General features: G+C 36.2%; 2 protein-coding genes across 2 annotated transcripts; one reads left to right on the plus strand and one right to left on the minus strand.

Moving 5' to 3' along the window:
- Positions 1–37,829: 37,829 nt before the first annotated feature.
- Positions 37,830–38,396, minus strand: LOC113295716. Its single transcript, XM_026544042.1, has one exon. The coding sequence runs from the start codon at positions 38,394–38,396 to the stop codon at positions 37,830–37,832; it is 567 nt and encodes a 188-aa protein (XP_026399827.1).
- Positions 38,397–44,063: 5,667 nt separating this feature from the next.
- LOC113295717 lies at positions 44,064–44,660 on the plus strand. Its single transcript, XM_026544043.1, has one exon. The coding sequence runs from the start codon at positions 44,064–44,066 to the stop codon at positions 44,658–44,660; it is 597 nt and encodes a 198-aa protein (XP_026399828.1).
- Positions 44,661–72,089: the final 27,429 nt, after the last annotated feature.

The raw sequence follows: 72,089 nt of genomic DNA on the forward strand, positions 1-72,089 counted from the left end.
AATACAAGAATAGATGAATATTTACTTGATACATAAATCGGGTAAATTGGAGTTAAGTTTGAAAATAAAAATCAATGAAGATTTTCCGAAACCTCTATTCCTAGAAAGTCTAAAAATAAAAGATATCTCTATGTATTTATATATTTATCATGAACTTTCGTATTCTCTTAAAATTTTAACCAATATTATCAAAGAGTTGCTTTGAACAATACATGTAAGAAACCAGGAAATAACTCAGGATATTCATGATATAGTCTGATCCTTAAAGATTTTTACAGAAAATCTTAATATATTCCTTTTGTGCTCTTTGAGAGCCTCCTCCTTTGTTCGAAATCGAGCACCAAAAGAGGAAGTTCACACAACAATGCTAGTTGTTGGAATGATCTTATAATCGCTCAATATTAAAAAATGAACAATATCTTTCGTAGTTATCGACTGACTTGACAAAAGTCGGTTGATGTTTTCTGACATTCTTTTTTCTGGATCGACTCTTTGTGATTATTTCCCAATATTACAAGTCATGACTTAAAGGGTCTGGTTTAACTGGAAAGTCTATTCGAAAAGGAACAGAGTCGTAGTGTGATTTGTAAACCTGTGATCATTAAGTAGAGTATGACTCTGTAGTTGACCTTGCATTCTTTTTAATTTTGAAGAAAACATTTGAGGAGATTGTTTCACAAAATCAGTCGGATTTGATACATGATCAATGAAAAAACTATATGAGTTGAAGTCACTAGTTCGTTTATTCTTACGCCGACTTTTGTATTTTCTAGAACTATAATCCTTTTTGCTATAATTGTTGAGAACTGATTCAAGCAACTGAACATCATTTAGTGGATTAGGTTTTGAAATATTTTTCTTCTGATTCTTATAGGTGATAAGGATGTTTGAATATAGATGTTGATCATTATTCAAAAGATCCTTGACACTAGAATCACACAATCTTGTCTTAGATCTAGATGTCTTGACTAGGTCTTCTTCAAGTTGTCTGATTCTTAAGTGAGCATCAGAAAACTTAGATTCAGATTAAAGAAGTTTAAGTTTTAGAGACTCTTCTTGATTTTGACAGTCAGAGATACAATTAGATGTCATCCTATCATTTGGTGCATGATATTGACGCACTTCTTGACCCAATGAATCTTTTATATATCCTTGGATAGAGGATGATAAACTTTATCTCTTAGATTGTATTTTTCATGAAGATTAATGAAAAAATCAATTGTGTCATTTGCTTCTGAATCTGAAACGTGTACTGCATGTGTTTGTTTTCTTATTAACATTTTATTGTTAATATTCCCTTTAGGTTGGTCGTTGAATGAACTAACAACATTGAACTGTTGGACATAAATGAAAAACAAACTGCGGAAAGTAAAAGTAAAGACACGACAAGATTTTGTTAACGAGGAAACCGCAAATGTAGAAAAACCCCGGGACCTGGTCCAGTTGTAAATACTTTCGAAATTAAGCCGATATACAAAGACACTACCAACTTCCTATAGTTGAGACCAAGTAAACTACCCCTAGTTACTTAGTTTCCTCAGTATCCCTGCGCATACAACCAATCTGACCAACACACGTAAATCATAAGAAAGAGTCTACTATCTTAAGTTGTTTCAGCCGCTTTGAAGACTTTAAGAACTCAACCCTTTCGATCGTCTTCTAAACATTAAAAGACTAATCTGTTTGGCAACCACTCTCCTATCTCAGGAAATCAATCAGAGATATTTGTGTTGAGTGTGACAAAGACTTTTCTGTTTAAAATCAATTAAACTCCTTTGTCGGGTTTTAGATCTTCCAAGATCTAGATTAAATAAGTTAACCAGATCGAGTCAAACAGAACTATTCAGATATTGAAGAGTAACACCGAATAATAGATTGTCGATCTAAATACGACTAGTAATAACAAGTTTATCAAAAGCAAACTAGATATAATCGGATCCCAACCGCGGTAAAGTTTGTGGACGAAGCAATTCACAAAGATACGAAACTAATAAGAAAAAAAATATTGTCTTCAAATCTTCAACAGTTTTCTTCTGTACCTTCTCAATAATAAACTTGATTCCAACTTCTGATCGATCATGCACAGAACAGAGTTTGTTAACAATGGATGATCACAAGTCAACGTTAATATCTAGATCTAGTTTGAGTGACCTTATATCAGAAGAGAGGCTCTCAAGAATAATCAAACTAGGTGCAATCAAGAGTTAACAAACCGTTAGTCAATCAAATTAATAATTGAAAACTAAAATAACAATGCAATTCTAGTTTCCCACGACTGGTACTAGTGGACGCTTTTTGATCCCGAAGTAGTATTTAAACTAGCGGATGTAAGAAATTTCGCCCAATTAGGTTACTCTCCTCTCCAAGATAGTATTACGAGAATACTATTAGTCGGCTACACCAGAAACCAAAAGGATGAAGTTTGCATGGCTTAAGATAAGTTTGCAAGAAGAAAAAACTTCATTATTTATAGACCAAGGTAGTTTTGGACACCATGGAATTTTCATAACCGAAAATATTCTTAAGATGTGCAATAAATCACATAAATTCGATTTTGTCTAATTTCAACCAATATCCAACTGTATAACCGAAATCTCCATGGACAACTCAATATTAGCTAGACTTAAGTTTTATATCTTCCCAGAGATATATTTTGATTGTTGGTAAAACAAAACATATTAATTTCCAAAATATCAAAAAGATTATCTACTATTTCGGTTTGGGATCTCACCTTGAGTATCAAGGAATATCTTTGAACAATTAAGAAATCAGATTTCAGCACATGTTCAAATTACTCATTATATTGACATCTTGAACTTTCTTATTTTTCAAACCCAATTTCCAAGTCACATAAACCCTAAAGTGTAGGTGACTTAGATAAATCGGCTATGCCAATTGGGACCGGTTCTACCATGATCCCAAAACAAGTTAGGATCAGTTCTACCTTGACTATGAATATAGATAGGGATCGGTTCCACCTTGACTCCCAACATAATCTAGGATCGGTTCTACCTTGATTCGTTATATTGGATAGGATTGGTCCAACCTTAAGATCTTCAATGAAATTCGGACCTTCAATGCTTTTGATTTCCTTTCGACTGCGGAACAAGTTCGTATGTCTACTTCCTTAAACTCATGTAATTAAACATAGTTTTCTAGATACGAAATCAAACCTATGTTCACTGCATAATCTAGTAACGAGTTACAAAGATTATATTGATGTCGCAATTACGAAGTTCAAAAGATAAACATTATACTTCGTAACTCAATATACCAATATAAAGCACTTATCATTGTTGATATATTGTTTCTTAACACTTTGACCACAATATGATGATCAAGTATAATATTCTAGAGTTTCATGTATATAACATCGCATGTTATATTTTCAATCAGAAACGACTTGAAAGCTTACAATATAATAAATGAAAACAAGTCAAGTCATGTAGTACTAACCTCAAGTGGAAGGATGATGTCATCATTGATGTCGATACGTCTTCGGAATCTTCGGGTCTTTAGAGTAATACTTGTATGTCTTAACATTTATAGACTTCCTAGTCTAACCTAACGAAGTTGACTCTAGTAATTAAGTGACTTATGTTTTGATATTGAAATTTGACAACCAACCTTGACATACCAACTCTTGGCGGGTTCAACCAAGCAACGCTCTAACATCCACCACTACATATGTTTGATTCAAGCATTGTGCAGATTCACTGGGAGGAACCTAAAGAAGTTCCACTTGTTTTATGTTCTTTATACACGTTTGAGTGTAGAAAAGACTAACTGTTGGAAACTTCCCTAAAATGAAAATTTTATTATTTATATCTTGTCTTAATCACTGTGTGAAGTTGTTACTAGTACTGCAGATGTTGTCTGGATGGACTACCAGATTGTCATACTGTTGGTTTACGGATAATAACAACAAGGTCAGGCTGAGGACGTTAAAGTAAGCGCTGAATGGGAGGCAACCCATTGGTTTTGTATTTTTATATTTTTTATTTTCACTTGTAGTTTTGTTAGTTTGCATATCATGTTAGGAATTTTTCATCTTGAATTGTACTTTGGATGAGTCAATTACGTTGAGGACAATGTAAAGTTTAAGCGTGGGAAAGTATTTATATCTTGCATGCAGAGTTTTTATTCTTTAATTAAAATTTTCATTTTTTACGTATAATTTGTAAAACAAATTAGGTACTAAACTCCTAAGTCTATAAACTTGTGCTGATTCAGGATAACAATAACCAATCTAAGTGGGATGAAAAAAACCTCTTGGTTGTAAGAGTTGTGATGCCCACCAAAATGGTCTATTCATAAAAGGTCAAACTCAGGTGTTAGAAATAACATGATAGTTGTCACCATATTTCAGAATCATCATAACCATATCGTTTTTTGATTTTATTTTTGCAACTTTATGTGTTTCTCTAAGTGATTTGGTAGGGTACTAGTATCGCCTTGTTGTCGCTGATGGGATGAAGTAGAGTGATTGAGATCAAGTCTTATTATTATATTATATTTAATCTAGACCATTAAAAAAATAAAAAATAAAATAACAACTCAAGTATTGACATTTGGATAGCAGTATGTGTGTGTTTTCCCTGTCCCCATCTCCTAAGCAAGAGTAGAATGCAGGATCCATGAGAATTATCATGTAATCTACTGAAAATGAGCATGCGCTTGGATTCAAAAGATCTTATCATGTTGCCAATACATTCATTAAAAATACATAAAAATAATTATATTCAATAAATAAATCGACCGATGGGACCCTTGTACATACCAGTCAAGTTGATACTAGAATTAGGAACAAGACAAGTGAGAGCGTATCTCAATCTATTGGAATCAATTTTGGCATTGGCCTTGATACGAATATTCTGGGGAACAATGTTCACCTTAGTCAACAGTGCAAACTTCATTATCTCCATATCCATCTTCTAAATCTATTCATGTGATTGAATTTTGTTAGATCCCAAATATCGTGGTCCATTGTACGACTATCTGAGTAGAGATTTGAATTATTATATATGATTTTTAGTACCCCGTGTGCAAACTCACGTACGAAAATTGGATTCATACAGGGTAATTCCTCCCATAGCCTAAGAATATGTGACCGACTATATAGATTGTTTAGTATCGTTCCTAAATTCTTCACAAGTAGCCAGGATTTGGGGTATAGGTTTTGTGGATACACCTCTTGTAAACTCATATGAGACTAAAACTCGTCTACTAGGGACACCTAGGGGTTTAAACTCGTCTACTAAAACTCGTCTACTAGGCACAACTTTGATATCTATAAAAGAAACACTTCTTGACCTAGGATAAATATCTTTTATTGTAATCTTTACATAGAAAAAATAAAATGGAGATTATATTTCGGTTACCCCTTTCACCTGAAATCACAATAATTATTGTTCTTCTTCTTTGTAATCATGAGTACCTAGGTTCCATTGATTAAGGGTGAATTCAACGGTGAAATCGCAATAACTATTGCTCTTCTTCTTTGTAATCACGAGTAGCTAGGGTTTCATTGATTAAGGGTGAATTCAATGCTCTAGCGTGAAGCTGTGTTAGTTATACAAGTTTTTTCGAAGTTTTAATCATTAATCTATTGGCTTTTGTATGTCTAATATTAATGAGCGACTCTTAGATTGATTTGGGATGCATACTAGATGAATTTATTGATCATTTTAAAACTAGTAGAGAGTTGATCGATCAAAAACCGTCGAGCACCTCATACACAAGCTGAGAACGTGAAACCTGCAGAGAAATTTTGTGGATCAATCGTGTGTGAATACAACATTAATAAGCAGGACCTTGCACTAAGATGTGAATACAACACTAGTAAGCATGACCTTACGCTAAGAGTTCTGATGTCAACCTAAATATATAAATCTTAAAATAGACGATTAAGTTACACATTGAGTGCGCTACTACTTGGTGGCTTAGTTGGGTAGAATATGGTGTTCGGGCGCTTCGGAATTCAATAATACAAGGAGTTTTGGTGATATCTAAGTATAACGGACCAGAAAATATGGACTTCCAACGAACCGGAAAATCTGGACTTCCAATGAACCGAATTTCAGACCGCTTGGAAAGCTTAGACTTCTTGATACCCTACTCGAGAAACCGAAATTTTAATTTTTTCGGATCAACTCTATTTTTACCAAGCAAATGCTCATCGATTTATCCCAAACTGTTTGTACTGAATGTGATTCCCAACGTTTTAGTGTGAGGATACAATATCTAGCTACCATTGGAAACTGATGGTCTGTTGCAATAGTCTCGGGTAACTACCAAGGTGGGAGTCCCAGTTGGGTCTAACACCATACACGCACCATATCAGACGGGTGGGGGATGATCAATTACCAATATCAGGGATACCAGCCACCATCATCCAGTTGCCAATGATCTTCCGGGTAGCCACCCATAGGTTAGAGCCCCAATTTCGCCTGACAACTCATAATACTTGGTCAAGCTCAACAGATAGTTTTTCTTAAATAATATGAACTACTAAAAAGGGAAGCAATTATCTCTGAATAAATGTATGAACTGCCACAATAGGCAGTAACCATCCCTTCTAAGATGATATGAATTATCTCGAATGGTAACAATCATCTTCCAAATCATGGTAGGAGTTAGATGATATGTGTTGGAGCACTGCTCGGTCGAACTCGCATGCGTTGCTATCTCAAACATGTTTTTCAATGTTAGTGATCAAAACTATAAGTCTTGATTTCTAGCCTATTTATAGATGTCTCGGACTAGGGAATAAATTGTGTAGTTGAGCTTAGTTTTCACGGCGTTCATCATTTGAAGACGAAGAACTACTAAGGGGAGCTTGTGAAACTTCATCGACAAAAGGTATGTGGAGACTTAAACTCATATATCACTTGAAAAGTCTATTTCTACTCTATCTCCTATATTGAGACATAATTCGTATTACGATATAGTTTTCTATATACACATTTGAGGTTTCAAGCTGAGTTTAACTCGCTTACATATTTCTCGAAATATGTGTTGGCAAGCTTTCTCTTCGACCAAGTTAATCTTATATCATGTGAAAATTTCCGAGTAACATCTTACATAGTTTGTGTGATACAATCATTTGGTGTTGTCTTGGAATGTTTCGTATTGATTATTTCAATAACTTGAAAATTGCTTTGATGCTAATAGTTTGTGAAAATGGCTATTGCCATCCTCTAAGAAAGTTTCAATGATTGAAATAAGAGTTTAGAACACTTAACCATTATTGGATATGTCAAGTTGTTCACTCTTGCACATATGTAATCCATGTCCGGGAACCATAGTATGCGCACCCGTTTGCGTACCTGTTAGTTTGAGAAATCCGGGAACCTAAGTATGCGTACCCGTTTGCGTACTGGCGTACAGGTTCATATCTGAGAATTTCTGTTGGGATTTGAAGTTCACGTACCCGTTTTCGTACTGGCATAACTCAATCTTAGTCCGAGTATTTCAAGCATGCGTACCTGTTTTCATACTTGAAGGTTAAAGTTCTAAAATCGGTTTTAAACATGAACATAAAAATTTATGTTAGAACACTGCTCGGTCGAACTCGCATGCGTTGTTATTTCAAGCATGTTTGTCAATTTTAGTAATCAAAACTATAAGTCTTGATTTCTAGCCTATTTATAGATGCCTCGGACTAGGACATATATTGTGTAGTTGAGCTTAGTTTTCACGGCGTTCATCATTTGAAGACGAAGAACTACTGAGGGGAGCTTGTGGAACTTCTTCGACAAAAGGTATGTTGAGACTTGAACTCATCTATCACTTGGAAAGTCTATTTCTAATCTATCTCCTATATTGAGACATAAGTCGTGTTACGATATAGTTTTCTCTATACACATTTGAGATTTCGAGCTGAGTATATCTCGCTTACATATTTCTCGAAATATGTGTTGGTAAGCTTTCGCTTCGACCAAGTTCATCTTATATCATGAGAAAATTGCCGAGTAACATCTTACATGGTTTGTGTGATACAATTATTTGATATAGGCTTGGATGTTTCGATAATGATTATTTCAATGCCTTGAAAATTGCTTTGGTGCTAATAGTGTGTGAAAACGGCTGTTGTCATCCTCTAAGAACGTTTCAATGATTGAAATAAAGAGTTTAGAATCTTGTAACCATCTTTGGATATAAGCATAGTGTGTTCGCACATTAGTGTATAAGCCCAAAACCAGGAACCAAAAATATGCATACTTGTGTGTATACAAAATGGTTGAAGGAGACTGGGTAAGTATGTGTACCCGTAAGCATACTGGCGGAAGTTCACGTCCGTGAATTTCTGCTGAGTTTGAAAACCAAACCAAACTCAAATCCGGTTACTTAAGTACGCATACTGATAGACACATTTTTGTGTCTACTTTGTCCTCAATGTCTGTATTGTTGGAACTCTATTTTTGTACTAATATTGTGTTTTTATGTATTTTTAGGAAGCAAACATTTTTGGAAAATTCGGCTCGAAAAGTTGATTTTGGCACCCGGAAGACAAGTGTTATTCAGACTCTCGCTTTTGGATAAGGGGTAACCTAATTACTAAGGGGCACCCCCAGGTCACCCCCAAGGCATCTGCCATTCGCACCCCAGTTCAGGATAGGGGGCATATCATCTTCAACATTCAAATTCGTGTTTTGGCGGGAAAACCATTTTTCACTCCTGACAGATTTTCAATCAGCAAAATGAAGGTGTTCTAGTGCGATTCAATCGCTGAAAATTGGTGAGAAGTTGTGATTTAACATGGAAAAGCTGTTGTGAGTGTTCTCTTAGCTCAAATTTGGCTAGAATTGGCTATCCAATTCACGGGCTCAAAACAGGTAAAACACATGCAGAAGAGTTTCTCTACGACTTCTGGAAGATTTTGTGTGTGTTCTGCTCGTGTTTCATGCATCGAGCAACCTGTTGGAGCATGTGTAATCGAATTGGAGCGTGCTGGACCAGAGAAAACGCGTGAAAAGCTAAAACAGGAAAGAAAATATCCGAAAATATTTTCTTTCACTGCCGAGGATTTGTGGAGTTATGGAGGAGATTCGATGCATGCTTCGGGTTTAAATAGAGTCCTTGGAGGTCAGAGAAAGGGTGTCGAGAGTTTGGGGTCGATTGGGAGACCACAGGGAGGTTGCAGAGGCGAAGAGAAGAACTGCAGGAAAGTTTCCTGCTGCTGTTGAAGAAGAAGAGAAGACGAAGAACAGACGCCCCAGGACCGTCGTTCTTCAACAGTGTCAACAGCAGCTAAGTATCGTTGTTTTACAGCAGTAACTTCTATCGTTGATTTCTGGACGCCTTTTGTGGGTCGTAGATTCACTGTTTTATACTTTTTCACTCTTTTAATCAAATTTTGAGCATCAATTATGTATTTTGAGAACATGATTAATATGACGAGTTAAACCCCAAGCACTGGGACGACGGAGGAGGCCGTGTTTCATCCATGTGGTAATTTAAATTAATTCTTTATTTATTTTTGCACCAATTTTAATTGAATTAAGATTTTAATTAATTATTTGTGATTTTATTTGATGGAGCATGCTTAGTCTTAGGGATTCTTGATGCGCCATGCTCATAAAATACAAGTAATATTTTATAGAATCTACTTTGGCAAAGAATAGAGTTAATATTTGTTTTGTTTTGAACTATAATCGCCTAGAATTAAATTCTGAACCACTTGAAAATGAAAAATGGCCGAATCTTTAGTCCCAGTTTCTCGCACCAGTGTTATATTTTTATTGTATATATTTATTTTTTTATTAAGTTTAAAAAATTATCCTTCACAAGTCCGAGAGTTTGAACCTCATTACTACAACCCATGAAAAATTACAATCATTTTGGCGCCGCCGACGCGGATTTGTGCTTAGGTAGAATTTTTAGGTTTTTATTATTTTTTATTATTCCATTTGTCTTTTTACGTCTCTTTGGTTGTGTCTTTGTATTACAGGTTTGAAGTTGGATACTAAAGACCTTGGAATCAAAGCTTAAAGCTAAAAGAGAAGGAAAAAAGACAAAGCAAAAAAAAAAGAAAAAAAAGAGAAATTATTTTTTTTTAGAGACTTTCCATTTTTATTTTATTTTGTAATTATTATTATTTTTTGTATTTCTTTTCTTTGGACTGGACTTTGGACAATTTATTTTAATTTTAAACCCTACGGAAGGGTTATATATAAAAAAAATTATATATAAACTGTTGCAGGGAAGGACGACGATTACTATATCGTCTCGGCCCCTCGGGTTCGTACATGACATAGGAGTCGTGGCCCGAGTCGACTTCAACGGTTCATCCCCCGTCTGGTACGGGAGGTAAGTCCATCGAAACACTCGCGAATCTCCTGTAAGCGAGTTACTGTATTCCTTAAGGTGATTCATTGATTGAGGACGAATTTGGACTGTTTTTAAATTCCTAGTAAAGGGCAAGGCCTGGCCAATACAAGATAAGGGTTCGGATTTCATCACCGTTCCCTTCTTGCCCGCTTAGGAAAACGAAACCTAACGCGAACCAAGCTTAAAATTTGATTAGAACGAGACCTATAGGGTAACGAGCTTGGTAGGAAATCGTTCGAAAAATATTGGTTACTCTTTTAAGCATACTTCGAAGTTCTTGATGGTTTCTGTGAGTTGAATGCGTGATTGCGCCGCCTTGTGATAGCGGTGAGGCCTTGGGTATCAAAGCTCCACTGAGCTTCCCTCGCCTCAATTCAACTTACTTTGACTCGGATTGATTCCAAGGGGTGTGCTCAAATTGTAACGAATTCCTTTTCGAAGGAATAGAAGCTGGTCTAGAAAACAATCTAAGTGGAGCCATCATGCTTTTTGTTTGCTAGATTCTATAGGTTTGATTTGGTCGAGTCAGCCTTGTTTGTGATTGTGTAGAATTCCCTTGCAATTAAGAATGTCGAACTGGTATGATAGAAGCCAATACAATGATTATCGACCTGAATTTGAATATGGACATCATCCTTTTTATGACCATGTTGGGAATAGTGGTTGGGAACGCCATCCTTTGGAAGGATATGGGTCATACCCTGGTGAGCCCAATTACTATCCACACATGCATCAGTCTTACGAGCAAGAAGATTATAGTACTAGTTCTTCGTCTCTAGAGGATACAATCAAACTATTGAAAAGTAGTCCTTTTTATGATCCCTCTGTTCCTATTCCTCCTTTAGAAGAGTCCCTCAGGAGTTAGCTGAGTCGACGCGTAAGTTAGCTGAGATGAATAGTGTAATTATAGACGAAAGAACTACAATAATGAGTGAACTTCTTAGAGAACCCCTCAAGCTGATGGCTGAGACGAACGAAAGAATTGCTCGAAATAATCTTGAATTTCCAATATATGTTTCCAATAATACCCTTGAAATGAGATAGTTATTTCATAATCAAGATAACAAGGTTAGAATTGGTAGCACTACTTGTTTTGATGAGGTTCGATCTTTTTCATGTTTATTATGATGAGGATAGTGTTGATGGAGAATCATACTTATGTAGGAATAGTGATCAGGAAATGGTTACTCCAATTGAGCTTTACAATGATAATATTATTTCTAGTTCAAATCCAAATAATTTTAATAATTATTCACCTATTCAAAAGGACGAGGATTTGACTAGAGATACCCTCGTTTTAGACGATGTAGTATTTCCTGTTTACAAAGCCGATAATGATTTAGAGGAACGAGTTTATGAGAATAATGTTTTAGAGTCTAGCGATTTAGAAACAATAGTCTTAGACGAAGAAGATGAACTCGTAGAGATGAGTGAGGATGAACCTGACTAGAAGCAATTGACTATTTCAGGATTCCAATGATCTAGAAATTAGGAAATTGTAGCTAGTCTATCTAGAGATACCCAAAATCTAAGTTTGGGGGTGATTATCACCTTCCTGCCTTACCTTTACTCTTAAAGATCCCTCATTTTGGACTTGATATCTCTGCCTCGACAATTTTACAAGATTACCTTCATACTCGTTTTCCCGAACCTAATGATGTCCAGGAAGAAGTTCAGTCGTTAGAAACCCATCCTCTGGTTGATGTGGTTTGCCCCAGGCTATGATCCCCAGATTGACTTTTTTTTCCCACCAAATAGTTTTCTTCCAACTGTGGGAACGTTTATATTCCAAATGTGTCGAATATTAAGTCGTGAGACTAAACCTAAATGCTTTAGGAAATTAGAATCGACACATTTGCTTAAGAATGACCACTACTATCATTGTGGTCAATTATGTAAGTCAAATCTTATTGACTTAGAGGATCCTCAGTTATTTAGGTTATTATTGTGCGCTTCTAAGATCATATTTGAGTTTTTCCAGACTCTAGGACCTAATGATTCGGATCCCACCTATGAAGAAACGCAGCCAATAAAAATTTTCTATTTAGACCCTTTCATAGAACCTGAACCACAATTAGATATAAATTTCTTAATCAGGAAACTAAGTAAGGGCATGCTAGTCTTGTTCACTTTCTTGTTTCATTGCAGTTTCCTTTGGTCAGCTCTATTTAGTTTTGAAGACCCACAGTTATTTCGACTGTTACTTTATGGTTCGAGTTGACTAATCCTTTCCTAAGTCTGGATGAAGACTTTAAACTTAGCACTTCTTGGGAGGTATCCCATGCTCATGCAACACGGTAATATCTTTCCTTAACTCTTTCGCTTCAAATGGTAACAGTTTCTCATTGTTCATGCTTTTAGTTTCATCTTTAGAACATTGAGGACAATGTTAGATTTAAGTTTGGGGGTATGGGAGAAACTTTTTAGTTGCAATTATTAAACTCCAGAGCCTAGAAATTTATGCCTATTAAGGTTTGCACTAACCAATCTAAGTGGATGGGAACATCTTGGTTGTAGGAGTTGAGGAACCAATCTGATTAGATGGAAACATCTATAGAGTATATTCATAAAAGCACATAGCTCAGGTGTTAGAAATAACATGATAGTTGCACCATATCTCGTTGAGTCCTTTTCATTTCTTTTTTTCATTTTATTTTTTCATTTTAAACTATGTTTCTCTAAGTGATTAGGTGGGGCACGCGATTCAAGTTGTTACCACTGCTAGGGTGAATTAGAGTGACTGAGTTACTAAAAAAAGAAAAGAAACCGGACCAGTTAGACCAATCGGGATAAGTATTAACACTTGGATAGCAATATACGTGTGTTCTCCCTGTTTTCGTCGCCTAAGCAAGCGTGGAATGCAGGACCCGTGGGAACTATCGTGTAATCTGCTGACAAGAAGCATGCGCTTGGATCAAAAAGATCTATTCATGCCGTTAAGTTTTAAAAAAAAATGGTTATTGTTCTGTGTAGTCAACTGCTGGTTCCCTTGTATTTGCTAGTTTGTTGATCTAGATTTAAGTTATTGGCCACTGGTTCCCTTGTATATGCCAGTTGTGTTGATATTAGTCAGACCGGTATCTCAGTCCATTAGGATAGGTTCATTCTGGCAGTGGCCTTCAGACAGATATGTGAAACATCGATCATTTGGTTAACATCAAAACCATCTACATTTTTCTATTTCCATCTCCTTTTTCTATCCGTATGATTAGTTTGACTCCGAATATGATGTCCATAGTGCAACTATCTGAGTAGAGCTCTGTCACTTTATATGAATTTTAGTATGCTTGAGTGTAAACTCGTGTACAACAATTGGAATTTCGCATCAGGGTACTTCCTCCTGTAGTCAGTGATTGTAAGCCAACTAAGGAGATTCTTTAGTGCCTTCCAAGGTTCGACATAGATAGCTAGGGTTTGGAGTATGAAGGTTTTGTGGGTACACCTCTGGTAAACCCTCCGGAGACAACACTCCGCCACTAGGGCCACCTAGTGGTTTAACGGCTTACTGCACGTGCTAAGTGTAGTCATTTTATTTTTTAGATTAGATTTGCTCGAGGACTAGCAAATAATAGGCTTGGGGGTATTTGATAGACACATTTTTGTGTCTACTTTGTCCTCAATGTCTGTATTGTTGGAACTCTATTTTTGTACTAATATTGTGTTTTTATGTATTTTTAGGAAATAAACATTTTTGGAAAATTCGGCTCGAAAAGTTGATTTTGGCACCCGGAGGACAAGTGTTATTCGGACTCTCGCTTTTGGATAAGGGGTAACCTAATTACTAAGGGGCACCGCTAGGTCACCCCCAAGGCATCTGCTATTCGCACCCCAGTTCAGGATAGGGGGCATATCATCTTCAACATTCAAATTCGTGTTTTGGCGGGAAAACCATTTTCACTCCTGACAGATTTTCAATCAGCAAAATGAAGATGTTAGAGTGCGATTCAATCGCTGAAAATTGGTGAGAAGTTGTGATTTAACATTGAAAAGCTGTTGTGAGTGTTCTCTTAGCTCAAATTTGGCTAGAATTGTCTATCCAATTAACGGGCTCAAAACAGGTAAAATACATGCAGAAGAGTTTCTCTACGACTTCTGGAAGATTTTGTGTGTGTTATGCTCGTGTTTCATGCATCGAGCAACCTGTTGGAGCATGTGTAATCGAATTGGAGCGTTCTGGACCAGAGAAAACGCGTGAAAAGCTAAAATAGGAAAGACAATATCCGAAAATATTTTCTTGCACTGCCGAGGATTTGTGGAGTTATGGAGGAGATTCGATGCATGCTTCGGGTTTAAATAGAGTCCTTGGAGGTCAGAGAAAGGGTGTCGAGAGTTTGGGGTCGATTGGGAGACCACAGGGAGGTTGCAGAGGCGAAGAGAAGAACTGCAGGAAAGTCTCCTGCTGCTGTTGAAGAAGAAGGAGAAGACGAAGAACAGACGTCCCAAGACCGTCGTTCTTCAACAGTGTCAACAGCAGCAGCTAAGTATCGTTTTTTTACAGCAGTACACTTCTATCGTTGATTTCTGGACGCTTTTTGTGGGTCGTAGATTCACTGTTTTATACTTTTTCACTCTTTTAATCAAATTTTGAGCATCAATTATGTATTTTGAGAACATGATTAATATGACGAGTTAAACCCCAAGCACAAGGACGACGGAGGAGGCCGTGTTTCATCCATGTGGTAATTTAAATTAATTCTTTATTTACTTTTTGCACCAATTTTAATTGAATTAAGATTTTAATTAATTATTTGTGATTTTATTTGATGGAGCATGCTTAGTCTTAGGGATTCTTGATGCGCCATGCTCATAAAATACAAGTAATATTTTATAGAATCTACTTTGGCAAAGAATAGAGTTAATATTTGTTTTGTTTTGAACTATAATCGCCTAGAATTAAATTCTGAACCACTTGAAAATGAAAAATGGCCGAATCTTTAGTCCCAGTTTCTCGCACCAGTGTTAATATTTTTATTGTATATATTTATTTATTTTATTAAGTTTAAAAAATTATCCTTCACAAGTCCGAGAGTTTGAACCTCATTACTACAACCCACGAAAAATCTAAAATCACATACCCGTACGCATACTTAAGTGGCTATAATGTTCATGTATTGATTCGAGTGAATCAAACCGATTTTGCTTCAATTGTGTTCTTGTATAATTCTATGAGAATATAGCAATTGAACAACTCTTTAACTAGTTTCATTTGAACTAGTTATAGTTAAGATGAATAAGGTTGATATGAGAGTTATCACATGGCTAACCTCGGTTAACTATTTGTGAACCAACATGGTGTACACTTTTAGGTACGGCTACATAAACCTAAATGAGGGTACATTTCATTTGTGTGTAACAAGCTAAGTTCGATCTAACGGTTAAAAGATATTAGCTTGGTTGAATTAGGTTTTTCATCTAATGGTGAATATTGAATGCTTTGTTACCAAGGTAACTTGGATTGCAAACCCTGATTTGAAAACTATATAAAGGAGAACTCTAGCAACTGGGAAAACTAATCCCCAAACCTCTTGTGTGTTACTAGTTGCATAAATAGAGTCGATTCTCCTTTAACCTTAGGTTTCTTCTCGAGACCCTGTAGGTTAACGACTTGAAGACTTCATTGGGATTGTGAAGCCAGACCCCTACTATTCTCTTTGTAGCTGCGTGATCTGATCTTGCTATTTCTATCGTGATTGAGTGAAATCTTAAGATTGGCTTGAGATTAATTTCTCCGATAGGCAAGATAGAAAAGTAGTCACAAACACCTTCGCGTCATCGTTTGTGATTCCACAATATCTTGTTTCGCTAGTCGATTAAGATTATTGTGAGGTGATTGATAATACTAGGTTGTTCTTCGGGAATATAAGTCTGGTTTATCAATTGGTTCATGTTCACCTTGATTTATCAAAAGACGGAACAAAAACTCTTGGGTATTTCTGTGGGAGACAGATTTATTCAATCCTATAGACTTTTCTGTGTGAGACAGATTTGTCTATCAAATCTTCGACTTCGGGTCATAGCAACTCTTAGTTGTGGGTGAGATCATCTAAGGGAATCAAGTGCGTAGTATTCTGCTGGGATCAGAGATGTACCTTGAATCAGTGTGAGATTGATTAGGGTTCAAATGTAGTCCAGTCCGAAGTTAATTGGTAGTAGGCTAGAGTCTGTAGCGGCTTAATATAGTGTGGTGTTCAATCTGGAGTAGGTTCCGGGGTTTTTCTGCATTTGCGGTTTCCTCGTTAACAAAACTCTGGTGTCTGTGTTATTTCTTTTCCGCATTATATTTTGTTATATAATTGAAATATCACAGGTTATGCATTAAGATCAATCAATTAGACTATCAAACCTTTGGTTGTTGATTTACATTGATTGACACTTGAACATTGGTCTTTGGTACCGTTCAAGTGACTCCTCTTATATTCAATCGGGCTCGCAGATTTCTATTTGCTGATTGCGGATTGAATTAAGAGTTAGAGATATTAACCTCTTTGATATACTTTACTCTAGATTGAGTCTGACTGTCTAGTTGACTCTCTAGAAAATGTATTGGAGTAAGTCCTCTCAGATTGCCAAACGAATTGTTGGGTGTGGTTGTTATACCCCCACATTTTCAATTGGTATCAGAGCAGGCAAACACATTAAAGACCTTACTAGTCTGTGTTTGTAGCGATCTGAGGATGGATATTGTCTCTGATAAACGCATCACCAGAAATAAAAGTTCTATTTCCTTAAAGTCTATTAAAGAGAAAGATTTTCCAATCTCAAATATAGATGAACCCAGTGTTCCAAGAAAACATATATACATTGACAAGTGTTTTCCTGACTACCTTATTGACGAGTCTGACTCTGAAGTTGAAAGGAATGCAGCCAAAGAGAGTGGAGTGATTTTAAAACTCGTTAGAATCCAGGATGATAAGGTCAATCGGTTGAAGCACAAAGTCAATGTTCTTGTTGGTATGACAATGAACGTGACTCTCTTCTAAAAGTCGTTCGTGAGGGAAACGACTCTGTCTGTCCTTCACAGACCAAGCATGAGGAAAAACTCAAGGAGGATACTTTGGAAACCGAACTTCTTTTGAGTAAACTCTCTATTCAAGAATGTTCCAAAGAGTCCAAAATACCAGCTGCTTCTGTCTTAACTGGAAAAATTTCTGATTCAGAAGCAAAATCGAAATTCCTTCCTGTTGAAAGAGATGTGCCCGTGTCTTCCTCTAATCCAGGAATGTCCAAATCACACGGAAGGAAGAATTTTCCCAACGATGGTGTTAAGACTGTTCTGTCTAATCACTCTGGTGATCAGAAAGTGTGTCTCTTTTGTAATTCAAAAGGGATTGGTGAACAAAAGAGGAATTCTAGGTTGAATGACAATTCTATTATTCGTCTTCAACACACCTTAGAGTTAATCCCCAAAGGTATAAATGACATTCGTATGTCTAAACCAATTGGTTTTAGTACTCACCCTGTGTATCCTACCAGGAAAATCAGTTCAATGAGTTCATCAAACGTTCAAAAGCGAAACGGTTTTCCTAAACCACTTCGTCGAAGAAGAACTCATGCATATTCTTCAATTAAGAAGGGAGATTATGTTTTTCATGATGTGAAAAATGTACCAGAAGAAGGAAGCAAAAATGGAGGTGTTAGAGCACTGCTCGGTCGAACTCTCATGCGTTGCTATCTCAAGAATGTTTGTCAATGTTAGTGATCAAAACTATAAGTCTTGATTTCTAGCCTACTATTAGCTAAGTCTCGGACTAGGATAGAAAGTGTAGTTGAGCTCAAGACTCCATGGCGATCATCATACAAAGACGAAGAAATACTCAAGGAATTGGTGGAACTTCATCGACTAAAAGGTATGTGGAGACTTGAACTTATCTATCACTCAAAATTCTATTTACTCTATCTCCTATCTTGAGACAAAAGTCGTTTTTCTATATAGACTTTGATTATACAGATTTGCTATTTCGAGATGAGTTTATCTCGCTTATCTATTTCTAGAAATATGTGTTGGTAAGATTTCGCTTTGGCCAAGTTCATCTTTACTAGTGACGAAAGTCATGTTAAGTTTCAATCACTTGAAAATGGCTTTGACGAAAAATGGTTTGTGAACAACAACTATATAACGTCCTCTAAGAATGTTTCAATGATTGAAATGAGAGTTTAGATTATATAACCATTGTTGGATATAAGCATTGTGTGATAACTCATACATGTATAAGTCCTTATTCCTTGAACCAAAGTATGCGTACTTTGTTGATCAGGAAAACCGGAACAGAGTCCGCGTACCCAATCCGCGTACTGTCGGAGGTTCTCTTCCCGAGAAAATCTGCTGGAGTTTGTGAACTATTTAAAAACATATTCCGGGTACTTAAGTCCGCGTACTTAAGTTTGTTATTTTCTAAAAACGATTATTCGTGAACTTGAACTTATATAAACTAAGGAATGCAAGTTTGCAAACCGTGGCTATAAAGTTCATGAATCGATTCGAGTGAATCAAATCGTTTTTGTTTCAATTGTGTCTATTATAAAGATCTAAGCAATTGAACAACTCTCTAACTAGTTCATTTGAGTCATTTGAACTAGTTGTGGTAAAGAAGAATATGGTTGGCATGAAAGTGCTCATATGGCTAACCATTTAGTTAACTACTGTTGCACCAACTAGATGTACAAGTTTGGGGACGGTTACACAAATGTGCATTTCATTTTTGTGTAACAAGCTAAGTTTCGATCCAACGGTTGAAAGATATTAGCTTGAATCTAATCAGGTTTTCATCTAACGCTGAATATTGAATGCTTTGTTATTAAGCTAACATTGATTGCAAACCCTGATTTGAAAGACTATATAAGGAAGAACTCTAGCAACTGGGAAACCTAATCCCCACACCTCCTGTGTGATACTAGTTGTATTATCTAGAGTCGATTCTCCTTTAACCTTAGGTTTCTATTGAGAACCTGTAGATTAAAGACTCGAAGACTTTATTGGGATTGTGAAGCCAGACCGATACTACTTTCTCTTAGTTGTGTGATCTGATCTTGTTGTTTCTATCATACTAAGTACAATCGTAAGGATTGACTTGAGATTGATTTCTCCGATAGTCAAGATATAAAAGTAGTCACAAACATCTTCGTCTCATCGTTTGTGATTCAATAATATCTAGTTTCGCCATCATACGATTTAGATTATTGTGAGGTGATTGATAATACTAAGTTGTTCTTAGTGAATATAAGTCTGGTTTATCAATTGGTTCCTGTTCATCTTGATTTATCAAAAGACGGAACAAAAACTCGGAGGTATTTCTGTGCGAGACAAATTTATCTATTACCGTAGACTTTTCTGTGTGATACAGATTTGTTTATTAAAGTCTTCGATTTTGGGTCGCATCAACTCTTAGTTGTGGGTGAGATTAGCTAAGGGAATCAAGTGTGTAGTATCCTGCTGGGATCAGAGACGTAGGAGCATAACTTTACCTTGGATCAGTGTGATATTGATTGGGGTTCAACTACAGTCCAGACCGAAGTTAATTTGTAGTAGGCTAGTGTTTGTAGCGGCTTAATAAAGTGTGTGTTCAATCTGGACTAGGTCCCGGGGTTTTTCTGCATTTGCGGTTTCCTCGTTAACAAAACTTCTGGTGTCTGTGTTATTTATTTTCCGCATTATATTTTGTTATATAATTGAAATATCACAGGTTGTGCGTTTGAATCAATCAATTGGGAAATCCAACCTTTGGTTGTTGATTGAAATTGATTGATACTTGAAAATTGGTCTTTGGTACCGTTCAAGTGATTTCTCTTGTATTCAATTAGACTCGCAGATTTCTATTTGCTTGAGTAAGTATTGAATCAAGAAAGAGAGATATAACTCTTTGATATACTTTTATTAAGATTGATTCTGACTGTCTAGTTGTTTCTCTTAAAAGTATATTGGAGTTAGTCCATACAAATTGCTAATCGAAATATTGGGTGTGGTTGTTAGACCCCCGCTTTTTCAATTGGTATCAGAGCAGGCAAACACGTTTAAAGACCTCATAACTCTGTGTTTATAGCGATCTGACTCTATGAACAAGAATTTTATCTCCATAAACGTACCACCAGTCTTCGATGGCTCAAACTACCTATGGTGGAAAATAGCTATGCGTGCATTTCTTCAAGCTCGTGATTTTCAAACATGGGTACGTGTAGTTAATGGCTATGATCACGCATACCCGTACGCATACATAAGTGGTGGTTACTTTCTAAAATCGGTTGTGTACATGAACTTAAACATTTATTAATAAGGAATGCAATCTTTACAAACCGTGGCTATAATGTTCATGTATTTATTCGAGTGAATCAAACCGATTTTTCTTCAATTGTGTTCTTGTATAATTCTATGAGAATATATCAATTGAAAAACTCTTTCACTAGTTTCATTTGAGTCATTTGAATTATTTATGGTTAAGATGAATAAGGTTGATATGAGAGATACCATATGGCTAACCTCGGTTAACTATTTTGGAACCAACATGGTGTACACGTTTAGGTACGGCTACATATACCTAAATGAGGGTACATTTCATTGTGTGTAACAAGCTAAGTTCGATCTAACGGTTGAATCAGGTTTTTCATCTAACGGTGAATATTGAAAACTTTGTTACCAAGGTAACTTGGATTGCAAACCCTGATTTGAAAAGTATATAAAGGAGAACTCTAGCAACTGGTAAAACTAATTCCCACACCTCCTGTGTGTTACTAGTTGCATAACTAGAGTCGATTCTCCTTTAACCTTAGGTTTCTTCTCGAGACCATGTAGGTTAACGACTTGAAGACTTCATTGGGATCGTGAAGCCAGACCCAGCTATTCTCTTTGTACTTTCGTGATCTGATCTTGTTGTTTCTATCGTGATTGAGTGCAATCGTAAGATTGACTTGAGATTAATTTCTTCGATATGCAAGATATAAAAGTAGTCACAAACAACTTTTTCTCGTCGTTCGCGAATATAAGTCCAGTTTATCAATTGGTTCCTGTTCACCTTGATTTATCAAAATACAGAACAAAAACTCTTGGGTATTTCTGTGGAAGACAGATTTATTCAATCCTATAGACTTTTATGTGTGAGACAGATTTCTCTATCAAGTCTTCGACTTTGGGTCGTAGCAACTCTTAGTTGTTGGTGAGATCAACTAAGGGAATCTAGTGCGTAGTATCCTGCTGGGATCAGAGACGTAAGGAACGCAATTGTACCTTGAATAAGTGTGAGATTGATTAGGATTCCACTACAGTCCAGTTCGAAGTTAATTGGTAGTAGGATAGTGTCTGTAGCGGCTTAACACAGTGTGGTGTTCAATCTGGACTAGGTCCCGGGGTTTTTCTGCATTTGCAGTTTCCTCGTTAACAAAATTTTGGTGTCTGTGTTATTTATTTTATGCATTATATTTTGTTATATAATTGAAATATCACAGGTTGTGCGCTAAGATCAATCAATTAGAATATCCAACCTTTGGTTGTTGATTTACATTGATTGACACTTGAACATTGGTCTTTGGTACCGTTCAAGTAACTCCTCTTATACTCAATCGGGCTCGCAGATTTCTATTTGATGATTGCGGATTGAATTAAGAGTTAGAGATATTAATCTCTTTGATATACTTTACTCTAGATTGAGTCTGACTGTCTAGTTGACTCTCTAGAAAGTGTATTGGAGTAAGTCCTCTGAGATTGCCAAACGAACTGTTGGGTGTGGTTGTTAGACCCCCACATTTTCAATTTATATAATAAGGAATGCAATCTTTGCAAACCGTGGTATAATGTTCATGATTGATTCGAGTGAATCAAACCGATTTTGCTTCAATTTTGTTCTTGTATAATTCTATGAGAATATAACAATTTAACAGCACTTTAACTAGTTTCATTTGACTCATTTTTTGTGAACCAACATGGTGTACACATTTGGGTACGGTTACATAAACCTAAATTAGTGTACATTTCATTTGTGTGTAACAAGCTAAGTTCAATCTAACGGTTGAAAGATATTATCTTGGTTGAATCAGGTTTTTCATCTAACGTGAATATTGAATGCTTTGTTACCAAGGTAACTTGGATTACAAACCCTGATTTGAAAACTATATAAATGAGAACTCTAGAAACTGGGAAACCTAATCCCCACACCTCTTGTGTGTTACTAGTTGCATAACTAGAGTCGATTCTCCTTTAACCTTAGGTTTCTATCGAGACCCTGTAGGTTAACGACTTCAAAGACTTCATTGGGATTGTGAAGCCAAACCCAACTATTTTCTTTGTAGTTGCGTGCTCTGATCTTGCCCGATTCTATCGTATTGAGTACAATTGAAATAATTGACTCGAGATTAGTTTCTCTGATAGGAAAGATAAAAGTAATCACAAACATCTTTGTCTCATCGTTTGTGATTCCACAATATCTTGTTTCGCTAGTCGATTAAGATTATTGTGAGGTGATTGATAATACTAGGTTGTTCTTCGGGAAAATAAGTCTGGTTTATCAATTGGTTCCTGTTCACCTTGATTTATCAAAATACGACACAAAAGCTCTTGGGTATTTCTGTGGGAGACATATTTATTCAATCTATAGACTTTTCTGTGTGAGACAGATTTGTTTATCAAGTCTTCGATTTTGGGTCGTAGCAACTCTTGGTTGTCGGTGAGATCACCTAAGGGAATCAAATACGTAGTATCATGTTGGGATCAGAGATGTAAGGAACGCAACTGTACCTTGAATCAGTGTGAGATTGATAAGGGTTCAACTACAGTCCAGTCCGAAGTTAATTGGTAGTAGGATAGAGTCTGTAGCGGCTTAATACAGTGTGGTGTTCAATCTGGACTAGGTCCCGAGGTTTTTCTACATATGCGGTTTCCTCGTTAACAAAATTCTGGTGTCTGTGTTATTTCTTTTCCGCATTATATTTTGTTATATAATTGAAATATCACAGGTTGTGCGTTAAGATCAATCAATTAGAATATCCAACCTTTGGTTGTTTATTTACATTGATTGACACTTGAACATTGGTCTTTGGTACCGTTCAAGTAACTCCTCTTATATTCAACCGGGCTTGCAGATTTTTATTTGTTGATTGCGGATTGAATTAAGAGTTCGAGATATTAAACTCTTTGACATACTTTACTCTAGATCGAGTCTGACTGTCTAGTTGTTTCTCAAGAAAGTGTATTGGAGTAAGTCCTCTCAGATTGCCAAACGAATTGTTGGGTGTGGTTGTTAGACCCCGCATTTTCATATAAGTTATCTCGAATGGTAACAATCATCTCTAGCGCACGCATTGATCAGACATATGATATGATTTACCTAGGATGGTAATAATAATCTCTTGTCTAACTAGGTAGTACGAACATCCGATGGATTGATTGCAACTATCCCAAGGTTACAATTACCATCATTTCCGAATGGATGGTATGAACTGTAAAGCAGCAACCAACCATTTTCAGACGACATGAACAACCTTGTCTAGTTGTGCTGAACCGTTTAACGGCTACATACGTACCCCTATCTCTGTTGCTCAAAGGGATCAAGCACGTTCGTAATTCATCATTTACTTTATTCAAATAATATGAACTACTCTTATTAGTAGCAATTATCTCACGCTTAGATAGTATGAACTGTCACCGTAACAGTAACTATCTGTAGCTGTAGCAATAACTATCATTAGCGTTAATATGGATAGTGTAAGTTCCATAGAAACAAACTATCCCTAGCACATCGTATCACCAACAATTACCTGTAGCAACTATTTCTAGCCGTATCAATAATTATCTTTAGTGCTAATATGGATAATATGAGTTGTATAGAAACAACTATCCCTAACACATCGTATCACCAACAATTACCTTAGTAGTTGTCAATTAATGGCTAGATGTCGACCTATGTTCCTGTACCTACCACTCGAAATCAACAACAGACTACAAATGTGTTGTGTCTTGCCTTATATAAACACTAAGACTTAACCCATGCCGTAACGTCACATGCATAATTTTTATTTAGTTATGCATTTTCCGACATATGAATGTTAATATAATATTTATTAATATCAAGTTTACCCTTCTTATCATTAAAAGAGTAAAGGAAAACTCGATAGATGCATAATTTTTATTCTTCACTCCGCAAATCCTTTCTAGCATTTTTCGCCTTGACATTATCCCATACTATGTTTCTCCTTTCTCGAGTTGTATCCTCAAGCTAGCCATGAAATCATACCGGGATTAAGTTTTACATATTTTTCCCCCCCAAAAAAATATTATTTGATATGTTTTTTAGTTTACAAAGATATCTTATCGATCCTTTGAAATGATATTACCTTTCTGCATCTTCCTTATTTCAGTGAACGATGTCTCAAGCGAGCCATGAAATTATATCGGAATTAATTTTTACATATTTTGTCCCATAAAAATAACATTGTTTAATATATTTTTTAGTTTACAGAGATATCTTACCGATCCTTTGAAATGGTATTACCTTTCTGCATCTTCCTTATTTCAATGAAAGATGTCTCAAGCCATCCATGAAATTGTATCGGAATTAATTTTTACATATTTTGTCCTCACAAAAAAAATTATTTGATATTTTTTTTTAGTTTTCAAAGATATCTTATCGATCCTGTGAAATAGTATTACCTTTCTGCATCTTCCTTATCTCAGTGAACGATGTTACGATCTTCATGGATCATAGGAACCTACTATGGGCCCGACTACATATCACCGATGTTGTCCCTACTTGACCACTTTGGGATAAGAGGTGTGAGGTTTTAATCTAAAACGTATCGGTGATATGTAAGGAGATGCCCAAGCTTATTAAGCTCCACATGTACTCCTCTTAATTCCATGTGGGACTATCCCTGGATATACATATGTGGTTTGTCGTGCCACATACTCCAACAACCACCTTGGCGAGATTAAACTACTTCATCAGTCCAATCAGACTCCATCATATGATTACTATTTGTATATGCTACCCATCGATCATGATTAATGTCATTATGCGTCCTGGAATCCTACTCCACGTCGAATTAATGAGAAGGCAAGCACTAACTCCACCTTGACCAATTCCTTGCCCAGTTAGAACCCTTCTCCACTTGAGAGTTAATATGTGGGATACTAACTCCACCTTGAGCGCCAGTTCAACCTTGAGCATTGCCTTGTCGATCTAGAACCCTACTCTACCTGAGTTAACGGGTGAGGCACTAACTCCACCTTGAGCGCCAGTTCAACTTCGGGGCTTGCCTGCTCCACCTTGAGTCTGACTCCACTTGGGCCCTAAACCATGTGACATCCACATCCACTTCTACGTTCGGACAGTAGCCCCAACCATGGTCTCTGATACCAATTGTTGGGATCTTCGCCGACCATCGGAAACTACTCAGGGACCGACCACATAACCCCGAATCCCACTTGACCACCTTGGGATAAGAGGTGTGGGGTTTTTAACTAAAAGGAATCAGTGCTATGTATGGATATCCCCAAGCTTATTAAGCTCCACATATATTCCTCTTTATTCCATGAGGGACTATGCCTATCTATACATATGTGGTTTATCGCGCCACATACTCCAACAATCGAGAGGAACCAAAACATTAAACTATGTAAGTTGTAACAAAATTACAACACCTGAACTCATTCGTCCCAAGAATAATTGTGTAGACATCAACAATGTTCGGATCCTTGTTGATTTTCCCCCCTTTAAGAATAGTCTGAAAAGAGTAGAACTCAGACTTGACTCAAAAGTACAAATCGTATTGTATGTTCTTACTATTTCAATGACATAATGAAAATTTAATTCATTCACTTAAGTTATTATAGTTTAAAATGTTAAGTCATTTCCGATGGCAACCATTTTACTCACATACGATGTAGTTCTAGTTTTTCAAAATTCCAAAATATATTATGTATGTAATTCAATTCTGCAGGAAGAGTTCACCGAATGGAATACATGTAATGGCTTGTACTTTCTTAACATTGTGGTCTTTTCAACATAGTTGGATCCAGAGTTGGTAAAAAGCATTGTATTTATGTGTTCTCGGGCGAGAGTAATTTAGGGATGGGCTACCTCCTAGAAAACTGCTGATTGATGACCGCATCAGTGTCAGTTGAAAATCCCACACTGTCGGATAACCGCAGTGACTAAGCGGGGACAGTTTTGGCGGAGGATCGGGTCCTTACAAATGGTATTAGAATCGACCATAGGTTACGTGTCGAGGGTGAAATAGTATGCTTGACGGATTATGCCGGGAAAGGGTCTCATGAGTGAGAAAAAATGCCAGAGTCTAGAATGGAACATATTTCCGAGCCGAGAACGGTTCCAAATTAAGTTTGTGGTATTATATTACTCCGACTCGGAAGGTAGGATTCGTCACATGGAATATGGGTAATGGTTTGTCCTTTCCTAACACCGAGATGTTTTCAACATAATTTGCTTCATAGTTGGAAAAAAATCTTTATAGTTAAGGATGCTCGGTATTGAGTAATTCTGGGATGGACGACCTCCTGGGAAGCTGCTGATGGATGACCGCATCGGTGACCATTCAAAACCCCATACTATCAGATGACAATGGCTAAGTGAGGACAGTACCGGTAGAGGGTCAGGACATTACATTCTACGACGTTACGCTTCCAAATGTGAGGTTATTTGTTGCATAAAAATAATAAAACCATGATTAGTTAGTAAGTCAAATCGTTAAGTACTTAACCTAATAACAGTACGCTCTACTAACAATAAACTTTGTTATCCATCATGATTGAATAAAAACAACGTTAAACCATTTATCAAGAAATACGTGAGACGATGCGAAAATTACTCATTGGGCATCAATACTTGTCACCGTCACTATGGTCCACTTATATAATTGTTTGCCAATCTAACTAAATTTGGTGCTGCTTTTTTCTTTCAAAAAAAAAAAGTACTTTGAAAACATATTTATAACAATATTTTTTCATCCTAGTGTTTGGTAAAGATGTCATAAAGTGATTTTTATGCAAAACACTTCCAAAATCTATCAATTTTAAAAAGTGGGGGAGTAGGAGATTTTAAAAGCTTCAAAAGCAAATGCTATAGTTCACCATAATCTCATATTTTATTTTCGAATTATATCCCATCTTTTTTTATAACTGACTAATATTATCCTTGAATTTATATATCAGCAATTTCTATTCGTTATATTTTATTCTTTAAAGATAATTATTTTTTATTTTTAAACTACATTTTATGTTATACCGTATCACTGAAATATATTTTCATTTATCAACAATAAATTATTAAGTAATTATTGATTTTTAAGCAATAGTTAAGAAAAATAATACTTTTTAGTAATAATACTAATTAGTAAATTTAATATTACATTTATGTATTCTAATAGTAAGAAAATTTACTTATTTTACGCACAATAAAATAGAATAAACAATTTTAGAGATATGTCTTCTTTTGTCATTTTCTCACTAACTATAGTTGAACCTGATATTTTCCCAGACACAGTTTGATCGCTTTTTAAAATAGTTTTAGCTTTAGTTTATAATTTGCAACAATGCAATTGTTTTTTTTTACAGAACTCGGCACAGTTAAGTACATCAGCAACCATTCAATTTCTTATTTTACATAGATCGACACAATAACGTACATCATAAAAGCAATTTTGTAAAGCTCGCAGCAATACGAAACTAATCTTAAGTATTAGCTAATAAAAAACGGGTACCTAGCTCAGCTGGTCATCCCCGTTCCCCAAAATTTCATGCGTTCCAGGAGGTCCCAGGTTCGAGCTCCCAATGGCGTAATATTGCAGAAATTAACATGGAAGGTAGAGTTAGTTTGCCCCCCTTATGACACAATCTCAGCCCCCATCTGCTTCGGCTCCCTTGATTAGGTTACCCATAAGGCTCGCTGGCAGGCTAACACAACAACCTGTTCAATTAATGTAGTAGTATGTTGTTGGAGCTTAGCTTGTTAGGCTTCCAACTAGTTAATGTAATACTCTTTATCCAATAATTAGTAGAATAATTTATATATTATCATTTTTAATTTGATATTTAATAAAATATTATCATGGCAAATTAATAGAGTATTTATTATGAAGAATTATGGAACCTTAAGGACATGATAAATCTTGTCCATTAGATGCATTTCTAATCCCAATCACAACTGTCACTTATGACAAACGATTACATCCCTAGATTTATCTCTTGTGAGGACAAATCTGAACCACCACTTATCTAGGCTAACTTGGCCAAACTCTGTTTTGTATTATTTATTTTGCAAGTTACAAAAACAACCGACACAATTTAGTCCAATGAATTTAACATACTTCGAGCATTTAACGGTATCAAAACTACTCAGATAATAGGTAAAAATATAGAGACTCACCAGTAGAAGTCCAAAACAATGGTGTAGCTTAAAATAAGACCTGCTAGTTTACTGTGACGACAAAAGTTTTAAACGATTTATCATCACTATAGTATGTACACATCAATCCAGTGAAGCTAATGATGTCAGCCACCACCAACTGATTGTTCTTCGTTAAGCACACTGGTACCGGTGTTTAAAATAGGGAAAGCGTAAAGCGATACACTCACTTAGTAAAGCCTAAACAAAATAGCGAAAGCGTAAAGCGATACGCTCACTTAGTAAAGCGTAAAACGCTATTAAAAAACGTCAGTAACGCGCTGCCCCACAAATTAGGTAGTAATATATAGAAATAAATACTTATAAATGTAAATGAAACTTCCTAGCGGAAAATCATAGAATCTGTATGAAACTAAGTTGTGAATGGAAATTAAGAAGTTCTGAAGACAAAAGGTCCGAACTCTGAAAAATAGAAGATGATGATCACTAATGAGAAGAAAAGGCGGAAGAAGAAGGGGCCGGGACTAGAAGAAAAACAGGAAGCAGAAAGGGCAATAAAATATAAGGAGAAGAACAAACATTTTCTACTTATAAGAATATAGAAGTTTAAGAGATTTGTTTACGTTTTTTATTATACGTAGTTTATAAGGCACAAGCCCTACTATTTTACTGGGCTATGCTTTAAAGCCCATTTTTTTTTAAATACTGTATTAACCTAATTTCATAGCGGCCTTATGAAGTGTTTTGGAACTGAGGCGCTAAAAAGCACGCCTCTCCAGAACGCTTTTTTAAACACTGGTACAAGCTTGAATCATATACAATTCAAATGTTCCAGTAAGTACAAATATGGCAGCCAACATCATAACCGCTATGAATAGCACCAAGGAAGAGGTAAAATTCCACCATGACAAATATTTACAAGTCGTGCAAGATAACTTAGTCCTGTACCTTTTCATGCATATATGGAAAGGATCATTTTACTCGGCTTAGAGCAACTACAGTGGTGCGAGTATAACCAAAGACCAAAGAGGAAAAAAAAGACCAAATTTTGGGTTTAATCTGGTGTGTGACCCTACGGTGGAAAAACTAAATTTGGTCAGACGGACATTATACCAACGCCTGGTGTGGGGCGTAGAATATACCAACGCCTGGTGTGGGGCGGGGAGTATACGTTCGCCCGGTGTAGAAAAAAAAATAAAAAAAAAAAGAAAAAAAAGTGGGGCGGAGGTATTATGCCCGCCCCATGCATTTGAAGTTTGTAAAGAGTGGGGCGGAGGTATTAAGCCCGCCCCACACAAAAGATTAACAAAAAAAAAAAAGACGGGCGTGCATTATACATTCGCCTGGTGTGGGGTGTGGACTATACGTCCGCCTGGGGTGGGACGTGGACTATACGTCCGCCTGGTTATGGGGCGTGGACTATATAAACGCCCGACTATATTTGGGTTTGGTCTTGGTCGCAGACCAAATTTGGTCTGGATTTTAGTCTTTGATCAAATTTTGATCGATGGTCCGTCCCACTACGCCTATCAACTGGACACTATATTTGGGTTTAGTCGTCCATTGTGGACGCTCTTAGGTAATCCTAAAGCACAAATATAAAAAAGCAGTTAAGTTTGACTCACAGTCACACCCATAAGCAACAAGTAGCTAACACAATTAAGTTATAATTCCAGACATAAAAAAATATATATCCACCCGATTCAAAAGGCCAGTAGACCCAAACCAATTACTGTTACAGTTGAGACAATCAGATGATATCTCGAATAGTATTCAAAAGCCGAGAAATCCCTTGTATTCTTATAACAAATACCGTGGCTAAATCTTTATATTATCTTGGTCCTAGTATTCAAAGGAGATGCGTTAGCAGACTTGAACTCAAATTAGTTCCTTGTTTGCCTATAAGTGGAATTTTCACTAAAATTCACCGAACCAAGTTTATTCAATTTATAAGTTTCTCAACCGTCAGCCCTTAAACAAGGATAACTTCTCGCATCGGAAAGAATGACTCTCATTATCATTTTCCAAAAGTGAAAACATGAGAAAACAGAAAAGAGTACACGATTACATGACAAGTTGGGCCACGTAAGAGTCCAACTATATACAACGAAAACTCCACATTATATTTTCCACCAAACTGATTTTTAAGGATCTGGAGTGACATTCATTTATAATTAATCTAATCTTGTTTGGTTTCTGCACCTGTTTAAAAATTAGCTTTGTGGTTTTCTTTCTCTTCTTTCGACATCTTTCTCTTCTCTTCTCAGTGCCCCTGTTAGTTAGCTCAAGCACCATGAAATTGTTATCCTGGAATGTTCAGGGCATTAGAACTCCCTTAACCAAGGACCATCTTAATTTTTTTGTGCCAATACTACAAGCCAGACATAATGTTCCTAGCAGAGACAAAAGCCCCACTGTCTCGAATGGACTATTTTTTCAAGAATTCTCCTTTCCATGACTGATTCATTGTTCCATCCGTGGGAATAGCCAAGGGTTTAGCAATAGCCTGGCACAACAATATAGACATGAAATTAATATCTTCTAAGTTTAATGTTTGTCATTTTGAATCAAAAATATGAGATACAGATATCATGCTCACATGTGTCTATGGAGCAGTCGAAGCTGATGATAAAATCGAACAATGGACCCATATCTCAGACATCGCGCAACAAATAAATAAACCTTGGGTTCTGATAGGGGACTTAAATGTTATTTTGGACCCAGATGAAAAACAAGGTGGAAATAAAACAAGCTCCAGCAGTAAATCTTTCATCGTCGATACTATCAATTCTTTGGGACTCCAAGACGCGGGATATGATGGATCACCTTTCACTTGGTCAAATAATCGAAAGGGTGAAGCAAACATATGCGAAAGAATTGACAGAGCGCTTACATCCTTCATGTGGTCTCAGAATTTTCCGGACACTAAGTTAACTCACCTCCCTAGAGTAGGTTCCGATCATACACCAATTTTATTAGATTCAAACCCAGAAAAAATTAGGCTCCAGAATCCATTTAGATGTATTAGGTCTTGGTTAACTCATTCCACTTTACCTACTATAGTTGAAGCCTCTTGGAAATTACATTCCGAAAATTCCCGAGAAAGAAATTTTTCTGGGCTCCTTAAATTGTTATCCTCCGATTTAGCCCATTGGAACTCAAATACCTTTGGGAGCATCCACAAACATATAAAGTCCCTAAACAATAAAATTGACAGTACCCATAGGTCCGGAAACATTTCCAAAGACATAGATAAATTAAAAAAACCTTCAAGCGGAGCTAGGAAAATGGTACAAAATCAAAAACGACTATTATCATCAACTTTCTAGGGATAAGTTCTTCAAAGAATATGACCAGAACACGGAATATTTCCATGCCACCGCCTCGAATAGAAAAGAATCAATGCGATAAATACTCTTAGAGAACCTTCTGGGCTTTGGCTTTCAGATAGAGATCAAATCAATTCGCTTATGGTTAACCATTTCCAACAAATAGGCACTTCCCAAAGCAACAATTTTATTTTTGATCTATCTGGCATTATAAATCCTTGCACCAATGTTGAAGAAAATATTTCCTTGTCAAAAATCCCCACTAAAGAAGAGATTTGGCTCACCCTATCAAATATGAACCAATGGGGAGTCCCAGGCCCGGATGGCTTCCAACCAGGTTTTTTAAAAGCCAACTGGGACATAATGGGACAACATATCATTGGCTCAGTCCAAGAATTTTTTCGATCGGCCGTTCTCGACAAAGATTTTAACCATTCCTTCATAACCCTCATCCCAAAAATTTCCACGCCTCAAACTCCGGGAGATTTCAATCTCAAAAATATTAGCTAATAGATTAAAACCCATACTCAGTAAAATAATCTCTCCCAATCAGTCGGCGTTTCTCCCTGGCCGACAAATCACAAATAAAATCATAATTGCTCATGAACTTATCCACTCGATGAAAATTTCCAAGAAAAAAAGGGTTTTCTAGAGTTAAAACTAGACCTATCAAAAGCCTTCGATAGGGTTGAATGAACTTTTATTGAGAAAGTCCTCTTAGCTTTTGGCTTCTCGGAAAACTGGAAAAACCTCATTTTACAATGCATATCGACAACCTCTTTTTCAATTCTTCTCAACGGTTCCCCGGGACCCACTTTCAACACTTCGAGAGGTTTAAGACAAGGTGATCCATTATCGCCGTATCTATTCCTAATATGCATGGAAATTCTATCTAGGCTCCTTGAAAAGGCTATTGAAGACAAGAAAATCACTGGATTTCAAATCAACAAAAATGCTCCCGATATATCCCACTTATTTTCGCGGATGACTGCTTTTTATTTACAAAAGCGGATCTGGGGGAAGCAAAAAGTCTTTTGGAAATCTTACAATTATTTGGGAACATCACAGGCCAGATGGTTAATCATCAAAAATCCAGCGTTTACTTCAGCCCACGAATTCATCCAAGACATGGGAAGATTATAGCAAAATTTTTAAAAGTCCCACTGATGACCAAAAACGATAGATACCTGGGTACCCCGCTCTTCTTTGATAAGAATCGAAAAGCCAATTTTGAGCCTATACTACAACGATATTATTCTACTTTACAAGGTTGGAAATCAAAACTGTTATCTCAAGCGGGTAAGACTGTCTTGATTAAATCTGTCCTTCAATCTTACCCAACCTATCAAATGCAAGTTCTTGCTCTGCCAAAAGATACTCTTGATGAACTCGACCGGATTCAGAGAGATTTCTGGTTGAAAAAAGATGGGAAAAAAAGAAAAGGAGGATTTATAAAAGCTTGGAAAAGTATATGCAATCCCATTTCCCAAGGTGGTTTAGGAATTAAAAATCCTCATCATTTCAAATAGCTCTTCTCACTAAACTGGCCAGTAGATTGGTAATCGAACAAGACCAATTATGGGTCAAACTCCTAAAAGCAAAATATTTCCCAAACTCGCACCCACTAGAAGACTCCAGAATCTCGAATTTGTCTTGGATTTGGACCAGCATATAAAAAGGTTTAGAGCTAATAAAGAGAAATTTTGTTTGGCAAGTCAAAAACGGAGCGTCGGTAAAAATTTGGGAAGACAAATGGATTCCTATTCTGGATATAATCCATAAAGTCCCCAACTCTCAAGATCAGACACCAACAAGAGTTCAAGAGCTAATAACGGATCAGAATAAGTGGGATCAAGAAAAGTTAAACCAATTCTTTTATCTAGAGGATAGGGAAAAAAATTCAAGCTATAAACCCAAGGAAGCAAGAGCAAAACATCATTAGATGGAGGCATCATCACTCAGGAAAATTCACGGCCAAGAACATTTATAACTTTCTAACCGATCAGGATCAAGACAATGATGACAGCCTAGAATTCCCCTGGAATAAGATTTGGAAAATTCAAGCAATTTCAAGAATAATACTTTTCATCTGGAAACTATCACAAAAAGTTCTTCCAACATCTGCTAGACTAGGTGCTCATAATCCAGATATCGACTCGATTTTCCAGTTATGTAACAATCAAGCGCAAGAAACGGAATCCCATCTCTTCAGCGAGTGTCCGTTTGCAAGAGCAGTTTGGTTTGGTCTCTCCCTCAACAATATAATCTCAAGTTACAATTCTAGCCCAATTATTTCCTGGATTAAATGGTGGATTACGGAAACTAGCTTGAGCCATCTCCAGGTAAAAATATACACCATACTCTGGTTCATCTGGAAATATAGATGCTCGGTAGTCTTTGAGAAAATAAACCCAGACCCAATCAATTTAATAGGAAAATCAACAGTTTCTTGCAATCTTCCTCGTCAAATACCCTTCAAAGTGATATGAAAACTCAAAAGAAAATCTCAACCAATTACTCTTGGTCCAACCTAAACTCAGATTGGATAATTTTCATTGATGCTTCCTTTAAGAAAGAAGATTTGTCGATGGGATATGCTTTCATTCTATATTCAGCAGATGAAGAGACTTTTATGCACCTATCCGCGGGTTCGGAGTGGGCTACGTCATCTTTCCACGCAGAAGCAAAATCTTTATTAAAGGCAGTTATGTGGTTAAAAGAAAACCTTTTATCAAACGTTTTCATAGTAACTGACTGCAAAGCGTTGGCAGACAATATAAACAAGGTAAGCTCAGATTCTTGTGGACAGCGAAAAACACCTTGCAAGAAATAAGGATAATTTTGGGCGACCTACCTCAAGCTAAAGTGAAATATATTAAGAGGAAGAATAACTCAGCAGCGGACTACATTTCCAAGGAGGCAAGGATTAAAAAGCTAAAACACATGTCGGATAGCCTGAACCAAGAAGTTCATAAATCTAGCATAAATTCTAATGTTTTTGATAAAAATGATTTTGTAAATCTTTTGTACTATATTTGCTAGTTAATTTATGATATTTTCCCATCAAAAAAAAAAAATCTACTTGAATTTAAGTGGATATGAGAACATAACCAATTAGTTCCAACAAGATTTATTCACCATAATAGCTAACTTTGCTGCAAGCATATACCAAGTGTAAAGGTTAATTGGAAGAGGAAACAGGACAAGCACCTTATGAGCCTAAGGCTAACCCCTGTGGGCTAGATTGGATTGCTAGATTGGCCAAAAAGTGTTGCAAATCAAGAAAAAAGTGTGGGAAAAAAGTTAACACTCTATCTGGCTACTTCTCTCTCCTAGCATTTGCTCGCAGTTCAACTATCAGCGAGATTGAAACGCTGAATAGTGCGGCGCTCAAAAAGTGACAGAAACGCTGGATGATTCGGTGTTATGCAAATATTCCAGAGAATCAACGCCGAACTGTTAGGCGCTAGTTTGGACGCTGTTTCATTCGGTGTTCTTCTCTGACGCCGCACCATCCAGCGCTTGACTCTTTTTTTAACCAACAACTATTTTCTCCCAGAATTCTATTTCTACATGTTTTGCAATTTCTTTCAATCGTAGTTTGTTTCAAAATTTGAAAATTTATCAAAGTAAATGTAGTCGTTTGAGAATTTGTAATCTTCCATTACACTGCAAAACAAAGATACAATGTTTAGAAGAAATTTAAAAAATACATTAAATTAAAATAACTTAAAACATAAAAAGCTACGTTGAAATTGAAATCCTACTTCTAAATAACTTAAAACATTATCACTTTAGTTTAGGGGATAGGTTCCAATCCATAACGGGCTAAAATCTCGTTCTTCCATAATTTGTAGACGGGTCTCTCACATTCTTGTAATTCATCCAAGGGTTGTTGTAGGATCTTCATGTCCGATTCTATTTGTTGCGTTTGTGCCAAGATTGAAGTGTTTTCCATGTTCTTCTTTAGATACTCTTCCTCTTTTTCATACTTTGCTTCTCTTTGTGCTTGTGCGTTTTCAAGAAGTTCGATGAGTTTGTCCATTTTTTCATCTGATTTCTGCGATGCTTTAGCCTCACGAGCCCTTTTCTTTGTTTGATCTCTACCTTCACTTCTAACATCATCGGTTTGTTCTAAATAACATCTTCTCTTTGATATATCCGAGGTTTCAGAATTATGAGTAGATGAAGTGCTACCAAGCCTTGCCATATTTTCCAAATCTTCATCCATATTATCATCTTCATTTTCTTGAGTAGCTTGAGTTTGTTGACTAGGTTGAGTGGATGTACCGACTCCATCATCATAATTTACCGTCGGGTTGTAATCGGGTTGATAAGTCTTCAGGATTTGGAAAAATGATTCGTACCTCCATTGTTTTCCAGTCGATGCTTCATAATTCTGTTTTCCACGATGATACTGGGGAAAAAATAAAAGGAAAAATTTAGAGAAAGAAAGAAAGAGAACAAAATGGAAGAAAGAAAACATTAAAAAAAATTGAGGTACTTACATAATCCGCCTCGGTCATCCCCGTAGGTTTGTTTCGGAAGTAGGGCCTAACAAATGAAATATATTTCTTCACTTCGGTTCTCATTGTGTTGCACTTTGTTCGCAATGCTTTTTTTATCTCTTTCGACACCATTGGGACCTTTTGTTTTATTGTACTCTTCAATGATCTTACTCCAAAATATTGCACCTTTTTTATCTTTTCCATGAATTGGATCGTTGCTTGCTATGACTCAACCATAAATTAGTGCCTCTTCTTCTATTGTACTAAAGTGTGCCATAATTTTGTATGAACAAAACTATGAAGAAGAGGAAGAAAATCAATGAAGAAGATAATCAATTGATTTTGGTATGAGGGATGAAGGAGAAGTAGTCCACTATTTATAGGGAAGCTTGAAAAAATAGCTGTTGTGGTTTTAAACGTCTATTTAATCCGAGTCGTTGAAAATGCAACGGTCATCTTAATCTGATGGCTGAGATTCTATAGCGCCGTTTGGTTCGACGTCTGAGCGCCGAATGGTCGGCGCTGCATTTCCTGCCGTTGAATCTTCAACGGTCACTTTTGATCTCGCGGCTGTTATGCCAAACGTCGTTTGGTTCGGCTCTAGACGCCCTTTGGTTCAGTGCTTCGGCAAACGACTACATTTTCATCCCAAACTCACATCACTTCATATCTCTATATAAACTCAACACAATAACTCAAAATCCCCACGCCCCAAACTTGTGAAGTTTCATTCTCTTTTCTTTTCTCCTAAAATTCTCAATTCAACATTCAAGCATGGTTGCATTCTCAATTGAAGAAGAATGACTTGGTGAGAAGTTATTGTGCAATTAACAACACTCAAATAACAACCAACTCCTTTTGGGGACAAGTTTTTGAAGAATTTGTGAGAACCAATGGTAATGCTAATGAAAGATGCAAAAAACAACTACAAAATCGGTTATCAAGCATCAAGAGTAATTGCAAGCGTTTTGTCATTTCATTAAGGGCATCAAATGGTAATCGTGAGGATGTTATGAATTTATATGAAACGGATCATAGAATGCCGTTCATTCATAACACCGCTTTGGAGATACTTGGTTATGAAGCATAAGCATGAAGAAGTATGGAATATCACCAAAGAAGTATTATGAAGAAAGCGTGCATATGAAGTTCTAGTTAAATATGTAATGTAATTGTAAACGTACTTAAGTGATAAAAAGAGTATTATGGAGTTTACAAGAACTAATTGAAATGTCTACTTATTAATGAAAGCGTGCTTTATTAAAATAAAGGGGTATTGTGGCTCCATTATCATAAAATGTCTACTTAAAATATGAAATTTACTCTCCATTCTCGTAAAATGCACCATCTTCTTGAGTGTCATATTGGTCTTCGTCGGTGTCCACGTCGGTTGTACCCTCATCAACTTTCGGCAAGGCATCATCCATAACCATGTTTGGAATATCACCATCTCTCAAACCTCCTCCGTGTCGGTTCCATATGTGTGTAGTGAGTTCCAAGCGAAGTTTTCCCCAAATCGTAGGGTTGTACAATACATGAGGAGCTAGCCTTACATTTCCTTGAATTGGCTGTTGAGGTTCATCTCCCGTGATCCTCCCCCAATCCGCATCGCGATATTCCATCTCAACACACATGTTGTGCATTATCAAGCACCCCCTCATAATTACTTTCATGTACGATTTTTTATAATAACGACAAGGTTCCAATATAATTTCAAACTTACCTTTAAGACCACCAAATGCACGTTCTATGTCCTTCCTTTTTGCTTCTTGGTATTGATTGAAAAGAGCTTCTCTATTGTTTGAGGAGGGTTTGTGTGCTTGCACGATGCAACCATACATGGGATATGCACCATCTCCTAGGTAGTACCCCTGCTCGTAATTCATTCCATTGATTTGATAATGACAAGGAGATGCTACACCAAGAAGTTACCTATCGAACAAACCCGAAGAATGCAAAACATTAAGATCATTGTTCTTCCCACCCAACCCAAAATAGGAATGCCAGATCCATCTATCATATGTAGCTACCGCCTGCAAAACATCACAAATAATCAAATTAAATCATACACATATCATCTACATCATCTAAATACCAAATATCAATCATCAAATTCATTGAAATCGCACAAAAAATCAAAAATCATAAACTTTAAACCTAAAACTTAAATTTCTTACCTTGAATGATTTCGTGGATGGAATCGCACCAAACCACCTTCAATCAATCACAAATTTGATGATGCCCAAACCCACAGGAGGAATTCGTAAACCAACTTCTAGAACTCAAGATCTTTGAGAATCATTTGCGGTAGAGAAAGGGGACATTTTTGTGAGAAGAACTGAGAATGGAGGAAAGGTCGAGTTTCTGTGAATGTATCGACTCTTCTCCACGCCGAACAGAGCGGCGCGTCAACTTAGGTGACTATGGTCAAAAGTCGCTTGGTTCGGCGTTTCTAAAACGCTCTACTGTTAGGCGTTTAACGCCGAATTGTTAGGCGTTTCGCTGCTAGATTGACCACCCCATAGGGGTTAGGAGGTTGCCCATGCTGACGTGAATGACCAATCTAACAGCTAAATATCTAACCCATAGGACTAAGCCTAACACAAGCCATTCCCTTGCCCGTGTGTGATCAAACTCTTAAAAGCACAGTAAGACACCAAGGAAAAATTCAGCATCTATACAAGTCCGTAAGCAGTCTAATAAAACACCAAGCACCAACTGAAAATGAAGTAACATGCATTTCCAGTTGTTCTTCCTAAATCATTATCAATGGTTGAACAAAAATGATGATCAACAACATCACTTAAGGATTCTAGTTTAAAGCATTTAAAAATAGTCAGATAGAATTCTAATAAGCAAGTGCTCGCACAGTATTACATTAAAATGGTAAAACATTCCCATAGTAGCCGAGTACTCCCAATAATTTAAGCATGCACTTTCAAACTTAGGCAGATACAGTTTTGACTAGCTAGGTTGGTTGAGTGCGGTAGTTAAAACATACATCAAGCCAGATTTTCATTTTCAATTTCAAACAAATATAAGAAATTTAATCATTACTACCAGTCCAATATCTCAACTCCAGTCACAGAATTCCGTTCCCTATATTTATTATATACCCAACTCAAGAGGGAAACCAATTCCTCTCGTTGGTCACATCAAACACTAACCGAAAACTGAGCTGGGCAATTTACCAAACACTTTGAACTACAACAATAATAGATATGGTTCCAAGGCTCATTTCTAGGCAACTAAATAGTAACCAAAATATGAAATTAATCATAAATTTCAGATCATAATTATAAAAGAATTTCGACTGATATTAGATTCTCTTTCCTCTCTGAGGATCGGCGTTGCCAATGAGCTAACTCAGTGTTTATATTTTCCCATCAAAATCTCTTCCCTAAGCCTTTAATCTTATTCTTCACTCGTGTCTTGTGCTCTATTCATCTTCTAATCAATTCATTATAGTTCTAACATGTTTTAATCTCGATCTCTTTAGTTATTTTCTCATTTTATTTCACTTTTCCCTCTTTTGCTGTCATAGTTCACTATTTTAAAATGTGTCACTAATCTTCACTGTTTTCTCTAATATGTGTTTACAGACTGGATTATCTCTAATGGTGTTTGTCTTCTTATGTGTTATGATCATGGCGTTTGCCGAGCAAGCTGTTTATCTTTTGGTTAATGGAATCTGTGTGGAACTCAATGGTGCAGGAAGGATAACGAATCGCTTCAGCAACAACTCACTGAGCCAATACTTTAGTAAATCCCGCGTCTTACTCCATTCAAAAATTTTGAATTTCAAAATCAGTAAAACCTACCATATTCTTAGGTGACTGATTTTTCTCTAGTCAATAGCCAGTTATAATACTTACCTTACTGATGGAAACATAATCACATTCTGTTTCAATGAGAATAGCCTAACTATACGGTTCCTTGACAACCAAAAATATCCTAGTATCTTTCCCTTTCCTATATCAACTGCAAGTCAATTTCCGAATTCCATTATCAATCACTTTCTCATAGTAAACATGGAAGATGGAAACTCAACTCAAGTAAGCGATTTGGTTAATAAGTTTAAGCAGGATGTATTGGATCTGGGAGATATTTCTGAAATTGCTGATCTCAGTCAAACAACAAACACTGAAGCTGATGAAGAAAGAAAGTGGGAGGCTAGCGCAATCGGAAAGATAATCTCTGGAGGAAGGATGAAAGCTGATACAGTGGCTAAGCATATTGGTTTTACATGGCCATTTATGACTGTTGAAGATGTAAGAATCATTGAAGCAGATCCCAACATTATGATCTTCAAGTTTAATGCACTACACCAAAATCAGGATTTTGTAACAGTGTAACCTGTCACAGTTTATTTTTCAGTCACAAATACACCTGTGATAGTCCTGCAACAGTTATAACCGTTATTAAATTTTGTATTCGTGATAATAATTAGGAATATTAAATTCTTTTATTAGTCACAATAATATTTGTTGACAATTTTACAGGCAATCACAATTATAATTCAAAGCGATGATTCCACCCAAATATTTCACCACATCTAAAACAACCCCAAAACTATAACACTTTGAATTTTACTTGTCACTAATTTTCCCACATTTGTACAAACTAAAAATTATATTTCATTTCTATAAATCAAAATACATTTTTCTTTTTCTTTTTTATTTTCTTATTAGAAAACAGGATAAAGACCAAGTCAACAAGTCATGACTTTATAGAAATTTGACTTTGACATATCTGCTTCTTCCGAAAACGGTGAAAATTACCAGATTACCCTTATCGGAATAAGTGCAATAAAAATTCCAAAGATTGTGAAAATGACCAGACCAGCCTTATCGGAAATAAGTACAGACTGTTAAAATGACCATATTACCCTTAATGGAAAAAAGTGTAACAAAATATTATGCAAACTGTGAAAATGACCAGACTACCCTTATCAGAAATAAGTGAAGTAAATATTACACACTATGAAAATGACCATATTACCCTTAACAGAAATTAGTGCAATAAATATCAAGGAAACTGTGAAAATGACCAGACTACCCTTATCGGAAATAAGTAAAGTAAATATTACAAACTGTGAAAATAACCATACAACCCTTATAAGAAATGAATAAAGAAAATATTACAGATTGTGAAAATGACCATTTTACCCTTACTGGAAATAAGTGCAATAAATATTATGGAGACTGTGAAAATGACCAGACTACCCTTAATGGAAATAAGTAAAGGAAATATTACACATTTTGAAAACTACCATAATACCCTTACTATGATAATGACCATATTACCCTTACTAGAAATAAGTGCAATAAATATCATGGAGACTATAAAAATGACTATATTACCCTTACTAGAAATAAGTGGAATAAATATCATGGAGACTATGAAAATGACCAAACTACCCTTATCAGAAATAAGTAAAGTAAATATTACATACTATGAAAATGACTATTTTACCCTTACTGGAAATAAGTGTAATAAATATTCTGGAGACTATGGAAATGACCAGACTACCCTTATCAGAAATAAGTAAGGTAAATATTACAGACTGTGAAAATGACCATATTACCCTTACTGGAAATAAATGCAATAAATATCATGGAGACTATGAAAATGACCAAACTACCCTTATCAAAAATAAGTAAAGTAAATATTACAAACTGAAAATGACCATATTACCCTTACTGGAAATAAGTGCAATAAATATCATGGAGACTATGAAAATTACCGAACTACCCTTATCAAAAATAAGTAAAGTAAATATTACAGACTATGAAAATGACCAATTTACCCTTATTGGAAACATATGCAATAAATATTATGGAGACTGTGAAAATGACCAGACTACCCTTATTGGAAATAAGTAAAGTAAATATTACAGACTGTGAAAATGACCATATTACCCTTACTAGAAATTAATGCAATAAACATCATGGAGACTATAAAATGACCAAACTGCCCTTATAAAAAAAGTCAAGTAGATATTGTAGTCTTTGAAAATGACCATTTTACCCTTACTGGAAATAAGGTTAATAAATGTTATGGAGATTGTGAAAATGACCAAACTACCCTCATCAAAAATAAGTAAAGTAAATATTACAAACTATGAAAATGACCATATTACCCTTAATGGAAATTAGTGCAATAAATATTATGGAGACTGTGAAAATGACCAGACTATCATTATCGGAAATAAGTTAAGTAAATATTATGAACTGTGAAAATGACCATATTACCCTTAATGGAAATTCTTGTGGTGCACGACTACATCCCAGGCATATGACTGGAATCTATTAAACAAGGTTATTGATGAGAGGCCATGGAGTATTAACAGGAATCTTCTTGTGGTGCACGACTACATCCCAGGCATGATATACACAGAAAAATATTGGGGATTTCAGCAATTTTGGATTGTTCTTGAAGCACTGATGCCTGAGCACATGAATGTTGCAGCTGTAACCAAAATATGAGAACTAATGGGTGAAGTCATTGCCATTGAACCCAAAGAAGCAATTCCAAATGGTAATGATCCAGTCAAGGTGTGTGTCAACATAGATCTCACAACACCTTTGAGAAGGGGATTTAAGGTTGTTACCAATGCTGGCCTTTCACGTTGGATAAAGTTTTTCTATGAAAGACAACCAAGTGGAATCTGTTAAGAATGTTATGTGATCAAGCAATGCAAAGTAGCTTGTAAGGAAACAAAAATCTTTTATAGACAAAGCACATGAGAAACCCTACTTCTTTGGGAATGTCAGTCATGTAAGAAAGAGTATAGCAATTACTTCAGCAAGCAAAGCTCCAGCATCAAAGAAGAGTGGAAAAGCAATAGTGAAATTTGCAGTTTTTGTTCCCCCAAAAACTGGTGTAGCAGTCAATCTAGATTTTTTACTCAACAAGGAAGCCAATGGCAGTAATGATGAGGAAAACAGGCTTGGCAAGAGACAAAGAGGAGAAGGAAATCAAGCTCAGAATGCTACTGACAAGTCTTCTAACTCCACCGATACCATTGTGGTTCCAAACAAAGATTCCTCAGCTGCTCAAAGGATCATTACCAGAGATAACCAAAAGTAAATGCAGAAAAGGAGAATCAGGTAAAAAAAACTACACTTTTTTTCTTTAATACCAACTATTACTGTTTTCAAGCTCACTCATTGTTACTTATTCTACATCATTTTATTTTTGCCTTTACATCTTAATCAGTTCATTACATATATTAGGAATCTTAATTATAGCAAAAAAATTCATCTTTATTTTATCCTCATCATTGTTGCAAACATGAAAATTATTTCATGGAATGTGCAAGGTTTAAAATTGCATCTACTAGAAATCATCTAAGTGACATTATTAGAGCTAAAAATCCAGACATTATTTTTCTTTGTGAAACTAAGATTAGTAAAACCAAATGTCAGCCTCTCTTAAAACAGTACCAATATCCTAATTGGCATTACATTGAACCTGAAGGTCTTTCTGGAGGTCTAGCTCTTCTTTGAAAAAGTGGCTTCACATGTGACATAGTTGATACTCATTTAAATATGTTTAGTGCCATAGTTCAATCGGATCCTAGTAAGCCAGAATTTCTTTTAACTTGTATGTATGGTTTCTCTAATTACACAAAGAAAAAAGAACAATGGAGCTATATCCAACAGATCAGTGAGAACAATAGCAACCCATGGGTAGTCCTAGGTGATCTTAATTTTCACTTAGTAGACAATGAAGCTGGTACCTCTAGTTCTTCTGATGGTTTGGTCAATAACATAGTAGCTAGCAGTGGCTTAGAAGATATAGGTTTTATTGGCAAAAACTTCACATGGAGTAATAATAACATGGGAACAGGTTCTATCAAGTCAAGAATAGATATGGACCTAGGGAATGGCAACTGGTATCTAAATTTCCCTAATTCTAGACTTCATCACCTTTCCCAAATAGGAAGTGACCATTGTCCAATAATGCTAGATACTGATATCACTACACCCAACTGTTGGAAACCTTTTAAGTTCTTCTTAACCTGGTTAAATGATAAATCTTGTACTACTATCATCACTAATGCTTGGAAATCTAGTGTTTCTGGTTCACCTGGTTATCAGTTAGTGTCAAGATTGTCTTATACAAGAAGAGAACTCTCTTTTTAGAACAAAGAACATTTTGGTAACATCAATCAAAAGGTGGACAGTCTCCAGCTAGAACTCAAGCATCTTCAAGAACTCCCACAAGCTACAAGTACTGAAAGCAATATTATCAAAGTAAGCAATGATCTCAGTAAATGACACAAAATCAAGTCTGAATTCTATCAGCAGAAAGCTAGAGATCACTTCATTAAAGATATGGACTCCAACAACAAATTCTTTCACACCAAGGTGAACAAAAGAAGAATAAAAAACAACATAGATGCCATTCAAGATCACAGTAATAACTGGTTGCAATCTAGAGAAGACATTGCTCAGCATCTAACACAACATTTCAAGAGTATCAACACTACAAGTAATCCTGTGATAGATGATAACTTTTACACCAATATTCCTTCAATCATCTCAGCGGAAGAAAATGAATCTCTCACCAGAATCCCAAGTAATGAAGAAATATTTGCTACATTCAAGAGTATGGAAAACTGGAGCTCACCTGGACGAGAGGGATTCCAAGCTGGATTTTACAAGAGTCAATGGGCCACAATTGGGGATGATGTCTATAGTATGGTAAAAAGGTTCTTTGAAACAAGACATATTCTCAAACAGATTAACCAGACTTACATCTCCTTAATTCCAAAAAAGAAGAAGTGTACCTGTGCTGCTGATTATAGACCAATTGGCCTATGCAATACTTCTTACAAGATTATATCAAAAGTGTTAGTTAACAGAATGAATCCCATAATGGAGAAACTCATCTCCCCTTATCAAGCTGCATATGTTTCAGGCAGACTAATCAGTGACAACGCTGTCATTGCTCAAGAAATAATTCACTCAATGAAGAAAAAGAGAGGTGAAAATGGATGGTTGACACTAAAACTTGACATGTCAAAGGAATTTGACAGGTTAGAATATCCTTTCTTGCTTAAAGTTCTATCTTCTTTTGGGTTTAATGATGAATTTTTTGAACTCATACATCAATGCATCAGCACAACTCAACTTTCAGTCATGCGCAATGGTTCTCCCTGTGATACTTTTACATATACAAGAGGAATTAGGTAAGGTGACCCTCTGTCACCATACCTATTTATTTTAGCTATGGAGTTTCTTTCAAGACAAATCACAACAACTCAACAAGACAACAAAATAAAAGGTATTAAAGTGGCTGCTTTATCACCAGCCATTAATCATCTACTTTTTGCAGATGATTGCTTGATCTTTACTCAAGCAAATGTTACTTCAGTTAACCACTAACTGGAGTTACTTCACAACTTCAGTTCTCAGTCAGGCCAGGTTACCAACTTTGAGAAAAGTGTTGTATACTTCAGCAAGAAAACCAAGCCAGATGTTGCAGAATCAATCAAGCTAATTCTTGGAGTCAAGAGTATGAACTCAAAAGAAAAGTATATAGGGTCTCCACTCATCATTGGTCATTCAAAGCAAGAAGCTTTTAAAAGCATTAAAGATAACTTTGAAAGCAGGTTTAATGCATGGTCATCTACTTCTCTTTCACAAGCAGGCAGGGGTACAATGATAAAACATGTACTCAATGTTGTACCTATTTACCAGATGGGCACCTTCAAGCTTCCAGCAAACCTTCTTCAACAACTTACAACCATTGAGAGGAAGTTTTTCTGGGGTTATCATAATAACAGAGGTCATAATCCAATTGCTTGGATGAATGTGTGCAGGCCAACTGAAATGGGAGGTTTAGATTTTAGAGATCTGGAAAAACTCAATTTAGCTCTCCTTACCAAATTGGCTTGGAGAAACTGCAATGAACCTAATACTCTAATGGCTTAAACTCTCTCAAGTAAATATTTCAAGTCTGGAGATTTACTTCATCAACACATCTTAGTTGACAATTGTTCTTACACTTGGAATGAGATTTCAAACGGTCTGGAAATTGTCAAGAAGAACTACTTCATGGAGATCAGCAATGGCAAGAAAACAAGAATATGGAGAGATAGATGGATCCCTGATATGTCTCAACCTCCTACTCCACAGAATGAATTTTTTAGGTTGTATGAGTTTGTAGAAGAGTTAATGGTACAAGAAACTGCTCAATGGAATATTCACCTGATCACCACTTTATTTGATGTTGATACTGCACTCAAAATTCAAGCACTTTATATAGATAACAACAAGGAAGACTCTATGATATAAGTTCCAGCTAAAGATGGAGTATTCTCTGTGAAAAACACATACAAAATGCTTACCTGCAATGACAGAGAAGTACAAATAGAAGACATAACTATTGATAGAAAGGTCTGGAAAAGTTTATGGAAATGTAAAACTGCACAAAGGATAAAACTCTTCAGGTGGAAGTGCATAAGAGGTATTAACATCACCAAGTTCAGAAGGGCAATGTATAACAACAATACTGAGACTAGCTATGAAATTTGTGGGGGAAATGAAGAAACAATAGAGCATATTATTTTTGGTTGTAGGCATGCCAGAGCAGTATGGAGAGGCATAAACATTAACATTGATGTTTTCAGAGCTAACTGCATCACAGTTTCTGAGTGGGCTACTAGTTGGTTCACTACTTCAAATCAAAACAAGGATGAAAAATGGTTGTATTCTCTTATGATTGGTGCTTGGATAATTTGGAAAGATCGATGTGATGTGGTTTTCCAGGGAGTCTCCTTAAACCCTCTAAACTCTATGCATAGAATACGTAATCACCTTGCATCTCATTTGCATGAATCTCATAATGCTGCGTCTTTATGTTCTAATGTCTCTAAGTGGAAACCTCTAACATTGATGGGTCTTACGATGCTGACACTAATCAATATGGAATTGGCATTGTGTTGCGTGATTCAACAGGAGAATGCATTAAGACGAAAAGAACCTATGGAAGTGGAGCATTGAACCCAGAAGATGTCGAGTGCATGGTTGTACGTGGAGCACTACAATAGGCGAAAAGCTTAAGCCAATCAAGAATTCAGATTGAAACGGATGCAAAGCTCGTTATACAATCTATTAATGGTCACTCACTAGTCATTCAATGGGAGAATAGAAATCTAATGAAAGAGATCAAACATCTGCGATCTAGTTTTATTTCATGTAATTTTGATTATGTCACTAGAGGTAGTCATTCAATGGGAGAATAGAAATTTAATGAAAGAGATCAAACATCTGCTATCTAGTTTTATTTCATGTAATTTTGATTATGTCAGTAGAGGTAGTTTTATTTCATGTAATTTTGATTGTGTAATTTTGATTATGTCAGTAGAGGTCGCCGACGCATTAGCTAAGTCAGCAAGAGAAACACAAATCTCTGCTGAACAGTTTAGTAATTTTGATTCGGTTATTTGTAATCTCCTTTTAGGAGATCAAAATGCGACTCATTAATAAAAGTTATTTTTCGTATAAAAAAAAATCATAAATTTCAGAAAATACAAACCAAAAATACCCATTTGACTACAATCTTCAATCATCATATTCATTGATACACTTCTAGTTAACCGAAAATTAATCAATGATTACTATATAAAACAAATGCTAAGTTTTCATTTACAGTGAATTTTATAAAGAGAGAGTAATACTGTTTGTTCTAACAATTCCACTCTTAAAGCTTCGAATACGCTCAACAATCTTCACCATTCAGCACGTAAGCATAATGGCAAAAGTAACACTTCTTGATTGTTTTGTTGGCTCAAGACTAACTGCTTCATTGCTCATTTTTCGAGTCAAACAGCAAGCCGGTCTTCCCCTCTCCATATAACACTTGAATACAGTCCATATATTATTAACTCGACGTCACCAGCCATTAGTTCTTCAACCATTTGAGCTTGCTTAAAATTAATCACAAGAAAAGCATTAAAAAAAAAGAAGAATGGACCTTGCTGGACCTTTTCAAACAACACAAGGATACAATTCATCTCCCCTATCAACTGATTTGCTGGCCCTTATCAGTTTCATTATCATCTGAAAATTTTTGGGTCAAATTTAGGAGAGGATCTCCAGAAAAACAGAGACGGAGAAGAGGAGAAAGTGGAACCCCTAAATTTTCTTGTTTTCATCACTGGTAATAAAATGACTAGCCCATCTAACACCTTTCTTTATTTGGGACATATGTGCACATGAGGTGTCTCCATGACAGCCTATTAGGGCACCCAAACTATAATTTAGGAAGCCACCCGTTAAGGTACCACTCCACCTAGAGGCACTCACATATTGTATTACAGCTGTTATCAATGCAAAATAATTTTGGATTTTCAGCGAACGGGTTGCGTGTTAAACCCGGAAAAAATTGGGGCCTTACACTAAGCATACTTGTTATCCTACGCTTGCTAATAAATGATTCTAATAAAAAATAAATAAGCCTAACAAATAATAGATTCTTAATCCTCTTTTAATCTTATTATTTATTATTGTTTTCATTGTGAAACTAGAAAATAGAGAAGGAGACATAAAGTAGAGGGGAAAAAGAGAGAGAAATTCTATTAATCAGTATAATAGACAAACACTAGAGCCTCTATTTATAGGGCTAGACACAAGGGCATCCCAGTAATAAACGAGATTTACCCAGTATATTCTTAACATAATTACACATTTATAATACTTCCCCTGATGACATTATGTCTAAGCTAATTGCCTCGTTAAAACCTTGACAGGAAACCCCAAAGGGACAAAACCTGATCGAAGGGAAAAAAAGTACAATTGTGAGTAAACTTAGAATGGAGCTGGACATGCATATGTTGCCTCATTAAAACCTTGACAAGGAAAAACCCAATGGTACAAAAACTTGACGAAGGAAAAAGAGTACAACGTGATAGTCCAGTAAAATACCTTTTACTATGATGCTCCCCTGATAAGCAATTCAGTTGAATCTTGGCTTGCAAATCTTCGAGTTGAGACTTCCCGATTTTGATGAAAGGATTTCTTGAATGTAGAAAATTATTTTTATTTTGTGAAGAAAATTGCTAGTTGATGAAGTCTTCTTTTGTGTTAATCTTCAAATAGTAGTGTTCTCGAGTCTTCATGCTTCTTTAAATACATTGAGGACTTGTGCCTTGGATTGCTAGCTTCTCGGAGATGATTTTCAAAAGTTTGATGTAGTCTCTTCAACAAAGGGCTAAGATGTAGATACAGTACCAGAAGTGAATACAATTGTATTTGTGATCATGCCTTATGTGGATCAGAATGACATCCAAATTCCTAAGGGTTCTTATGTTGACTTGGTATAACAAAATGACCTAGTTAATGGTGGGAATCCACCAAATAACCGAAATTTCATACAACTTCCCCTTGGATGACCACCATATTGAATTAATTTGCCTCACTAAAACCTTTTTAGTAAAACCCAATGGGAAAAAATTTGGACGAGGGAAAAAGAGCACAAATATCAATATTTTGAAAGAAAATTAAACGTCAACAAGATGTTGCCTCGTTAAAACCTTGTCAGGAAAACCACATGGGACAAAAATAAATATGGATGCTAACCCAACTATATGAGTTTTACAGAAGACGAGCATCAAAATAATAACTCTAGTCTATTTTAAAGACGAGTTTAATTTAGCATAATTCTAACTGCAGTTTTAAGAAAGAAAGGAAAAGTAGAATTTATGCTATTAAAGCGTGAATTTTTGTGTTTTTAGCAACTCCTCAAGAGATCGATAAAGTTGACCGCATCAACTAATTAATCCGGATTTTTGGTTTGTACCAAATTTTTAAAAACACATGAAGGATTTTTAACCTGACATAATAAAGACAGGTGGTTGCCAGAATATAATTTGAATCCTACTAGGATTACAAATTTAAATATGTTCCTAATCACATTTCTTGTGTAAATGCACTACGAGTCCTGCAAGGATTACTACGCCAAAAACATTATGCATAGAGAACAAAAATTTATTGAATCAATCCCAGGGTCTGAGCAGAAATAGAACCCTCAAATCGTTTTTACAACAAACATATTTCTAGTACAACACATTATGACTACACCAACCAGTAAGTAATAGGCTTGGAAATTTGAAGGCGTTGAGTGTTGGATCCAAAATTGCGTTAATCGAGAAATTAATCCAAATTAATTTGGATTATATGCCAACCAATCACATATGTCGATATTCCTCTGCAGAGGGGTTCGCAACCACCATCATTATTTCAGTAGCTACCGTAAATGAATACTCGTCGATCATATTAGTTTATCACGATCTCAAACAATTCTCAAGTGTTTGCATATCTCGAAAAATTCACAGATTGCTGGTACCAGCGCCCACGGGCATTTTAATATCCTCTTCTTTAAATGAGGAGATAATAACTTTGAGAATGTGAATCGTGTTTCAGTACACTCAATTGGAGCACTACCAGTAGCCTCTTATGAAATGCTACTTAATTTTCTAGATGTGATTGGATTTTCCTCTTAAAGGAAAAAGCTTATATAAAAGCAAATGAGACATTCCACGCCAATCATATAATGACAGCCTTTATCGATTTAATCGTGATGGAGGAGTAAGTGATATAACATTTAAGTTAATTAACACAAACTTCTGACAATGTATACTCTCCCCCTGATCATGGTGAAATTTCTTTTTATCACATATACGAAAACTTCAAGTTTCGTAAAGTATTATCCGATTAATTCGAGATATATACTCATTATGAAATATGTCTTTCGACATAAAAAAAATGTAGTCTTAATAGACATACATATTTACCATCAACCATGGATTACTTTTGGAACACAGACAAAAATAAAATAAAAAGGTATGTCAAAACCAAAAGCATTGAGGATATGCAAACAAATCTCTGATAACTTCGTGATCTCATGGGCCAACCAGATGAAATTATGGATACTTTCTTCGCCAAATGAAAATTAAATTAAGATCAATATAGTCACTACAAGGACTAATAATATGGCTAACAAGCCGGGTGCGCACCCATTGATTTTTCAAGTCCTACCGTATTCCAACATCAAGTTGAGCGGTCTCAATTTTGGAGAGTAGCACTAGGAAGAACAAATAATAATATAAAAAATTTCTCAATATCCCACAGGAATGCAACAATTAGTGTTTGCAATTATGAATACATAATAACCAATCTCATCCTTTTAGGATCCATAGAGAAATCTAATTCCAATTGGTTTAAATGATTCTTTTGAGAAAAATAAAGAAATCATTATCGTTTTCTTTGTAGAGAAAAATCTACTTTTTGTTTGATCATATTTCTATGAAAGAATAGAAATCAATAACCGATATTGGTTAAAAGTTCTTAGAATACCAATTTTTACATCTCATTAAGGAGAATTTACGGGGAAAAACCAACATCAATTGGTTTATACAATTAACAAAATTGTGTAGACAAATTAAAAGAATATTGTCGTTTTCATCATCACATAGTTGGCTGACGGATGGTTTCTTATAAAAAAGAAAAATAGAAACCTTTGATCACATGATCTTCGTCTAATGAACAAAGATATCAATTAAATTGGACGTAGGTTTTTCAACCATGCATGTGAATAATTACCGTGAAGGTAATCAAATTGGGATAATACCAATTTTTGGTGATTACAGTTTCAACAAAAGAATAAAAACTGGTAAACCATTATACATGTATATATTTTTCTTTTCTCTATGAAAAAATTAGAGAAGAAAGAAATCACCAGATTTTGGTGACCACAATTTCATTAGGGGAATAGAGACTGCAAGCCATCTTTCGATGGATTTTCATTTATTTATTTTTCTTTCTCAATGAAAAAAATAGAGAAGAAAGGAAATCAAATATATACTAGAAAAATTGATCACCCATGTATAATTACTGGAAATATAATTAATAGATTAATAATATTTACGTAATGCAAATACACCATGAAAATTAGGTTTAGTACATATTATACGTTTATGCATAGGATTACAAGCATCCATTGTATATACCAGGAAGAAAAAAAAAATCTTTCAGTTGCTTCAACTTTTGACGACACCTAGCATGAATGATATTTGATCAAACATTCATGAAGTCCGTATCTTCTTCCATGTAAGAGGAGCATATACATCCAGCTATATACCAAGTTCATATAAGGACAAAAGAATAAAAGAAAAAGCATTAGTGACGATAGATCTGTTAGAGCACTGCTCGGTCGAACTCGCAAGCGTTTCTATCTCAAGCTTCTTTATCAAGTTTAGTTGCCAAAACTATAAGTCTTGATTTCTAGTCTACCAATAGCTAAGTCTCGGACTAGGATAGTAAGTGTAGTTGAGCTCTAGACTCCACGACGTTCATCATGCAAAGACGAAGAACTACTCAAGGAACTTGTGGAACTTCATCGACAAAAATGTATGTGGATACTTGAACTTATTTATCACTCAAAAGTCTATCTATTCTAAAAGTCGTATTGCTATATAGAATTCGATTATATACATTTGCTATTTCGAGCCGAGTTTATCTCGCTTATGTATTTCTCGAAATATGTGTTGGTAAGCTTTCTCTTTGGCCAAGTTCATCTTTACTCGTGACGGAAGTCACGTTGATTATTTCGATAACTTTAAATTCGCTTTGATGAAAAATAGTTTATGAATAACAACTATATAAATTCTCTAAGAAAGTTTCAATGATTGAAATGAGAGTTTAGAACATGTAACCATCTTTGGATATAAATATAGTGTGTTCTCACATTTGTGTAAAATTTCAAAACCGGGAACCCAAAGTATGCGTGCCCGTACTGGCGGTTGTTGAAAATCTAGGTAAGTATGCGTACCCGTACGCATACTGGCGGAAAGTTCATGTCCGTGAATTTATGCTGGAGTTTAAAAGTGAAAACAAACTCAGTCCGGTTATATAAGTACGCGTACCCGTTTGCATGCTTAAGTAGGTTACTTTCTAAAATCGGTTTGTTCGTGAACTAAAACATTTATATAATAAGGAATGCTATCTTTGCAAACCGTGGCTATAATGTTCATGAATCGATTCAAGTGAATCAAACCGTTTTTGCTTCAATTGTGTCTTGTATACTTCTATGAGATCTAAGCAATTGAACAACTCTCTAACTAGTTCATTTGAGTCATTTGAACTAGTTATGGCGAAGATGAATAAGGTTGATATGAGAGTGCTCATATGGCTAACCACTGGTTAACTATTGTTGAACCAACTAAGTGTACACGTTTAGGTACGGTTACCCAAACCTAAATGAAGTTACATTTCATTTGTGTATAACAAGCTAAGTTCGATCTAACGGTTGAAAGATATTAGCTTGAATCTAATCAGGTTTTCATCTACCGGTGAATACTGAATGATTTATTACCAAGGTAACTTAGATTGGAAATCCTAATTTGGAGACTATATAATGGAGAGCTCTAGCAATTGGGAAACCTAATCCCCATACCTCATGTGTGATACTAGTTGCATAAACTAGAGTCAATTCTCCTTTAACCTTAGGTTTTTCACGAAACCCTGTAGGTTAACGACTTGAAGACTTCATTGGGATTGTAAAGCCAAACCCAGCTATTTTCTCTGTAGTTGCATGATCTGATCTTGTTGGTTCTATCGTGATTGAGTGCAATCGTAAGATTGTCTTGATATTTATATCTCCGATAGGAAAGATAGAAAAGCAGTCAAAAACACCTTCGTCTCATCGGTTGTGATTCCACAATATCTTGTTTCGCTAGTCGATTAATATTATTGTGAGCTGATTGATATTTCTAGGTTTTTCTTCGGGAATATAAGTCTGGTATATCAATTGGTTCCTGTTCACCTTGATTTATCAAAAGACGGAACAATACTCGTAGGTATTTCTGTGGGAGACAGATTTTATCTATTCATATATACTTTTCTGTGTGAGATAGATTTGTTTATCAAGTTTTCGACTTTGGGTCGTAGCAACTCTTAGTTGTGGGTGAGATCAGCTAAGGGAATCAAGTGCATAGTATCCTGCTGGGATCAAAGATGTAAGGAACGCAACTGTACCTTGAATCAGTGTGAGATTGATTGGGGTTCAACTACAGTCCAGACCGAAGTTAGTTGGTAGTAGTCTAGTGTCTGTAGCGGCTTAATACAATGTGGTGTTCAATCTGGACTAGGTCCTGGGGTTTTTCTGCATTTGCGGTTTCCTCGTTAACAAAATTTCTGGTGTCTGTGTTATTTCTTTTCCACATTATATTTTTTTATATAATTGAAATATCACAGGTTGTGCGTTGAATCGATCAATTGGTAAATCCAACCTTTGGTTGTTGATTGAAATTAATTGATCCTTGAAGATTGGTCTTTGGTATCGTTCAAGTTATGTCTCTTATTGTTAGAGCATTGCTCGGTCTAACTCGCATGCGTTGCTATCTCAAGAATGTTTGTCAATGTTAGTGATCAAAACTATAAGTCTTTATTTTTAGTCTACTATAGCTAAAGGTCTCAGACTAGGAGAAGTGTAGTTGAGCTCAAGAATCCATGGAAATCATCATACAAGACGAAGGACTACTCAAGGAACCGGTGGATGTTCATCGACTAAAAGGTATATGGAGACTTGAACTTATCTATCACTCAAAAGTCTATTTATCTCCTATCTTGAGACAAAGTCGTTTTGCTATATAGACTTAGATTATACACATTTGCTATTTCGAGCCGAGTTTATCTTGCCTATCTATTTCTCGAAATATGTGTTGGTAAGCTTTCGCTTTAACCAAGTTTATCTTTACCTAGTGACGAAAGTCATGACAAGTTTCAATCACTTTGGAAATTGCTTACTTTGACGAAAATAGTTTGCGAATAACAACTATAGAATATCAACGTCCTTTAAGAATGTTCCAATGATTGAAATGAGAGTTTAGATTATATAACCATTGGAGGATATAAGTATTGTTGTGGAAACACATATATGTATAAGTCCTTATTCCTTGAACCGAAGTTTGCGAACTTTGTTGATCAAGAGAACCGGCATGGTGGCGTGAGCCAAGTCCGCGAACTCAGTCCGTGAACTGGCAGACGTTCTTGTCCCGAGAATTTCTGTTGGAGTTTGTGAACTCCGTCCGGGAACTTAAGTCCACGAACCTAGTCCGCGAACTTGAGTAGGTTATATCTAAAAACAATGTTTGTGAACTTATTCTTATATAAACTAAGGAATGCAAATTGCAAACCTTGGCTATATAGTTCATGAACCGATTCGAGTGAATCAAATCTTTTTTGCTTCGATTGTGTCTTGTGTAGTTACATATGATTTCCTTGCAATTGAACAACTCTCTAACTAGTTCATTTGAGTCACTTGAACTAGTTATGGTGAAGAAGAATATGGTTGATATGAAAGTGATCATATGGCTAACCATTTGGTTGATTATTGTTGAACCAACAAATGTACAAGTTTGGGTACGGTTACACAAGCCTAGAAACGTGCATTTCATTTGTGTGTAACAAGCTAGTTTTCGATCTAACGGTTGAAATATATTAGCTTGAATCTAAATCAGGTTGTTATCTAACGGTGAATATTGAATGCTTTGTTACCAAGCTAATATTGATTGCAAACCTTGATTTGAAAGACTATATAAGGGAGAACTCTAGCCACTGAGAAACCTAATCCCCACACCTTTTGTGTGATACTAGTTGTGCTAAGCTAGAGTCGATTCTCCTTTGACCTTTGGTTTCTTCTTCTAAACCAGGTTAACGACTTAAAGACTTCATTGGGATTGTGAAGCCAGACCGATACTACTTTCTTGTAGTTGTGTGATCTGATCTTGTTGTTTCTATCGTACGAGTATAATTGTAATAATTGGCTTGAGATTGATATCTCCGATAAGCAAGATATAAAAGTAATCACAAACACTTCGTCTCATCGTTTGTGATTCAACAATATCTTTTTTCGCTGCGTCGATTAGGATTATTGTGAGGTGATTGATAATACTAGGCTGTTCTTCGGGAATATAAGTCAGGTTTATCAATTGGTTCCTGTTCACCTTGATTTATCAAAAGACGGAACAAAACTCGTAGATATATTCGTGGGAGACGGATTTATCTATTACCGTATACTTTTCTGTGTGATACAGATTTATTTATTAAAGTCTTTGACTTTGGGTCGTAGCAACTCTTCGTTGTAGGTGAGATCAGCTAAGGGAATCAAGTACGTAGCATCCTGCTGGGATCAGAGACGTAGGAGCATAACTGTACCTTGGATCAGTGTGAGATTGATTGGGGTTCAACTACAGTCCAGACCGAAGTTAGTTTGGAGTAGGCTAGTGTCTGTAGCGGCTTAATACAGCGTGTGTTCAATCTGGACTAGGTCCCGGGGTTTTTATGCATTTGCGGTTTCCTCGTTAACAAAATCCTGGTGTCTGTGTTATTTCTTTTCCGCTTTATATTTTTTTATATAATTGAAATATCACAGGTTGTGCATTGTTCAATCAATTAGAATATCCGACCTTTTGGTTGTTGATTTAAATTGATTGACATTTGGATATTGGTCTTTGGTACCATCCAAGTTATCTCTCTAGTATTTGATAAAGACTCGCAGATTTCTATTTGCTTGAGTATATATCAAATCGAGAGATTGAGATATAAACTCTTTGATATACTTTTTATCTAGATTGAGTATGACTGTCTAGTTGATTCTCTAGAAAGTATATTGGAGTTTGTCCATACAGATTGCTAAGCAAAATATTGGGTGTGGTTGTTGTACCCCCACTTTTTCACTTATATTCAATCGGGCTGGAAAATTATTATTTGTTTGATTGCGGATTGAATTGAGAGATTGAGATATAACTCTTTGATATACTTTTCTTAAGATTGAGTCTGACTGTCTAGTTGATTCTCTTGAAAGTATATTGGAGTTAGTCCATACATATTGCTAAGAGAAATATTGGGTGAGGTTGTTAGAACCCCACTTTTTCAATTGGTATCAGAGCAGGCAAACACGTTAAAGACCTCATAAGTCTGTGTTTGTAGCTATCTGAATCTATGGACGATTGTACTATCTCTGACAGCACAACACCAGTTCAGAGTTACTCTGATTTGTTTCAAAATCCTGAGACATCTGAGAAATCTTCTCTATCTGCTCATTTGACTGGATCCGCGTTCAACTGGGAAAAATGTCTAGATGAACAGTTGGATGAGCTTTCAGATGAAAGTGATTCAGAATAAGGACAAAGTATTGATGAGGAAGTCCCACAATATATCAAGCTCTTTGACCATGTTTTAAAAGAAAAGAAGTCAACAACTTGCTTGGATAAATATCTGGCACTTCTCTGTCAAGAAAAAAGAAAATTGAGAAAACTCATTAAAGGTTATGATTGTGGGTACAAACTCTTACAATCTACTGTTAAAGATCGAGAAGAAGATGTAACCTCAAAAAGGTCTGAATGTGATAATCTTCTTCGAAATATCTTTGTGTTGAAAGAAAGACTTGCAGAATCTGAAGCAAGATATGACTCTCAACAAAAATGTTTTAATGACAGAGAAATCAGTCTTCTCGCAAAAGAAAAACTTTTGGAGACTGATCTCGCTGTTGCTCTTGATAAGGTAAATTGACTGGAAGAGAATCTGAAAAGATTCAATTCTAGCTCTACAAAATTATCTTCTATGTTGGGAGCATGTAAAGAACATCATGATACACGTGGTATGGGCTATAAAGGAATAAACGCTCCAAGTACTAGTAAGATTAATTTTTTCTGTGCTAATGACAAGTCTCTATGTGAAAAACTGTTAGAGCACTGCTCGGTCAAACTCGCATGCGTTTATATCTCAAGCATGTTTGTCAATGTTAGTGATCAAAACTATAAGTCTTGATTTCTGGTCTTTTATAGCTAAGTCTCGTCGGACTAGGATAGTAAGTGTAGTTGAGCTCAAGGACTTCATGGGGATTCATCATACAAGTAGAAGATATACTCAAGGAACCGGTGGAACTTCTCGACAAAAAGGTATGTGGAGACTTGAACTTATCTGTCACTCAAAAGTCTATCTATTCTATCTTCTACTCTTTGAGACAAAAGTCGTATGCTATATATATAGACTAGATCATATACATTTGGTATTTTGAGCTGAGTATACCTCGCCTATCTATATCTCGAAATACGTGTTGGTAAGATTTTCGCTTCGACCAAGTTTATCTTTACCTAGTGACGAAAGTCATGAATGTTTCAATCACTTTGAAAATTGCTTTGACGAGAAATAGTGTAACAACTACATAACGTCCTCTAATATTGTTTCAATGATTGGAATGAGAGTTTAGATTACATAACCAATGGATTCCTTGAACCGAAGTTTTCAAACTTTGTTGATCAAGAGAACCGGAAGTATGGGAAGTGCCAAGTTCGCGAACTCAGTCCGCGAACTGCCGAAGTTCTCAAACCCGAGAATTTCTGCTGGAGTTGACAAACTACTTGCGTGAGCCAAGTCCGCGAACCCAGTCTGCGAACCGGCGTAGTTCTCGAACCCGAGAATTTCTGCTGGAGTTTGTAAACTCTATCCGGTGTCTTAAGTCCGCGAACCTAGTCTGCGAACTTGAGAAGGTTATATATCTAAAGATGATTTCTAAACTTAATCTTAAAAGATTAAGGAATGCATTTGCAAACCACGACTATTAAAGTTCATGAACCGGTTCGACAATTGTGTCTTGTGTAGTTACATAAGATTTCCTTGCAATTGAACAACTCTCTTAACTAGTTCATTTGAGTCAATTGAACTAGTTATGGTGAAGAATGAAACACTCATATGGTTAACCTCTTTGGGTAGACTATTGTTGAACCAACAATGTACACGTTTGGGTGCGGTTAACAAACCTAGAAGCGTACATTCATTTGTGTATGACAAGCTAAGTTTTCGGTCTAACGGTTGAGAAATATTAGCTTGAATCTAAATCAGGTTTTCATCTAACGATGAATATTGATTGCTTTGTAACTAAGGCAAAACCCTGATTTGAAAGGATATATAAAGGATACATCTAGTATTGTGCAAAACTAATCCCCACACCTTACTTATGATACTAGTTTGCGTGCTAGAGTCGATTCTCCTTTAACCTTGGGTTTTCTTCTTCTAAAACCAGGTTAACGACTTAAAGACTTCATTGGGATTGTGAAGCCAGACCAATACTACTTTTATCGTAGTTGTGACTCTATGGACACATGTGCTATCTCTATTAACGTACCACCAGTCTTCGATGGCTCTAATTACTTATGGTGGAAAATTGCTATGCGATCTTTTCTTCAAGCACGTGATTTTCAATCATGGGTATATGTTGTTAATGGATATGATGCTCCCGTTGTGGCAGTTGGAGATGTAAACGTTCCCAAGAATATTGGTGAATACAACCTGTTGTAGTATTTTTCGTGCGGTAAATAAGAGTTCGTTGCTCGGACTTGAAAAGATTTATAAATAAAAATTGTACACAATATTTGTCACAGGATCAAGAGACACTAGGACTCAGGATTCCACCATTAATCATTCACACAATTCATATATTTATTCCAAACAATTATAGCTCAAACGATATCGACTCTTATTCTTGCCAAAGTAGATTTTTAGAAGATTTATTGTATATCACTAGCATGACGCATCAAAAGCACTAAGATCAAGCATACATCATCAGACAATATCACAACCAATTAAGAAAAATCATAAAACAATTTATAAAAAGTGCAAGTAGTCAAAAAAGAATTAAATATAATTATTGTATGCGTAAAGAACGGCTTCCTCCATCATCCCAGTGTTGGGATTTATCTACTCATATTAATCATGTTCTCAAAATACATTTTTATAGCTCAAAAAGTTGATTAAAAGATGAGAAAATGCTAAAACAGAGATTCGCAACAGTTATAAGCATTACAGTTCGCTGTATAAAACAAAACTGATGTGTAGCAAACAAATGATACCACCTCAGCACTCTAAACAGCGACACTTCCGCTGTGCTGTTGACGCTGCTGAAAAACGACGGACCTGGCTGGTCCTTTCTTCGTGTTCTCCAGCTCCTTCTTCCATTTCAACAGCAGCAGGTGGACATTGCTAATGGTTCTTCTTCTTTGCTCCTGCTGCGTCCCAAAGCTCTCCAAACTCTTGATAGCTGACCCAAAGAGCCTTTATATACTGTTTAATGCCTTCAAATCTTCACAATAACTCCCAGAAATCTCCATTAACGTCGGGAATATTTTCTTTGTATTTCATGCAGGATATGAGATTTTCTTCCCTGTTTAACTCTTCTACGCTCTCTGGATTATCTTAAATTGTTCGTATAATATCATGAGAGAATATCTTTCCAAATATCTTCTCCCAATCTTCACACAGCTTCCGTAATTAACATAATCTTCTAAAATATCTCGGTCCCCTGTTTACTTCCAAACTCGGATTTCTGTCCCAAGTTACTCGATCAAATCGCTTGCATATACCCTGTCTAGTGTATTCAGGCCCAGCCCAACCGTTTCTAGCGATTGAATCTCGCTGAAATCCCTCCAACAATCCGACCCAAAATCAACAGCGTCTGCATTAAGTATTCCCGCCAAAACCAAATTCAAACAAAGAAGATGACCTCCCTTATCCAGTTCAGGGGTGCGAATAGCAAGTGGTCACCCCTTATCAAGTGGGTGCCCCTTATCCAAAGCAGAGAGTCCGAATAACAAATGTCCTCCGGGGATGCTCCGCATAATTTTTCGAGCCGATTTTTCCAAAATTATTTATTTCCAAAAAAATACCTACAAACACACAAAACACCATAATAAGGACGAAAACAAGTACTAACAAAATACACAAAAGAGATGAAAATAGACACATAAATGCGTCTTTCAAATACCCCCACACTTATTATTTTCTAGTCCTCGAGCAAATTTATTCTAGAAAGGAAAATCATTTGAACCCCTAGGTGGCCCTAGTGGCGGAGTGTTGTCTCCGGAGGGTTTACCAGAGGTGTACCCACAAAACCTTTACTCCAGACCCTAACTATCTACGCAAAATCTTGGAAATCACTAAAGAGCCTCCTTGGTTGGAACACTTATTAATTATAGGAGGAAGTACCCTGATGAGAAATTCCAATTACTGTACACGAGTTTTCACTCAAGCATACTAAAATTCATTTAAGTGACAGAGCTCTACTAAGATAGTTTCACGATGGACATCATACTCGGAGTCAGACTAATCACATGAAAAGATTAAGAAGATGGAAAAAGAAAAATGTAGATGGTTGAAAAGTGAACGGTGTTTCCCATATCTATCTGAAGGCCTCTGCCAAGGTGAACCTAACCTAAATGACTGAGATACCGGTCTGACTAATATTAACACACTGGCATATACAAGGGAGCCAGTGGTCAATAATCCTAACTCTAGGTCAACACAACTGGCATATACAAGGGTACCAGTGGTCGACTTTATTAAACACACATTTATTTAAGAACTAACAACATGATTGGACCTTGTGGACCCAAGCGCATGTTTCTTGTCAGCAGATTACATGGTAATTCCCGTGGATCTTGCATTCCACGCTTGTTTAGGCGATGGAGACAGGGAGAACACACACATATTGCTATCCAAGTGTTAGTATTTATTCCGATTGGTCTACTGGTCTGGTCTAATTTTTTTTTTTTAAGGTAACTCAGTCACTCTATTTCACCCTAGCAAAGGTAACAACTTGAATCGTGTGCCCCACCAAATCACTTGAAATAAAAGAAAACTGAAAATAAAAAGTGAAAAGGACTCGACGAGATATGGCGAAACTATCATGTTATTTCTAATACCCGAGCTCTGTGCTTTTATGAATAGACTCTATAGATGTTTCCATCTAGTCATATTGGTTCCTCAACTCCTAAAAAAAATGTTTCCATCCACTTAGATTGGTTAGTGCTATCCTTAATAGGCGTAAATTTCTAGGCTCTGGAGTTTATTTATTATACTGCAACTAAAAAGTTTCTCCCATACCCCCAAACTTAAATCTAACATTGTCCTCAATGTTCTAAAGATGAAATTAAAAGCATGAACAAGGAAAAACTGTTATCATTTGAAGAAAAAGAGATAAGGAAAGATATTACCGTGTTGCATGAGATTGGGTTACCTCCCAACAAGTGCTAAGTTTAATGTCTTCAGCCAGACTTAGGAAAGATTAGTCACCTCGAATCATATAGTAACAGTCGAAATAACTGTGGGTCTTCAAAACCAAATAGAGATGACCAAAGAAAACTGCAATAAACCAAGAAAATGAACAAGACTAGAAACCCCTTACCTAGTTTCCTGATTAAGAAATTTATATCTAATTGTGGTTCAGGTTCAGGTTCTATGAAAGGGTCTAAATAGAAAATTTTCATTGGCTGCGTTTCTTCATAGGTGGGATCTGAATCATTAGGTCCTAGAGTCTGGAAAAACTCAAATATGATCTTAGAAGCGCACAATAATAACCTAAATAACTGAGGATCCTCTAAGTCAATAAGATTTGACTTACATAATTGACCACAATGAGAGTAGTGGTCTTCCTTAAACAGATGTGTCGACCCTAATCTCCTAAAGTAATTAGGTTTAGTCTCAAAACTTAATAATTGACACATCTGAAATTTATATGTTCCCACAATTGGTAGAAAAGTTTTTGGTGGGAAAACAAAGTCAATCTTGGTATTATTGCCTGGGCTAACCTCATCAACCAGAGGATGGGTTTCTAACAGTTGAGACTCGTGTTGAATATTATTAAGTTCGGGAAAACGAGTACGAAGATAGTCTTGTAAGATGGTTGAGGCATTGATGTCAAGTCCCACGTGAGGGATTTTTGTAAGAGTTAAAGAACATGAAGAATGATAATCACCCCCAAACTTAGAGTTTTCGGCGTCTCTAGGTAGACTGGTCATAATCTCCCTAATTTCTAGGTCATCAGATTCCTGAAAGTGGGCGATTGATTTTTCTAATTCAGGTTCATCCCCGCTAATCTCTACGAGTTCATCTAAGACTATTGTTTCTAAATCGTTTGACTCGAAAACAGTACTCTCAAGATAAACTGGTTCCTCTAAACCATCATCGGTTTCGTAATCATCGTCTAAAACGGGGGTATTTCTAGTCAAATCCTCGTCCTTTTGAATAGGTAAATAATTATTAAAATTATTTGGATTTGAACTAGAAATATCATTATAATCATCATCATCACCATCCTCCTCCTCATCATCATCACAATATAATTTTTGATATTCACGAATTCTCAAGCTTTGTTCCCAACTACATGGTCTATGTTTATAATATTTCTCATAGATCGTTAGAGGTGATTCCTCAATAAAAGTTGGAGTATCCATATATCGCTGCCCACGCATATATTCACCAAGAGTCATTTCCGAAGACGTCTCTTGATAACGAGAATTTCTAGACATATATTCTCGTAACGTCATCTCAGGTGGCGTCTCCTGAAAAGGATTCATCACCGAGGAAACACAAACTACAGAGGAATACTACACAATCACAAACAAGGATGACTCGACCAAATCAAACCTATAAATTCTAGCAAACAAAAAGCATGATGGCTCCACTTAGATTGTTTCTAGACCAGCTTCTATCTTTTGAAAGGGAATTCGTTGCAATTTGAGCAAACCCCTCTGGAATCAATCCGAGTCAAAGTAAGTTGAATAGAGGCGAGGGAAGCTTAGTGGAGCTTTGATACCCAAGGCCTCACCGCTATCACAAGGCGGCGCAGTCACGCATTCAACTCACAGAAACCATCATGAACTTCGAGGTGTGCTTAAGAAAGTAACCAATATCCTTCGACAAATTTTCCTAATAAGCGCGATACCCTATAGGTCTCTTTCTAATCAGATTTTAAAGCTTGGGTTCGCGTTAGGTTTTGTTCTCCTAAAGCGGGCAAGAAGGGAGCGGTGATGAAATCCGAACCCTTATCTTTTTTAGGCCAGGCCTTGCCCTTTACTAGGAAAATAAAGACAGTCCGGTTCGTCCTCAAACAATTAGCACCTTAAGGAGTACAGTAACTCGCTTGCAGGGGATTCGCGAGTGTTTCGATTGGACTTACCTCCCGTACCAGACAGGGGATGAACCGTTGTCGTCGACTCGGGCCACGACTCCTATGCCGTGTGCGAACCCGAGGGGCCGAGGTGATATTGTAATCACCGTCCTTTCCTGCACACAGTTTGTATTTAAGGGTACCCTTCCGTAGGGTTTAAAAATTTAAGTCCAAATGTCCAGTCCAATTTAAAGTTCAAAAATAAAAAAAATAAAAATAAAAATAAAAAAATTACAGTTTTCCTCACACACTCAAAAAGAATTAAAAATTAAATCCTAAAATTGTCCTCTTTTCTTCTCTTTTCGCTTTTCGCTTTAAGCTTTTTCCTCTCCAAGTCCTTAGTTTTCACTTTGAACCTGCAAAATAAAGACAAAAAGACAAGGTAAAAAAGAACAAATAATAAAGAAATAAAAATAAATAAAAAAAATAAATAAACCTAAAAATAAATCTATATACAAGTCCGCGTCGGCGGCGCCATTTTGTTGTAGTATTTTCCGTGCGGTAAATAAGAGTTCGTTGCTCGGACTTGAAAAGATTTATAAATAAAAATATGTACACAATATTTGTCACAGGATCAAGAGACACTAGGACTCAGGATTCCACCATTAATCATTCACATAATTCATATATTTATTCCAAATAATTATAACTCAAATGATATCGACTCTTACTCTTGCCAAAGTAGATTTTTAGAAGATTTATTGTATATCACTAGCATGACGCATCAAAAGCACTAAGACCAAGCATACATCATCATTCGATATCACAACCAATTAAGAAAAATCATAAAACAATTTATAAAAAGTGCAAGTAGTCAAAAAAGAATTAAATATAATTATTGTATGCGTAAAGAACGACTTCCTCCATCATCCCAGTGTTGGGATTTAGCTACTCATATTAATCATGTTCTCAAAATACATTTTTATAGCTCAAAAAGTTGATTAAAAGATGAGAAAATGCTAAAACAGAGATTCGCAACAGTTATAAGCATTACAGTTCGCTGTATAAAACAAAACTGATGTGTAGCAAACAAATGATACCACCTCAGCACTCTAAACAGCGACACTTCCGCTGTGCTGTTGACGCTGCTGAAAAACGACGGACCTGGCTGGTCCTTTCTTCGTGTTCTCCAGCTCCTTCTTCCATTTCAACAGCAGCAGGTGGACATTGCTACTGGTTCTTCTTCTTTGCTCCTGCTGCGTCCCAAAGCTCTCCAAACTCTTGATAGCTGACCCAAAGAGCCTTTATATACTGTTTAATGCCTTCAAATCTTCACAATAACTCCCAGAAATCTCCATTAACGTCGGGAATATTTTCTTTGTATTTCATGCAGGATATGAGATTTTCTTCCTTGTTTAACTCTTCTACGCTCTCTGGATTATCTTAAATTGTTCGTATAATATCATGAGAGAATATCTTTCCAAATATCTTCTCCCAATCTTCACACAGCTTCCGTAATTAACATAATCTTCTAAAATATCTCGGTCCCCTGTTTACTTCCAAACTCGGATTTCTGGCCCAAGTTACTCGATCAAGTCGCTTGCATATACCCTTCTAGTGTATTCAGGCCCAGCCCAACCGTTTCTAGCGATTGAATCTCGCTGAAATCCCTCCAACAATCCGACCCAAAATCAACAACGTCTGCATTAAGTATTCCCGCAAAAACCAAATTCAAACAAAGAAGATGACCTCCCCCTATCCAGTTCAGGGGTGCGAATCGCAAGCGGTCACCCCTTATCAAGTGGGTGCCCCTTATCCAAAGCAGAGAGTCCGAATAACAAATGTCCTCCGGGGATGCTCCGCATAATTTTTCGAGCCGATTTTTCCAAAATTATTTATTTCCAAAAAAATACCTACAAACACACAAAACACCATAATAAGGACGAAAACGATTACTAACAAAATACACAAAAGAGATGAAAATAGACACATAAATGCGTCTATCACAACCCTGCCGAGATACTTGCTGCAAAGCAAAACTCCGACGGTTTGAATGCCATCATACGTGCCATTACCCCAAATCTTCAACACCATGTGTCTAATTGCACTAGGTCTAAAGATGCTTGGGATATCTTAGAAACCGTATTTGAAGGTAACTCCAGTGAAAAGGAAGCCAGGCTTCAAAACCTTAATTTCGATTGGGAGAACCTTCGTATGGCAGATGAAGATACATTTGATGAGTTTAATCACAAAGTGTCTGAAATTGTTAATGCATTTTTTGCATTGGGTAAGGCTATTCCTGAAAAGGACATTGTGATGAAAATTCTCAGATCGCTGCCATCTAGATACGAGTCTAAGAAGCATGCCATCGTTGAGGGAAATAACCTTGATAATCTTTCCAGAAATACATTGGTGTGAAAGCTAAAGATATTTGATCATGATCATACATCCAAAATCGGAAAGGATGTTGCCTTTAAAGCACAAAAGAACACTAAATTACTTGATAAGAGTGAAAGTGTTTATGTCTCTGAGGATGATCAGTCTGAGGGTAATTTTTCAGATGAAGATCTTGACAAATCAGTCTCCTTGATCACAAGACAGTTTAGGGATATTCTATTGAAGAGAAGTAAACGGTTTTCAAGAGACAAACCTAGGTCATCGGATAAACCTCACAATCGTGTTCCTCCTAAAAACAGGGATGCTGACGAGGCTGATGACGAGGATATGCCACAGTGCTTTAAGTGTAAAGGTTTTGGTCATTTTGCAAACGAGTGCCCAAATCGTAGAAAATACACTGGGAACAAAGGTCTTGCTGTAACACTTGATGAGATGTCTGATGAAGATAGGAAATCAAGTGTCGGTCTTCTATGTGAAAAAATTGATTTTGATAACTGTTGCAATACAGATATCAATCTTGATGGTTTCGGTGAAGATGAGAAGCCAATCATGCTGGAAGAATCAATTGACCCAACCTTTGGAAACCCTGTATGTAATGTTTCAGGATCTACTATGTGTTTAGCTTCTGTTGCACCACAGATGCATGATTATTATCCAAGATTGACGTGCTCGTTTTGTTCTCAAAAGGGTCATAAACTATCAATATTTTACAAGTGCAAACATCAATTGAGGCACGCCAACAAACTTCAACGAAGATAAAATCAGTTAGCAAGGAAGCTTAAACTTGCTCAGAAAACCGCTGAGGTATGTAGGATTTTATCTTCGTCTAAGAAGTTAGTTTCCAAATACAAAACAAGACCATTTGAGAAGAAAGTATGGTCAAATCGCTTTGGTAGACAGAAGTCAGAGGATTCCTCTCATGAGGAAAATGGTGGAAAAATCATTGTTCACCACAACACAAATTAATTGTGTTGTTTGGTAAATCTTGTCTCACGTGCATGTTCAAAAGAGACAAGGTTGTGAACGCACAAGCTTTAGGAAAAGTTTTCTTAGGTTTATTATTTTTTTTCTATCAAATAAAAGGAAGGGTTACTTTCGACAATTCTACTCTATATAGGGTTTAGAGTTGGACGTCCACGAACCTGATTAAAGGTTTCGAACCCTACATTCCTTTTTCTTTTTTGATATTGTTTATATTCCAAGACTGCTTATTGAGATTGTGAATTCCAATCACAAAAATCAGTTGGTTATAACTGTTCTCATAAGCATCATGTCTTTGGATGGAAAGGATGTCAACATGATTGTTAATCCATCAATCAAGGAAAAACAAAAATCTCCAGTAACTCCGTCCTTGAAAAGAAAAAGGAGGAATACAAGAAAGCCAAGGGCTGTCCCTTATAACTCTCAGAAATTTTCCGATGTTCTTGATGAGTTGAAGGAGGTAAGAAAGGAGATTCATGATATAAAAGCTTGCGTTTTAAGATCTTTGGAAATTCAGAAAGCCCTGGTTCGACATCATCAGCCAAGACAGTTTGTTGATATTAACTCCTATCTTCACGAACCTTATGTACCAATGGATGTTGACGACAAGGAGTTCGGGAATGAATTTCTCAAAGACATTGTTGCCTAGTATGTCTTCTTTTTGGCTTAGTTGGAAGAATAACTAGTGCTTTGAATAGCGATGATTGTGACTACACATAGCTATTATTTTCATCTTCTTGTTATTAGGTTTTTTGGTTTAAAATTCTAAAACTATTTGGAGGATGATGTTTTTCAATATTTTTGATTTTGTTATATTGCAACTTGTTATGGGATATTTGTGTTTACATTCGTGAACTTTGTTTTCCCATATTTTTGTCAAAAGTAAAGTCGTTCACGATCGGTATTCATGTATTGGTTTAAGAATGAATAGAATTTTGACATATACAAAAGTTAAGCCTATATTGTCAACCCTTGACGGAGGATAGGTTAAAATCTTTTGTATCCAAGGATTATTGCTATTGTATATGCTTGTGCAAAAGAATGAATCATTGTGTATTCCACGGTATAGATCTTCATTGATCCATCTTTTTGTATTACCGTATGGCTCCGTGATGTGTCTTATGTTGAGCACGATACAACTAAGTTGATTATTCTTGATTAGCTTTGTTGGTTGTTCCGTAAGGTACGTTATGTTGAGCATTTAGAACTAAATTAATCATCTCCTTGGTTATTTAGTTATTACTCCACAAGTTCTCTTGTGTTGAGTACATGAACGATTAAACCAATCACTCTCTTGTATGATTAACTTAGTCGTTGCTCCGTAAGTTTACTTATGTTGAGCACAATGAATTAAATTGATCACTTTTGTGGTTAATTTGATTATGTATTCCGATTAGATTATTCATGGGTTTACTTATGAATAATTTGATTGAGTGTTGGATATAAAAATCATTCTCATGGTTTTGGTGTCCAATAAAATCCTTCGTTTCTCTTGAAATTAAGGTCGCTCGTTGTTGTTCCCTTGGGAAAGACATCAAATGGGGGAGAGTTCTTTTGAACTTGTGCTTAATGGTCATATCTTGAGGGGTGTGCGGCTGTGGAATTTTAGAGGGGTTATCTTGTATCTTTAAACTCCTTGATGAATGTTGTTAGCTTCGGCTATATGATTGCATCTAAATAAGATGATGTGTGTTTCTTTCTCTCCGTCATGAAATGTCTCTTACGGAAATTTCATTATGATCCCGTTATTGTACCTTTGCCAATTTTATTGACAAAAAGGGGGAGAATTAATATGTAGTTCACCCTACAAATACATATGGTTTTCGGATCATTGTGTAAGGGGGAGTGGTTTTCATGTGAGATGGAGTATTGACTAGGGGGAGTGATACATATCAACATAGTATTATTGTTGAAGTTGTGATACAATTGAACTTTGACACTGTATAATAATACTATGACACTGACCGATGCTTTCTCATTGTTATAGCTACGGATCTTCAACAACGGTGATGCTAAACTTACAACCTTTGGGATCATTGGAGTACTTGGAAGTGATGAAGATTTCGAGGAATGTTGAAGATTAGACATGTGGAATAAGAGCTACTAAAGTTTCATTATCTTTTTTGAATTCCATATGTATTGATAGTTTTGTCACTAAAATTGACAAAGGGGGAGATTGTTAGAGCACTGCTCGGTCAAACTCGCATGCGTTGCTATCTCAAGCATGTTTATCAATGTTAGTGACCAAAACTATAAGTCTTGATTTCTAGTCTTTTATAGCTAAGTCTCGGACTAGGATAGTAAGTGTAGTTGAGCTCAAGGACTTCATGGAGATTCATCATACAAGTAGAAGATCTACTCAAGAAACCGGTGGAAATTCTCGACAAAAAGGTATGTGGAGACTTGAACTTATCTGTCACTCAAAAGTCTATCTATTCTATGTGCTACTCTTTGAGACAAAAGTCGTATGCTATATATATAGACTAGATCATACACATTTGGTATTTCGAGTCGAGTATACCTCGCCTATCTATATCTCGAATATGTGTTGGTAAGATTTTCTCTTCGACCAAGTTTATCTTTACCTAGTGACGAAAGTCATGAATGTTTCAATCACTTTGAAAATTGCTTTGACGAGAAATAGTGTAACAACTATATAACGTCCTCTAAGAATGTTTCAATGGTTGGAATGAGAGTTTAGATTACATAACCAATGGATTCCTTGAACCGAAGTTTTCGAACTTTGTTGATCAAGAGAACCGGAAGTATGGCAAGTGCCAAGTCCGCGAACTCAGTCCGCGAACTGCCGAAGTTCTCAAACCCGAGAATTTCTGCTGGAGTTGACAAACTACTTGCGTGAGCCAAGTCCGCGAACCCAGTCCGCGAACATGCGTAGTTCTCGAACCCGAGAATTTCTGCTGGAGTTTGTAAACTCTATCCGGTGTCTTAAGTCCGCGAACCTAGTCTGCGAACTTGAGAAGGTTATATATCTAAAGATGATTTCTGAACTTAATCTTAAAATACTAAGGAATGCATTTTCAAACCTTGGGTATTAAAGTTCATGAACCGATTCGAGTGAATCAAATCATCTTTGCTTCAATTGTGTCTTGTGTAGTTACATAAGATTTCCTTGCAATTGAACAACTCTCTTAACTAGTTCATTTGAGTCAATTGAACTAGTTATGGTGAAGAAGAACATGGTTGGTATGAAACGCTCATATGGTTAACCTCTTTGGGTAGACTATTGTTGAACTAACAATGTACACGTTTGGGTGCGGTTAAAAAACCTAGAAGCGTACAGTCATTTGTGTATGACAAGCTAAGTTTTCGATCTAACGGTTGAGAAATATTAGCTTGAATCTAAATCAGGTTTCATCTAACGGTGAATATTGATTGCTTTGTAACTAAGGCAAAACCCTGATTTAAAAGGCTATTGTGAGTGGGGAAAAACGATTTGCTGGTTTTTACGGAATTGAAGAGTCGACCGTGTGGAGACTCCTTGAACCGAGCGAAATGTTGAACCTCACACAGATGCACTGCAAGAAAGGAGTGATTTAAGTTCGAGAGATCGACCTGTAAGACCCCGACCTAAACCAAGAACAATGGACGTTCTAGAGTCAATTCGGTTACAAGAGAGAATGGGTTGATCTGTAGGAGGGAAGCTGAGAAATGCGTGAGATCAATGGTGATCTGAGATTGTAGGTGTGTTGTGAATTCAGCGTGAAAATGCTCTGAATGATTGAATTTTTCTCAATTGAGAGTAATTTCTGTGAGTTCGTGTAGACGAAAGATTGTATGTATGAACTTTGATGAGAAATTGCTCGTCTTGGCGAATATTGTTCGAGTGTTCGAAAACTTATCTGTCTTTTCAATCAGGATTCAGAGACATTTTATAATGCCGTAGTTGAAAACACCATGATCCCATGAAGTGTGACAGTTGCTGGAATCAGAGAATGGGAAATGGGGAAATCATGTTAAAACCAATTACTCATCGTGCGGAGACTTGGTTAACTTTCCACCCACTACTTTGCTGACTCTTCCAACTGATTGCACGACTTGCTCACATTCTCATCGTGGGTGAACACATGTTTCGTAGACCGCCAGACCAAAACCCTAGTTAATATCCCCCCATGTGACACGATTGAAATCTCGTGATTGTGGAGTCACTTACTGACTTTATGAGACGATGAGTCCATGTAGCGCTGAGTTGAACATGATTAGCAAATGTTTCGAAACTCATGAAT

Source organism: Papaver somniferum, chromosome 7 (genome assembly GCF_003573695.1).
Source record: "Papaver somniferum cultivar HN1 chromosome 7, ASM357369v1, whole genome shotgun sequence".
In the NCBI taxonomy this organism is placed as follows: Eukaryota; Viridiplantae; Streptophyta; class Magnoliopsida; order Ranunculales; family Papaveraceae; genus Papaver; species Papaver somniferum.

Bases quoted from the DNA above. Each gene is read 5' to 3' on its own strand.
- LOC113295716 (XM_026544042.1), bottom strand. From the start codon at position 38,396: ATGAATTACGAGCAGGGGTACTACCTAGGAGATGGTGCATATCCCATG.
- LOC113295717 (XM_026544043.1), top strand. From the start codon at position 44,064: ATGTTTAGTGCCATAGTTCAATCGGATCCTAGTAAGCCAGAATTTCTT.